Raw genomic sequence first — 59,037 nt, forward strand, 5'->3', positions numbered from 1 at the left:
ACAGAAACTTAGGACAAAGGTATGTGAGCCAAGAGTCTGGTTTTTCTCAAACAAAGCTTCTATTTTCCTGACAATAAGACATATATATTTAGTTGTTTTAATGGCAACTATTTAGATTGATGCTTTGAAAATAGGCTACATAAGTCCTAAAGATGATTAGTATTTCTGACAAATGGCAGCCTTGTAATACCCTAGCTGAGATTTAAGTTGAACACCACTACTCTACAAAAATTCAGTATTGATCAACTACCAGTGGGTGGCAAAGTGCTGCAAGGTAATACAGGTCATTGTCAAGTTGCTTTCCTTTATCACTGAGGGATACTTTCAGAAACTAATAGAAACTATTTCCATTAATTAGGTGCTTTCATTGGAAATTCAAAATTATATAGAAAAGGTACCTAGAGAAACACATGTGAACAGTTAAGATTTTTTACAGGTAATGAATTTCAAAACAGCAGCTATTAATAAGTTTTGATAATTTGAGTCACATATGGATTTAATTTAAAATCTTTTTTTTTTTTTAAATAGGTCTCTGTTGTCCAAATCCTGAGTATAAACCCCAAGATTTTCATTATTATTTTAAAAACTACTGAGCACTATCAGGAGTCAAACTAAGCTTATGTATGTAAAGGTAAAAGTTTTATAAGTCAAGATTTTTACCAAGTAATAATTACAAGGGCCCATTTTTTACATTTGTGTTGAATATTAGTATTTTAAGATTAGTATTTTTGAAATAGAAAAAATGTGGGTTTGTTTTATTTTAAATGTGTCACAGATGGCCAATTTTTATAGAAGAATAAAACTAAAAGGCATTTACCTCTTCAGTAATGAAATTATCTTTAGTTTATAGAAATCATGTTTCTTTAATCTTTCACAATTAGGCTAAAAGATAATCACTTTTTTTTCAAATATGGATTTGGCATGTGCAAAAGGAGAATTTTTGTCTACTTTATAAAATGAAAAATGATTTTTATCAAATTATGGAAAGAAAGCTTCACAAAAATGAAGCTTTAAAATTTGTTTTAAAAGTGCAGTTTGACCTTTTAAACAATATTTATTTTAAGAAATTTATTTTTAAAGAAAAGAAACAAAAGAAAGCATAGAATTTTAATGGATTAGACTTGTACCTTATCACCAAAATTCACTATACTAACGTAGACATAAAGACACGAGATTTTGCTCAAAATTTATTGTTTATTCTGCTTTATAAATGTCATCAACCTTTTGTTATGACATTATTTTTAAATAAAATCTAAGGTTGAAAATGTAAATGTGGTATTTCTCTTAAGAATTGTTTAAATACAAAAAGGACTACAAGGAGTACTAAGGAAGACCCTGTGTTCAAGGTATTTTAAATTTGCATGAAATTTGGTTCACAGACAGGAGGCTTCCAGAGAATTTGGAACTATAATTCTTTCAGAATTCATTTAGTAATGTTAACACTGTGTGCAATTAGCCATCTGGGGTAGTATCCCAAGTGGTTTTAAATATATGAAGAGTTGGGGAACAACAAAATCTCCTAGGTGATCTTATAATAATTTCAAGGAATTTAATAGGCAGAAACCTACCCAACTGTATTATATTTAATCTGGAGAATGACTGTGAATAGAATGAGACTGGTCAACTGAGACATTGTGGACTAAAAAGGGGCCAGCACTATAGAGGGAATCTTGGCTAAGCATGTTGGGGCATCACAGGTACCTTGACAAGTCTATCCCTAAGGGGTGTCAAGACTTTAGTATATATTAGCTACAAAGCACCTAAGATCAAGTAATTTCCCTTGGTCTCATTTCATGCTCACCAAATAACCCTTTCATAATTGAACTTCCCATATAATTTATAGCATAAAAATGTACTCAGTTGACAAGGCTGAGGACCTGACACTCCACAATAGTGAAACTATCATAGGAAATGCCAAGTCTAGGGCTCTGCCTGGAGGCCAGCTTTCCTTTGCATCACCTTGATTAACACACCTTAGTAGTTGAAAATGCCACAAAATCATAAAGCTTCTTTGCAAAATATTTTCTTTAGATATTTTAACAGGTTCTATAAACCACTGTTATATATGGTTAGCTTCTAATTATTCAGGCTGAAGAATGACTGTAAAGTGGCAGGGAAAAATTGTATTTATATGAGTAATTTCCAAAACTTTATTTATAAACCTTTAAGGCCATTTGAGATAGCTATAGAGCTGAGGCACAAGGTAATCCTCGTAATGTCCATCGATGAAACCTTTTCCGCTGTTGTGCACAAACCAGCAGGGAACATCAGTTCCAAATACTGTATCTGTTCTGTAGTCTTTCTGTAGGCCTCTGCAAGGAAAATGGTATGCATGGTCAGGGAAGAGACCAAGGCATCGTTAGCCTGGCGTTCTATCACCATGTGTTCCCCTCCCCATCCATTCCTGTTCCCTATGTCATATGAAACATCAGAGTCTGGAGATGAGTGTTAGAACGGCAGAGAGTAAGCATTTCCTCCTTAGATAATTCAAATAACCCCTATAGAGATAGTAACAATATGGACTTTTCTAGCAAAAAAGAACTGAAGTGCAAAGAAGGCAAGAACAAAACTCCAAAGTGTAGTAGGCCCACCTTAAAATGTGACATGAAGAATGAACCTGAGATGTCGCTTACCTTTACCTCATGGGTGTTTTATTTTAGTGTAATGACAGCTATATGTGAGCAAATTCATGTCCTCCGTTTCAAGGATAAAGAAGCCAATGATTTGAAAAGCTTACGGCATACTGCCATTAAAGAGCCTTAAAAGTATATAATTGTGCATAGCCCACAGGCCAACTCAGTTTCATTTATGTATCATGAAGTGTTCCTAGTAGATGAAATGGCAGCCCAACATTGGCCTTTTGACATTAGTGTGTAATAGATGCCCTTTCACCAACCTCAGGTAACATTATTCTTAATTGATGCACACCATTTCTTCTTTAAAACATGCTCACTAATGCCTTGCCTGCTCTCTAGTATGCTGATACCAACTGAGTGGTATGCTTACCAAGAGTCTTTTTATTTAAGTTAACAAAATGATTTTTGAGGCTGTACTTACTGTAATTGTATGATTTAATCATTGTAAATAATATGGTCTAAGTATATGGAAGTCAATGACATTTATGTCATTAGAGTTATCTCTAATAAGCAAAGTTGGCTGCTTTGTGAAAACTCTAAAAAGGCAAAAAATGCTAAAAAGTATACAAATTAGATGTGAGACAACGGGAAAATTATGAAGATTTATGAGTTTTACACTCAGAATACTTTTCAAGTGTCTATGTTCTCATTTCAAAATGAAGCATTAGGGGTATGGTTTGTGTAAGGAAATGTACTCAAAAATGCATTCAGTAGATACATTCTCAAAGAAGTTTCTAGTCTTACATACAAATTATACTCATTCTCAAGCACAATGATGCATCACAATTTTTATAATTCCCTCCTTGGACCCAATCTTTCCAATTATCCAATTTGTCACCATAGGGCTTCTAATGTATGCAAATGAGAACAATTGATTAATATGCTTCTTAGTCCTGTCATTTTATGACATTTCTGTATCTAGCAATATTTTCATTTAAAGACAAACTGTCTGCAGTGTCCTTATGCAAAAGTATGTATGTGTCTATTTCCAATGAATTGTTTAGTTTGAGGCAGGTAATGCTTAAAACAGCTTTTCTTGCTCTTGTACTTTGCTATGTGGATCCAATCCTAACAGGACTTCTTTTCGTTACTTCTGTATGCGTTGAGACCTACCTGGTGACAGTCAGCTTTTGTCCTTTCACTTCCATGCTTGCCTCTGGCTTCTTTGGGTTCTTTCCCGGTCTCTCATTGAAAATATGTATCTCAGGCTCATGCATGAACTGGCCTAATGAAACAAAGTCAAGACATTTATTACATTTTATCCATGGTTACATAAAAAGACAGGCTCCTCATTTAATACAAGCTACCCTTGGTCGTCCCTCCAGAATTTCTAGGGTAGAAAGCCATGTTGAGACGAAAAGGGAGCAGCCATGTGAGTGATGGATTCCTTCCCCAGAACGATTCCATGCTGTTCCCCTCATGGTCATTTTATATATGAGATTGATCCTCCAAGACTACAAATAAAATGAAAGCCCTGATGGGAAGGGGGTGAAGGTTAGCACCGCCAAAGCATGGCTCATATCATAGAAACGAGGTTTGATTTTGAGGCCATATTCTTAAGTTTGAACCATTCCTAGAAAACTAAGGAAAGTTGATGCCCTACTTGGCATCACAAGATTTCCTAAACCAGTTCACCTCTCTTACGTTAGAAAAAAATTTTAGCTTAAGACTTAAAATTTATCTGTCTCACTTATCTTTCCCTTCTCTTAGCATGGCAGCCTGGGTGATGTTTGGCTACTGACCAAAATGTTGGGAGTTCAGATCCACCTTGAGGTGCCTCAGAAGAAAGCCCTGGTGATCTACTTCCAAAAAACCAGAGCAATTGAAAACCCTATGGAGCACAGTTCTACTCTGAAACACATGTGGCCACCATGGGTCAGAATCGACTGGACAGCAACTGGTTTGGTTTTTAGGTTTCTCTTAACATTCTCATTTGTGATTATGAAATTCTGGTTCTGGGAAAACCTTGTCTGGAATAACAGATGGTCCTGGCTATAGCATTTCTAAGCCACCCCCGCACGATTATGTTAGGTCCTCCCTGAGCTCATACTTATCACTTCCCCAAGTTCTAACTGCTGTCCATCTAAAGCTGCTAAAGCCCAGAGTGTTACCACACTTGCCGGATGGTTGATACTTTACCTATCAGTCCATGTGCATTAGGTGAAAACTTGTTTGTAGGGGGAATGTAGATCCCCAAAAAGTCTACATTGATTGGATGCTTCTTCCAAACACGATGAAGTAAAACAGAAAAGGACATCTCTTTATCCAGGGTAATAGTCACAGTTTTTTCTTTCTTCACTGAGACAAGCACCCTAGTGTGAAAGTCAAAATGGAATTGACTATTCCAGAGCAGAGTCTTAGAAAGTCATTTTACTCATCCCTAATATGAACTCTCCATTCCTCCTAGTACAATTCTACCAGTTTTCTAGAGATTTACAATGTGTCTGCTACAGCATGTTGCTGTTTTAGCTCCTGGATCTAAAATTCTGTCAATTTATATGTTTGTATATGAGCAATCAATTAACAGATTTAATTGGGAAGGTGGAGCCCTAGTGGTGTAGTGGTTAAGAGTTTGACTACTAACCAAAATGTTGGCAGTTCAAACCCACCAGCCACTCCCTGAAAACCCTATGGGGCAGTTCTACTCTGTCCTATGCTGTAGGGTCGCTATAAGTTGGAAATGACTCGACAGCAACAGGTTAATTGGGAAGGCAGGTAGTATGCATAAGACACAATCACAGTGTTTCTGAGCACACTCTCTGACATAGAATCTGCTATGGATTTCAGCTGATGGATTCATTTCCTTATACAACACATAATTATTAAGTACTTACTAGATGCCAGGCACAAGGCTAAGCACCGAGACACAATGGTGAACAAAACACATGGTCCGTGATGCCAGGGAGCAAGGCAGTGGATAAGTAACATTTTTCTGAACCTTGGCTTCCTCATATTTAAAATGGTGATTTTAAGTTCTGTGTTTATGTTGCTGATGCCTGGGTTTATTTATGGAGTCATGTGTCAAGGACAAGTCCTAATTCCAATGTGATAATACTTGCCTCTGATTAATGAAGCGTGCTGTGTCAGCCCAGGACAAGATGGACACATGAGAACCACGAGTCAGGGTAATGGTCTCAGTGCTGATTTCTATTTTCATGTCTTCTCTTTGGAAATAAAATCCCAGCTTTCCAAAATAGGTGCTTAGTTTATTGTTCTTGGGCTTCTTGGCACCAGTGAGCTGACCATTGACCAAAATCCCTACAGAAAAAAAAATTTTTTTCTCTCTTGTGTGCCATTATGTGTATGTGCATGTGTGTGCACCATAATTCAAATTTATAAAACATGACAATATGAGAATATTATTGTTATTATTTTGCTTCAGAATTTAAATAATATTTTTCTCTTGTAACTTTTATACTGATATATGTTATTATAGTTTATATATATATAGCATACACCACAATAAGATCTACTTCTTATTCAAGGAGAATATTTTACCTAAAACAGTTCAAAATACTTAGGAATGTATTTATAATTAATTTCTCACTAATTATTGGAGTTTGAAATATATAGGACTTCAATTAAGGTGAGAAAGACAAAAAAGGACAGTGAAATATGGCAATTGTAAGTTTTTCTAATTCAAGTGTAATTTCTTTTCGTTTTACCTGATTCTGGATCAGAAACCAGGCTGAGGATTTTTCCAGGTTCTGAGTCGATATTAAAACAAATATTCTTTTGGCTTTTTGGAAGGTAAATGATGAAGTGTGGGTCATTTTCAACTGGAAAACATACAAGGAAAATAAAAAGCAATCTTAGAAACAAACAATGCTGGTTTTAAACAGTATTTTATTCCTGAACGTTTTTAACTTACACAAGAACAAATATTTATTGTGCTTCTAATATGTGCTAGGTACTATTCTAGCACTGGGGACCCAGTGGTCCACACTCCATAGTCCTTTCCTCATGGAGTCACCATTAGAGATTTATGTTATTTAATAAATAATGGATATTTATTGTGTAGCTATCACATATGCATTGTGTGAGACACAGAAATAATAATGATAAAAAATGAGTAAGACACAGGAATAAGAAACGTGATAGATATGTATTTTTTTTTAAGTAGCCATACAAAGTGCAGAAAAATAAAGGGGACACAATATTATTTGTTAATGTACAGGTTAAGATTAAATTATTCCAAGAGCAATGAAGAATCAAGCTACTCCCAGGAGAGCCCCCCTTTATTCCCAGGACAAAATTATCCTGGCCGATGGTTCCTGATGTTTATCTATTTCTTTATTTAACCATCCAACAAATATTTGGTGAGAAAAAAAAAAAAGACTATGAGAAAAACACTAAATTAGACAATGTTTGATGCAATTATAAGTAAGTCATATAGTCTGTACCTTCAAGAAAGTAATAATTCAGTGAAAGAGGAAGATATAACCACTAATGAAAGATAAACTAAAGTAAATGGTACAATAATGGCCTAAGAAAAATGCTGTGAAAATGAAGATGAATGAATGGTTAACTCCACCTAGGTAAACTGAGAAGATACTTATGAAGGAGTTGGTTTTTGAGCTAAGTCTTGAAGGTAGGAGAACAAGAGGGGAAGACGCAAGATTAAAAAGGAAAAGATAATCTATGCTGAGTGGACAGAATGAGGAAAGGCAGGGAGGCAGAAAAGTCTGTGACATGTTTAGAAAAGGAGCTCAGTGTGGCTAGGGGGTGGGTTCTTGAAGGATGTAGACAAAGATAAGACTAAAACTAGATCATAGAGATGCTTGAATACCATGATAAAGAATGGACCTTTATTGTGTTGGGTAGCTATTAAAAGTTTTTGGGAATAAATGTGACATGACCTGACTCTCATTTTAGGAAAATTACTGACGGCAGTATAAATAAAATACTGGGAAGTAGACATGGGAAGATCATTTAGTAGCTAAAGTAGTAATGAAGGTAAGAAATATTAAGTTAAAGAACTAGGATAATGAATGAGATTGGTAAGGGAGGAAAAGTTTGAGAGAGAGTTCAATAGAATCCAAAACATCTGGTAACTGAGTGGAGAGAAAGAACTCAATGCTGCCAGGTTTCTAGTCTCAGTAACTGAAGGGATTGAAGTGGAAATTTTCAGTTGGAGAGAAGTGCAGTGGTTGTGTTTTCTCGGGGAAAAAAATTGAAAGAGTAGGCTACTATCCATTGAAAAGTTACTGTTTTCTAGATGTTACTGCAAAGCTCCTTGCAAATGTTAACCCAATTCGTTCTCACCGTATCCTTGCAGAGATGATAAGTGACTTGCCTGAGGTCACAGCAGAGAATTAGTAAGTGGCAGATCTGATTCAAACCTAAGGTAGCTATCTGATTACAAGCCCATGCTCCCGACCACGCTGATGTGTTATTCGACCACCCTGATGTGTTATTATCTTGTACTCATTTATTTTCAAGTGTGGATTTTATAACTCGAAAGAGCATAAACTAATCCAGGGCAGGAACAAAATCTTATACATTTTTCCGTCCCTCACACCACCGTCATACTACGTCAATAAATATTTGGTTAATTGATTTTGTGTTGGAGCTGGGCATTAGAGGGCATCATTAAAATGTAGAACAGAGGTTCTCAACCTTTTTTTTTTTTTAAATAAAAAAAGACCATCTTATTAGGATATACTCTTCTTTCCTTTACACAAACATGGTGTTTTGAAATACTTTGTGTGGGGAAAGTTATTAAAAATAATGATTGGTTTTGCCATTTTAGTTAACCAAAATCCCATCAGACCTTCTGATAAGCAAGAACTAATCGGTGCTACCACACTGAGTTGATACAATTCCAAGCAAAAGAAATGAAACGTCATGTTTAAGTTAGCCAGTGTAGCCTTAAATTCTGATTAGGTTGAAAGTAGCTTGAGGACCCCCATGACTAACTTCATAGATTCTTAAGACCTAAGTTTTATGGTCACAAGACTAGCCAGTGTTTATTGAGTTCCTACTTGGTGCCAGGAACTTACCACATAACCACCCTGTTGTTGTTGTGTGCCACAGAATGGATTTTGACTCGTAGCGACCCTATATGGCAGAGAAGAACTGCCCCATAGGGTTTCCTAGGCTGTAATCTTTATGGGGGCAGATCATCAGGTCTTTCTCCTGTGGAGGGGCTGGTGAGTTTTAACTGCTGACTTTTTGGTTAGCAGCCACCACTACAGGGGAGTTATTATCATCCACATTTAATAAGTGGACTAACTGAGACCCAGAGAGGTTTCAGTGCATCCCCAAGGTAAATGTGGACAGAGTTTGACCCCAGGACTGTCTGATTGTCAAGGCATTGTCCTTTTTACTGCATCATACAGTGGAGACTAGAAACTCTGAGGGGACTCTGCATTCTTATTGGAAGTGGAAGTAGGGAGAGTATAAGAAGAATATTTACAAATAAATAAACTATCTCTGCATTTTTCTACGAAAGCTTTATTTTACAAAGTGACTATTTAAGTGGCTCACTCACATGTCATTGCAGTAGTCTCTTGCTCTTAGCAGCCACTCATTAGGAAAGGCATAATAAAAATAGCTGTCAAGCAAGCACAGAATCTTCCATATAGATTCCCTACTCATAGGTGCAGCTAAAGGTTGCCACTTTTAACTGAAAGTTAAACGCAGAGTCTCTCGTTCACTTCATAGCCAGTAGTGATGAGGTAAGGAAGCTGAGGGGTGATTGTATGAATGATTGTTGTTATGTGCCGTCAAGTCAATTCTGACTCATAGTGACCCTATGTGACAAAGGAGAACTGCCCTATAGGGTTTCCTATGTTGTAATCTTTTCAGGAGCAGATTGCCAGGTCTTTCTCCCGTGGAGGGGCTGGTGGGTTCAAACCGCAGGCCTTTTAGTTAGCAGCTGAGTGCTTAACCATTACACCACCACCAGGGCTCCTTTATGAATTACTACTCATGAAAGAGTGAAGAAGCCGATCAGTTAGGGCCAACAAATAATAATTTTAGGGATAAGTCACAGGGGTGAGATGAAATCACTTTAAATATCTATTAAAAGTCCTTGCTAAGTTTTCTCTGTTATAATATGATGTTTAGTGAGTGGTGGTAAACTGTCTTTCTGAGAAATCAGTTCTGAGGATTTCTTGATAGAAGAGTTTATATTCCAGGCAGTCTAGAAATGCTTCCTATTTCTAGGGACAACACGAGTTACTTCTATGTAAATTTCAAAAACCCAGGTTAAGCTGGTACTTCAGATCTTTCTATAGGGAGAGGGACATGCTCTCTCTTTGAATGTTGAAACTTACTTCTTTCTAATAAAGAAGAAGAAGAAAGAAAAGAAAAAGGAAAGGAAAAGATAGCATGCAGAGGCTTTCCACAGGCTTTCTCATTGCTGACTGGCTGTAATCTCTTTTGGTGAAAGGCTACTAGCAATACTAGGATCTAGGAGTGGGAGAGGAGACACTCTCCCTTTTCCCCCAGGCAGCTCCTCTGTCTGACTAGTTGAGAGGGGAGGAACCTGCAATTGATCAAGGAAGCCACAGCCATAAAAACTCTCAAGGAATACGTTTTCCTGGTGACATAGATTGAATTGTGGCCCCCAAAAATATCTATCAACTTGGCTAGGTCATGATTCCCAGTATTGTATGACTGTACCATTTTATCATCTGATGCAATTTCCCTATGTGTTCTATATTCTATCACTATGATGTAATAAGATTGATTAGTGGCAGTTACATTAATGAGGTCTACAAGATTAGATAGTGTCTTAAGCCAATCTCTTTTGAGATATAAAAGAGAGAAGTGAGCAGAGACACATGGGAACCTCACACCACCAAGAAAGCAGTGCTGGGAGCAGAGTGTGTCCTTTGGACCTGAGGTTCCTGCACGGAGAAGCTCCCACACCAAGGGAAGACTGTTGCATCACAAGGATCTTCCTCCAGAGACAACAGAGGGAGAAAGCCTTCTCCTGGAGCTGATGCCTTGAATTTGGACTTGTGGCCTACTAGACTGTGAGAGAATAAATTTCTCTTTGTTAAAGCCATCCACTTGTGGTATTTCTGTTAGAGCAGCACTAGATGACTAAGACACCTGGCTTTCAGTTTATCACATCTACTGTCCATACCTCCCACTGAAATCATTTGTAGAAAGGCTTACTTAAAACCAAGCAATCCAGGACTTTTTTATACAGTATTAAAAACAAAACAAAAATAACATGTATCTATATAAGCAACATTAAAGTGTTTTTGATCATAAGAACTTTAACTCCTATTCTTTAATAATAACGTCCATCACTTGAGTGACTATTAACATGTTAGCACTTTAAAGAAAGTTTAGCGTTTAATTAACCACCTAGCTCCATAAGTGTCATTATGCCTATTTTCAATATGAAGGAAATGAAGTGCAGAAACATTAAATAACTTGCTCAAGTTCACTCAGGTGGTATAACCCCCAAAGGGAATGCCCTTTCCGCTGATACCCCATTGACCCTCCCTGCATGAGAGAAGCCTGTCTTCCATTCCAGAATGTTCTCCTCATACATTTGGAAATGGAGCTATCTTCTTCAATGGAAGGCAATGATGTCTATAAAAATCACCTAGTTTACTGGGATGGCGTGATTTTATTAATGTATATAAATGTTCAGCAGGATTATGATCATATTGAGATTTGGGATATGAAAGCAGGGGTCAAAGATCTTTTACCTCTCATCACATGGGGAGGAGTTGTCTCAATCACTTGAGCTCCCCTTGCATGCAATGGGATCTCTGGCGCTGGTGAAGGATTGGCCCAAGGTGGGATTGAAATTGGAGCAACTTTGCTGCCATAATACAGAGCACCTGTGTAGAAAAACCTGCATCCATTAGTTTGCATTTCCATGGAAATTGCTTACAATTTCAAGAATCTGTTTTAAGCAGCTCCCAGAGGTTCTCAGCTAAGGTGTTCTTCCTCTATGTTTATTATAGAGTTCTCTCTCTTCTGGCTCCCTCAAGCATCATGCTGAGTGAGTCGGCTACATAGTCCTCACTAGAGTCCAGGACCTGAGGTTGGAGGAACCACTCCACAGAGGTTGGGGAAGGAAGGATCTCTTGCCTTCAGCATAGGCCAGGAGATAATGTCCAGTCCAGCCCAGGAGAAGTCCTAGATTACTGTAGGCATCATCTTAGACCTATCCCTATTTACCTACTGTACAACCATCTGAACAACTTAGTTTCCAATGAGGTTCCTCTACTAGTGGGAGACATTTTACATACAAAAAATTCATTTTGCTTTCAGATGTCTGGTCAGTCTCCCTGTTTTTGAGAAACAAATGCCAGTTCCCCAAGATTTGATTCTCCCTTTGATAAATTTAACTGTTCAAGGACCAGGCTATCGCAACCGGGACATCAGAAGCCAGAGTTCCTTAAACCCTAGACCTAAGCTTGGTCCCTCACTTTAACAAAATAAAAACTACAGAAAATGATCTCTCCAGCATACGCAGGTCATTCTCAAGAATATGTTTCAGTAGGACCAGTCACTAAGAAAAAGAGGGAAAAAAGAGTCTAATAAACTAGAGGGCTTCTTCTAAACTGGGGTATGTGTACCCCTGGGGATTCCTGGAGACTTTGCACAGGACACAGAGAATATGGATAGTTTTAAGGCAGTTTCTTGATTCTCAGCTCTCACATATACTATTTTCTAAGAAAACCATTTCACAGCCACCCTTCTAGTTTACAAGGAAGGCATACCCTTCCCCTACCTTCCTTCACCCAACACCCCTTGCCTCAACTATGCGTCAGTTTGAAATATTGGTGTAGTGCCAAAAAAACTGAATGACTTTAATGACAGGGTAACAAATCATTTTGCAAATCAGATGATTTTCAATTCTTTGTTTTCAACAAATTTGGAGTTGGGCCCAAGTTGTTAGCTGAAAGCTCATTAAAAATAATTTTTGAATTATAAATCTGTATGTGAGTTTTAGCATATAACTTCAAAAGGATTCAAATAAGTAACTGCTGTAACAAAGCTCTTTCCACTCCTATCTATTTATCTGTGTCAACAAGGTTTATCAAAACTTGCACCTATAAAAATGAAAAAAAAAAAGAATCAATGACGAATCCTGTTTCAATCTGTCAATTAAATATCCATGCATATATGACAAAATGCTCAGCCACGTTTATCTCACTAAGAGATGGCTTCCGATAATTTTACTTGTTATGTATATAAAAATTTATAATGTATTTCTATTATTTTGATCAAATATCTACTACTTGTAATTTTAATAAAACTCAATTCCAGAGGGAAATTTTGAACACACAAAATCTTACGGTCACAAGAAATTTAAAAAATTTAAATTTGTAAACATATTTTTTTTGCAGAGGAGCAAGTTGATCACTAAAAGACTTTCAAGCACAAAAATATCTTACATTACTATATGATTCTGTGGGGGGAAGTGGAATGGAAATACAAGTTCAGCTAGAAAAAAAGAACAATGTAAAATTTCCAATAATTAGAATGCCTTCACGTATTTTTTTTAAATGGCTGATGGTGAACATCAAATTAGGTTTGGATTCCATGGGATACATTTAGAACAGTCATGTAACAGTTTTATTTTAAAAGTTCACCATTTACAATATGCCAGAAATTGTATTCTTGGCAACTATTTAAACATGATAAAATTCTTAAATATTGATTTTAAAATGTGTGAGGGTATACATACATTTTCAAAATTCTTTTAGGGAATTTGTGAGCAAGAATGTTCAAAGAACATAGCAATAAACCATTCCCAAAGTCAACTGATAGAGAGAGCTGGACACAAAGTAGCATGGACCTGGGGCCAAGAGGTGGGTTGGGGTTGGAGAGAGGCAGAGGCTATGGGACTCGACACAGGGCAAGGAAGCTGTCCTGTGATATTTAACCACCAGACTGAAACACTAACCTGAACAGCAAGAATGATCTTGTGGGGGAGAGTCTGCCAGCATCCGCTCATCCCCAGCGTCACTCTCAATCACCATTGCGGTGAGTGGGGTCACAATATGATGTTCCAGAGACATCTGCAGGATTGTTTTTGTAATTTTCCTTTTGGCAGCAGCTGTAGGAGCTAGGCTTCTGTATGCAGGAAATAGAGATATTATGGATCATTACTTCATCCAGTGTTCAACTAGGACCCTGGTGGGCTACAAGCTAAGAACTAATTGGCTTCATGAAGCTTAGTACTTTATCTATCAATGAGGTCCCAAGAGATTGTTTAAAAAAAAAAAAATCAGTATTTAACTCTCACAGTGGTTTGCTATATGACTTTAAAAGATATTCAATGTGCTTCTGTAAAAGGTACAGGGAGATTTCTTACTTATTTCAAAGCCTCAGTTTACAATGTTGTGTAAACTTTTCTTAGTGATATCATGGATTTTCTTTGGGAGTTCAGTTATACAACCATATTTCACTTCTCTAACTTAATTTAGATGACTGTATCTATCTTCCTGAGAAGACAGGTGGGGTGGGGCTGAGGGATGGTAATTTTTATCAAATTCCCCATGTAAATCTGATGCTGGTGATCTAAGAACCATACATTACTCTAGCAATATCATTCTTATGCTGGAGAGTTTAAATGCAGCTCAGCTGAGAGGCCAGAGATGAAATAGGGGATCTTTAGAGAGCTTTCCTTTCGTAATCATCATAATCCTAGCTTTCTGTTTTGACAGTAATTGTCTTCAAGGATGAACATACACAAACTACTGATAAACACAGAAACATGGATGAATCTCACAGACATCATACTGAGCAAAAGAAGCCAGAAACAAAAAAGTACAAATTGCATGATTATATGAAGTTCAATAACAGGCAAAACTAACTGATGGTGATCGATGTCAGAATACTGGCTTCCATCCTGGGGAGAGGGGCTGGGTACTGAGTGGAAAGAGGCACAACGGAACTTTCAGAGGTCATGGAAGTGTTCTATATCTGGATCTGAGTGATGATTACATGGGTGATACATAAAAATTCATCAAACCGTACACTTAAGATTAATGCACTTCACATACTTTATGTATGTTATACCTTAATAATAAAAAAAAAAAGAGTGAACCCGGCTTTGCTTCCACTTAAATGGCTTATAAACTAAAATTTAAAAAAACTCATCGCTGTCGAGTCAATTCCATCTCATAGTGACCCTACAGGACAGAGTAGAAATGCCCCATAGGGTTTCCAAGGCTGTAAATCTTTACAGAAGCAGACTGCCGCATCTTTCTCCTGTAGAGTTGCTGGTGGGTTTGAGCCACTGACCTTTTGGTTAGCAGCCGAACGCTTAACCATTGTGCCACCAAGTCTCCTTTAAATTGCTTATAACTAATGGAAAATAACCAGTGGAAAGTACTAATCCAAACCCTATTGCCTTTCTTTCTATTTTTTTTTTTTTTTTTCCGGTGGTAAAATACATATAACAAAATTTTGCCGCTTTAACCATTTTTAAGTGTACAATTTAGTGACATTAATTACAATCACCATGTTGTGTTTCCATCACCCTATCCATTTCCAAAACTTTTTTCAGTACCCCAAAGAGAAGCTCAGTACCTGTTCAACAACACTTCCATTTCCCCCTGTCCCCAGCCTTTGGTAACCACTAATAAACCCTTGTCTCTGTGCATTTGCCTCTTCTCCATATTTCATATAAGTGGGATCATACAATATTTGTCCTTTTGTTTGCTACCTTTCTTGGTTGCAAACACTTACTGTGTATTGCTTCAAATTTTCAAAGTAAAAATTTCACTTTTACAAATCCCTGGGTGTGGACTCCTCTTCTTACCGCTCAGCTAGAAGTTGATTGATTGTTAGATAGGCCCACAATTTCTTGGTGAAATCCGGGTCTGCATGCTTGTCTTTTGATAGGAAGTCCTCCAAGCCATCCATTTGGGCCAGGGTTTCCAAGACTAGGTCTGTGCTGGCCTGTGTTAAAAGTTGAGTTGAAAGACATCAGGGGAGCAGAATTATAGTTAATAGTTAATATATTTTTTAGGCTCTATTGTGAGTGAATCAGTGTACTGTGCACTTTAACGGGAATACAAAATAAACGCAAGACAGAACCTCTATTGAGGAGGTAGGTACATACCTCCAGAGCTTGGGACTGGGTTTAGGATGAAAAAGGTAAAGATTTACAGAATAGTTGGGAAGATGGCATATATATTCTCATGCCTTCTCCTTCACTTACTGCTTTTATTCTACACACGTCATCTTTGGAATGGAGATTATTAGCCTGTTAGTATACAAGATGGATTGTATCCAAGAGACCAGTTAGTATTTTTAGAATAAGCAGATTAGCAAAAATACCGAAGTAGCGGTGATAATGCTCTGTATTTGCTTCAATTTAGTAGGGTCAGCTTTTCCTGCCACCACAATCTCTGAGCCTCCAAAATAGTTATGGAAATTGTTTTGAGTGACATCCGTTACTGCTGTATCTGGATAGTTGAACTGAACATTCCGGAGCAATGGAGTGGAGACCTGGTTGTAGAATTTCTGCAATTCATGAAAATCCAAAAGATCATTATTTTCATATCACTTTATGGGTCTAAAGCACTTTTCTCTGAAATTCTTCAAATACTTAGCAGATATCTCTTAGTCTGTTCCCACAGGATCTCTGTGGAAAGCTGTGGGACTAAGGAAAATCCTCATAATTATCAGATGAAAAAACTGAGACATAAAGAAAATAAAGATTGTCAAGAACATTACCCTTGATTTAAGAGCCCATCATTTTTTTTTCCTCCAGTTATGACCAACATGAAAAACTCATGAACACTCATAATAAGAAAAGTCAGTTGGGTTGATATTCCCTAAATCAAATTTTATCCCTTACCTACCCCCAAGTTTAAACATGGTGCCTGGCATTGACAGAAAACAGGATAAGTTATGATCTTCTACATTTTTTTTTTATCTGTTTAGTCAAATTAAATGAGTAATTCATATCCTTTACATTTAAGGAAACTTACAGACTATAGTTTGATCTGACATTATACAAAAGTGATACCAAAGATACTAATGCACTTTAAAGGGGAAATAGGTGGCCATGATGATCAGGAGGACCAGTTGCTTAGCAGGACTGGAGAGCAACAAGAAGCTTTGATAGTGCCCTGGGAACTTTTGTTCAGGAAGTATAGATGTGAGTAACCACTGCCTTACTATTTCACAGCTCACTGTTAATGCAGAAATATAAGTAGAGAGAGGGTATGTGAGAAAGGAATTGAACACTTGACCTGATTCTTGTGACTAAACATGGCTGAAAATAATGACTATTTTGAGGCAAATTTGCAATTTGGCCATCTTCTCTTAGGCATTAGATATTGCTAGTTGGATGATTTTGAGTGAAGAAAAAAATAAAGAAAAAGAACAGGACAAAAATGTTACCTTGAGCTGGGAAGAAGTGTCCTGGTTTCCATAAATCCTTTGAGCAATTCCACGATTTTCATTGGAGAGTCTCTTCAAAAAATCATAGTCAACATCAAATCCTATCCCCAAACTGAACAAGGAGATATTGTCTTGTATGTTCTGCTTCACATTTTTCTGAATTTTTGACAATTTAAGTTCTCCTAAAGTTTATGGTAACAGAAAGGAAAGGAATGAGGAAGCAATATTATAAAGTTTGTGGAAAATCCACGTAGGGCAGTTTAGCAAAATTTGTTGACATTAAAAATTCATTTACCCTTTAAATTATTAATTCAACTTCTAGATTGATGCACTTATACATATTGAAATGAAATATGGGCAAAAGTATATGGCAACATTGTTGGGGATAGCAACATACTGGAAACAAATGTGCACCAATAAGCCCCCATTACTGGTACGCTCAAACAGTGAAATGCTGTGCAGTCATCAAAAAGGACCAGGCAGCTCTTCTTGTACTTACCTTTACATGAGATAATACATTTTAAAGGTGAAAAAACAAGATTAAAATCAGTGTATGTAGGCTGCATTTATATATATGTATGCATGTATATATATATACACATATATGTGTGTGTTCTATTTTCTTTACTATATATATTTTATTATATATAAATATGCATATATATAATATTTAATATATATGGAACCAGTATGTACAGAATATCTCTGGAAACATGCACAAATAACCGGTAACTAGTGGCTGCCTCCAGGCACAGGAACTGAATGGTTGAGGGACAGAGGTGAGAAACAGATCTAATTTTTCATCTTTATTGTTTTATTTTAAAATTTAATTTTAAAAATGATTCTATTAGAGGAAGAAAAACACAGAACCTACAAAAATATAACCACTGCCACTGCTCATTCTAGTCTCACTATTAACAAACTGCCTTTACTCTTTCTAAAACTCCAGTTACCATTGTCATTATTGCCTCAGCAATCATTTTTTCATTCCATCTAGCAAAGTGTCAGCACCATGTTAGACATAGTCCTTGTCTGCATGACAGATTGCAACAACTCTAATATTCACTGTTACTTACACTGGTCAGTATAAAGAAACAAATGAAACAAAGAGAAATAATAGTACATATCAGAAGTAGGAAGATGTTGAAGCCATTTTGTAGATAAGAAAAATGCTTAACTTAAAGGATACATCAGAGAGAAGTCATTTTCCAGTTGCAATGAAGAGCTGAAGAGAAATGTAGAAAGCAATGGGAGAATATGTCATTGTGATTTCCAGAGTTACTACTAGGAGTAACTGCTGGGAGTAACTAGTAGTTACTCCTAACTGTGAGTATGATAAATACTCATCATACACAACCCACATACACCATCTTCATATATCTTAAGTTGAGGAATAAATGTATTTCACTAGTATGTATCAGCAAGGCTTGTAACATACTGCTAAAATGTCATCATAATGGGAAGGTGAACCTGAGGCATTCAAGAGCACCATGGAAAGATGTCTGAGGGCTGGCTTAAGGGGGGAGGGTGAAGGCAACTGGAGGGATTTGAGAGAATAAGTGCTTCAGAGTCAGAAGAAGCCTTCGCATGGGTTTAAAATGTTTTAGAAACCAGGCAAATGCCATTAGATTTTCCATTTTAAGCAAATCACATTCCTAAGAAACAACAGTAAAAACATTTATTGCTAGGAAATTGAAATGATACTTGCCTACTGTTGGGTCTCCATCAGAAACCAAAATGATCAGAGAGACTGAGTTGGGGTCCAACAATCCCAAGTTATTGGCTTCATTCAAAATAAAGATTGCTCGCAGAAGTGCTTCGTTGATATTTGTGCCTGTTAAAGTAATATAAAGTGCATACTCTTTCTTTCCACAAAAACAATCACATTTTGGGTTCATGTTCATCTGTTAGTTGATTACTCGTTTGTAATTTATTCAGTGTCAAAATTATGTGGTTGCTTTCCAAGTGACACAAAGTTTGCTCATGCTGGTCAAAATCCCATAATTGAGTAAAATGTTCACTTTGTAGTAACCTGTTTCCTTAGAGATGAATTAGTCCTTTCAAAGCACCAGTCTGTCATTTTGTTAAATGGCACATTTAAGCTTCCGAAGTCAGCCTTGCTGATATACTTGGACATTGCTCTGAAGATACTTACATTTTATGCTATGAAAGTAATAAAGAATACTGGTATTGTTTACTGACACCTTCTTCTGAGAAAGGTTGGAATGGTTAGTAAAAACTGTGGACTGGATTATGTGTTTGTACTTGCACCATGAATTTTTTGTTGTTGTTAGGTGCCGTTGACTCGATTTCAACTCTAGCAGCCCCATGCGACAGAGTAGAACTGCCCCATAGGGTTTTCTAGGCTGTAATCTTCACAGAAGTAGATTGCCAGGTCTTTCTCCCTCAGAGTCACTGGGTGGGTTCAAACCATCAACCTTTAGATTAGCAGCCAAGTGCTTAACCGTTGCACCACCAGGGCTCCTTACCATGAATTTAGTATTCATTTAATAATAAATGTGCTATTTAAAGCAGATCATTGCACACTGGGCAAAGACTTTTATGGTAGGATGTGTTGCTTCTTTCTTAAGTGAACTAAGATTGAACCCTATGGTAGATTCATACTGATCTTTAGGTCAAACTCACTCACCTCCATTAGGCTGAATTTTCTCAATATACTTCTTGGCATCTGTAACCTGTGTTTTAGTGGCTGAAACCAAATCATTTCTCCAGGTTCGAATGTTGTGATTGAAATCAACCACAGAGAAGTGGTCTTCAGCTCTTAAGTCATCCAATATGGTCTTCATGGCTTCCACAGTCTATTTCGAAAGAGAATGAACAAAGGTCTCAGTACATAAGCTGTAAGACTAAGAGTAAACTAGAAAGACCAATAATTCATCCTAGTCATTTTTCATGTACTGACTCAAGCTATAATTCTTTCAGAAAATCTCATGAAGCCACTTCAGTCAACACAGACCCATCTCTCACTTTTTCTGAACATGTATTTTCTGCATATTGATACTTAACCTCTTACTCTGCTATATTTTTAGACACAATCACTTTTCCTTCCTGCCTGGTGATATAGAAGAACTAGCAGTGTTTCTACCTAATGCAAATCCACCCACTTGTGAACTAGATTGCATCCCCTCTCATCTACTGAAGGATATACCTCTCTAACAACTCTTTTTTGTCTCTCCTACATCTTAAATTTCCCTCCTCTATTGGGACAATCCAAAACATGTCATTATTTTTTGCCTCTTAAAAAACTTCATTGGAATCCACTTCTCTCATTTTTCACCTTCTCTTTGTAGTAAAATTTCTTGAACAGATTGTCTTCAAATCTTCTCTTTTCTCCCCTCTTGCTGGTTGCTTTTTCTTAGTTTCCAAAATTCTTAATATTGGAATGCCTTAGGGTCCAATCTAGGTTCTCTTCTCTATCTCCACTTATTCCTTGGTGTTCTTATATGATCTCATTGCTTTAAATACCTTCTATATGCTGATACTAGGAAGAAAGGCCTGGCAATCTACTTCTGAAAATCAGCCAGTGAAAACCCTATGAATCACAATGGTCAAATCCACAACTAACCTGGGGGACAGTGTAGGACTGGGCAGCATTTAGTTCCGTTGTGCATGGGATGGCCATGAGTCAGGGGCTGACTTCATGGCTGTTAACGACAACAACATATGCTGGTAATTCCTAACTGTATGTCTCCATCCCACACCTCACTTTTGAACATCCAATTAGTATATCTAAATACCTACTTGACAGGTCCACTTGGAAGTTTAATAGACATCTCAAACCATGTCCAAAACAGAACTCCTGATATTCACCACAAAATCTAATCCCTCGCCTGTCTTTTCAAATCAGTTGATGGCAAACTCCATCCTTCCAATTGCTCAGACTAATAGCCTTGGAGCATCTTTGAGTCCTCTCTTCTTCTCTCACCCCACAGCCAATTCTGTAGAAAATTCTTTTTGCCCTGTCTTCAAAATAGATCCAGAATTCACTCAATTCTTACCACATCCACCACTGCTACCCTGATGCAAACCACCATCATCTTTTGCCTGGATTATTGTAATGGCCTCTTAACCAGGACTTCAAACTGGTTCGATCGGATTCGAACTCTTGCTGAGAATCTGCATTTCTAACAAGTCCCCAGGTGATGCTAATGCTGTTGGTTAGGGAATAGTTCTGAGAACCACTAGCAGAGCAGTGGTTCTCAAAAGTTATTATACATAAGAATCACCTGGGAATCTTGTTAAAATGTAGATCCTGATTCAGTATATCTGGGGTAGAAATGGAAATTCTCCTTTCTTTCACTCTCTCTTCCACTCCAATCTATTTTCAACACATCAGCCAGAGATACTGTCTAAAACATAAGGCAGATCATGTCACTCCTCCATCCAAAACCCCCAACAGCCTTCTGTTACTGTTGTGTGCCATGGAGTCAATTCCAAGTAATAGTGACACTATATGACAGAGTAGAACTGCTCCATAGGGGTTTCTAGGCTGTAGTCTTTATGGGAGTAGATTGCCAGGTGGGTTCGAACCTCCAGCCTTCCGGTTAGCAGCCTAACTCTTAACCATTGCACCGCCAGGGCTCCTTCAATAGCTTTCTACTTCTCTCAAAGTAAAAGCCAAAGTTATGATAATGGCCTGAGAGAATTTACATAATCTTTCCCTTCCCCTTACTTCTCAGAGTTCAACTCTTGCTGCTCTCCTCATCCTCCTGCCCCACTGGGCTTCTCTTCCCTGAACATGCCTGGCACACCTCTGCCTTACAGTCACTGCAGTGGTGTTCCTGCTGCCTACAATCGTCTTCTTCCAGATGTGTGCACAGCTATCCTCTCACCTTCTTAAGGGTTTCTTCAAAGGTCTTCTCAATGAAGCTACCAGTTAAATGACAAACCAATTTAAATTTTCATCCCCTTGCAATTAGCACTCTTGATTCCTATTATATTCCTCTTAAAAACAAACAAAATAGACAAAAAGAAAACCCTGTTTCATAACACCAATGTTCAATACATTTTGAGTTTACTTATCCTTATTTTCATTTTCTATTCTCTCCACCCCCACCACATCCAATACTAGAAAATAAGCTCCATGAGGATAGGGATAGTTTTTTTGTTTTGTTTATTTTGTTCATTGATGAACTAAGTGTCTGACACATACCAAAAAAACAAAAAACAAAAAACAAAAAACCTGAGGCCATCAAGTCGATTCCAACTCATAACAGCCGCTTAATAAGTGTTGGTTAAATGAATGAAGGAAGAAAGGAATAAGTGGATAAAATGTTGCATTAGAGCAGTAGTTCTCAACTGAGGGCAGTTTTGCCCCCTGGAGGACATTTGGCAATGTCTATAACCAGAATGTTCCTTAGAAGCAAGGATGGTGAGACTTCATCTCACTTACTTTGGACATGTTATCAGGAGGGACTAGTCCCTGGAGAAGGACATCATGATTGGTAAAGTAGAGGGTCAATAAAAAAGAGGAAGACCCTCAATGAGATGGATTGACACAGTGGCTGTGGATTGACACAATGGGCTCAGACATAGCAAATGATTGTGAGGATGGTGCAGGACCAGGTAGCATTCTGTTCTGTTGTACATGGGGTCACTATGAGTCTGAACCAACTCGACGGCACCTAATAACAGCAATGTGACTGGGGAGGGTGCTACTGGAATCTAGTGGGTAGAGGCAGGGATACTGATAAACATCCTACAATATGCAGGACAGCCCCCACAACCAAGAATTCTCTAGTCCAAAATATCAAAAGTGTTACTATTGAGAAACCTTGTACTGGAGCATAAACAGAAGTGGGTAGGATCCAGATCTTTTACTTCTTCTGGATTCCTTACAGGTCCTAGAGTAGTAGCAAACACTTGGGTGGTCAAAATGGTTATTGAATGACTGAATAGTTGGTTGTTTTACTGGATGGCTGGATGTATTGATGGATAAATTAAGAAATTTCTTTGTTGTTTAGAATTGCATGTATACCATTTAACACATTCCGAATAAGCCTATATTGAGCTCTGAACTAAACTAAAACTTTGAGGAATATAAAAGAATTGGAAGTCATGAGACAGGAGAGCCACCCTCAAGGAATTACAATATAACTGGAAAAGATATGCATATAACAATTAACAAGTTCCTTGTCAACAGTGGCATGATGTTAAAGTAAAACATTATGCAAAAGAACAGAAAGAATATGAAGCAGAAGAGTGATCAGAGTAAGAAGAAATTACACAGAGAAATCTTTTAAAGAGGTAAGTTTTGAGCTAGTTTTTCAAGGAGATAGTGGATATAGAATGAAAAAAGAGGGAAAAGGAGAGAGAAGCAGAGGAGAAAGAGATGAGAAGGATGGGAATTTTAGAAGGGATGGATGACTAGAAGATTGATGTGTACATCCTGTTAACACACAACAATCTAAAAACTTCACGATCTTAGTAACCAGTCAGAGTTATAGCCCTAAAAGGGGCAGAAGGATTGAATGATTGCATTGTTGGGAGAGAATCAAAAAGGTAGGGAGTCCCTCACATCACTGCAAACAGGGGGTACTTACTTGTTTCATTTTAACTCCCCACATTGAGCCACTGACATCAATGACAAAGAGGATATTTTTAGGAATTGGCTCCAGGTTGTCAGGAGCAAAGAAGTGGACAAAATATCCATTAAATACCTGCAAAGTAGAACAGATTTGTGAGTCAAATCATTACCAATGTTTAGAAGGGAAAGACCAGAGTCTTCTTTAAAAATTACTACATGTCCTTATTTTCTATGGCCAAACGCACATTTTTCCTAAAATGACTGAGAAATAATTCTGAATCCTCATATTAAACTATCTCTTTTAGGATTTAATCTACACAATACTTTTTTGTTGTTGTTATTTTTTCAGACAGCAGGTATTTTTCAGCTTAGAAACTGGTGATGCTTCCAAAGCTTATTTGTTAATTTGTAATTTGTAAGCAATTTTCTATGGAACTGATGTTAATCATGGGTGTCAAGTTCCTTGGCCAGTCGCCCACAAGTGGCACAGAATTCCAAACCTCCCCTCTTGCCCGCTGAATGATGGGAATAAGGGTTTCTGTACTTACAAACACCTGGTAGATGGCTCCCACTGCAGGAGGTAGGATTCTCACCACACAGCGGGTAGAACCATGTGTGGTGGAGGATAGGAGAGGATGGGGACTTCAGAAGTCGTTAATGAAAATCTGAGACCAGGATCTTGGGGTGAGGGGTGGGATGGGTGCTGGGATGGGTAGGTTGGAAATTGGAGCATGGGACTAAGATGGGAGAGGTGAGCCATGGTGAGCAGGAGGCATGACGGTAAAAAAGAAGAGAACCAACGTATACTTCTTTCTCTCCCTTTTCCTTCATGCTTTCCCTGTTTCCTTTCCTGTGAGGGTCCAAGTCTTCTCAGAACTTTAAACCCCCAGGGTATTTCACTTCACTCCATTCTACTCCACCCAGTATGTGTTGAGAGTCTGTGTTCCAGGCATCGTACTAAATAATTGTGAATCAGGCGTCCCTGCTCTTATGAAGTTCACAGACCAGTTGGGGATACAGACAAGTAAACAGGCAATTGTGGCACTGTGTGAAGTGCTATGATCAGAAAGTAAAGGACTCTGAGAGAGTCCAGTGAGGGTGCATCTAACTCAGACAGGGGAGGCTTTCCACGGAAATGGCATCTAAGCTGGGACCTGAGGAAGGGTTTGGAGTTAGCCAGCCAGCATGGGAACTGGAATAGAGGTGGGGGAATAAAGATGGAGACGAGAATTCCAGACAGAGCAGACTCAGCTGTGAGAGAATATGGCACAGTTGAGGCTCTATAAGGGGTTCAGCACAACAGGGCTGTGGAATTCAAGGTGGAGGATGTGCCAAGAAATTAAGGTGGGGAAAATAGCAGGGCAGATCATGAAGGTACTTCATGTGCCCTTCTAGGGAGTTTGCATTTTTCTTGAAGTTGTTGGGAACCAATCCTAGCTAGATTCCCAATCACGTTCTTTGATTTCTATTGCAGAGTTTAACAATCGGCTCACCTAATTCTCTTTCCACTGCCCTTTGGTTGCTTCTATCCAGGCAGGACATCACAATGTCCAGCTCAAGGTGTGAGCAGTGAGCTCCAAGATGCTCCTCTACCTCCCTGTCCCTGGAGGGAATTACAGCCTTTTTGAAACTCTCTAAGGATTCTTACCTTACCACAATGGAAATACAGACACATGTCTAAGACATGAGAAAAGGGGAAATCTCACAGAAAACACTGACCCTGGAATCCACTACTAGCACCAGATCTTTCTCTGGGCTTTGATTGTGCCCTCCTCTTAGCCCATAATGTCTGTTTTCTATGATAGTCTAATTGCAAAGGGCCTTGGGAAGTTATCCGAAATTCCCATTTTAAACTTTCTATTGTTCTTCATATGAGACTAAGAAGTGCCCTTCTGTGACAAGGGCATGTGACCCATTGATCTTTTTTTTTTTTTTTTTCACTTTTCTTGATCTAAAAAGATGCTGCTTAGGGATACTTAGAGAAATATTTTAATCCCTTCTCTGCAACCTCTAACTTGCCTTGGCAGCTAGAACCTACCCAGAGGCTAGGGAATTTGTTCAACAAGAAGTTCTTTGACATCAGCTTGGAAGTTCTAGAATCTGTTTTCACTCACCTCCAGTTCTCCAGCTTTCTCTTCTCTGTTCACATCATACATTACCACCAGCTCTCCTTCCACTGCAGTCTCAGAGCAGTTGGAGCATTTTCTTTGCTGTGCTACTGTGGGCTTGAAGGATACATGCGCCTGGAAAGAGCATTAATGTCAGATCCTTGTCTTTGCTCCAATCCTTCTCCAGGTGAGGGGTTCACAGCTGCACCTTCTGGTGCACACAGGTGAAGAGGTGTTGCCCAATGGACATTCTGCATCTCATCAGTGTCAGTTGGTCCATTAGGAAAAGGCAGTGCCTGGATATTCTAGAAAAGCATCTGCCAACCTGTGGTGCTATTTTGCCAGGTTCTCAGGCCTTTTTTTTTTTTAAGAGTTTCAAAGAATTTCTCCCCTCCCATATGGTAGAAATGGTTACCAGCATGAGAAAAAGTCTGTGAAGGGTTCATAGAAGTACTTGACCTCTTCATAGTTGATTATTCTTGGCCATTAAGGCAGAGAGAATTAAACTGAGTCTTTCTCTTTAAAAGACAATCCACCACATATCCACCATGAAACCTGTCTTGTGGCTACTACTAGTCAAATGGGTGACCTGGAGAAATGAAGCTCCAGAAGGGACAGTCACTGGTCAAAATGAAATGAGACAATTGGGAGTTTTGTATGTCCTGTGGAAGAACCCAAGACTCTGCTCAGGGATCACTATCACTTCACGATAGTGCTCTTACCTCAAGATTTGACCACTTTCCTTCTCCCAGAGCACAGAACAGACCCCATGAACTACTAGCTATTTAGACTACTTAGACATGCAAAGCTCATCGAACCCTCTGGTTTCCTTTAGATAGGACTGGAACACCATCAAAATGGCCTTCGAATGTGTCTGGAACATGAAGAAATCTCAATCCCTGGGGTTCAATAATCCACACATCCACCTAGAGACAGGAAGGAAAATCAAAGCATTAAAAATCTGTATATACTTTTTAAATAGGAAGCACAATTACTAATGGGTCCTCTGGTGCTTTTCTCATTTTCAGGTTTTTCTCAGAGATTACCCAGTATGGTTCCATGATCACTCTTCAGGTTCTTTAAATTCCTTGAGATGTAATTCATCTGTCCATGAAGGCTTAAGCCCTTTCTGGCAACTCAGTACTGCCTTTTTTAATTGCCTCATTCCTCTGGGATTTAATTCCCCCATTCATTATATTCTATTCTTTCTATTTAGAAGGGCATTCGTGTTGTTGGGGTTGGGGAGAGAAAAAGCAAAGGCATTGCTAAATTGTTCTGCATTTACTCTGTAGATATGTTAAATCCTGTGCTTCTTTACTCCCCTCTGCCTAAACCCTTGAAAAACCCTTTTGATGATCTTTGGCAAAACCATAGTAATAGCTGCCATTTTCTGAGTGCTCACTAATATTTGAAGTATTGCACTATATTCTAAGTAAGCACTTCCCAAGTATTAATTCATTTAACCCTCACCTGTATTGTTATTTTTCTTGATTTACAGCTGAAGAAGGAAAGATGTTAAGTGATCTAGCTAGTAAGTAGCAGAACCAGATTTCAAAACCAGGTCTAGCTGACCCCAGTGTAGACAGCTTCTTGATTTTCAACAGCTGCAGCTCAGTCTTTTCAGTTCATGAGTTACCATTTCCACATTGTTCTTTAGGCCCCATGCCACAATGTTCTATCCATGTTTTCATGAGATTCCCTCTATCTTTTGTACATACCCCTTTCACTGTGAACTCATCAGACAGTGGCCAGTGCACACATTGATTTCCTTACATGCTTCTTCCTTACTAGGATCATTTACAACAGAGATGAACAATCTCTCCTTTGTAATCATGCCTACCTTTTCTCTGAAAAAAAAAAATTTTTTAAACTGATTTTGTAAAGCCTTGGCTTGTGTCTGAGGCAAGCCAACATTTTCTTTCTTGGTTATTACAAATTCCAGTATAACATGTGAACTTAATTTGCCTCCGAGATTCTTGTTATCTCTAAAAGATTAAATAATTCTTCATGTTGGCAAGAACTAAGTCTATGTAGAATCAGGTGGATCATCTCTGTAGAGTCTGACCCAGCCACTGTGATAGATAATCGAACAGCTCTTGGAGGAAGGGAAAGCAAAGCTTGTGGAATTGCAGAGAACTGGGGCCTCTGCTTTCATTCTTCTACAAGACCCTACCTATGAGCGAGCACAGGGTATTCAGGAAAAGGTTTGGTCTCTTCACGAGAGGAAGAAAGCGGAAGGAGGACTTTTCTGTCCTGCGCTCAATTTGATGCAGACATTAAAAAAACACTTGCTGTCGAGTTGATTTCAACTCATATGTGTCAGAGTAGAACTGTGCTCCATAGTGTTTTTAATGACTGTATATATTTTTTTTTTTTTGGTGGGGGGAAGTAGATTGCCAGGCCTTTCTTCCAAGGAGCCTCTGGGTGGACTCAAACCTCCAACCTTTCAGTTAACTGTTTGCACCGCCGGGGGACTCCTGATGCGATATCAAATCCATTGCCGTTGAGTCGATTCTAACTCATAGCGACCCTATAGGACAGAATAGAACTGCCCAGAGAGTTTCCAAGAAGCAGCTGGTAGATTCGAACTGCTGACCTTTTGGTTAGCAGCCAAGCTCTTAACCACTGTGCCACCAGGGCTCTGATGCATACATAGTCATTAAAAAATATGATAGGACCTGCTGAGACATTGAACATTTGGGGAGTTGTGCCTGAGGCTCTGGAGCTGGTTCTGCTCTATTCTGAGATGTTGGGACTGGCCCATGTGGGCCAGTCACTTCCTATATTTGTTGGTCTTTCTGTAAGGGACACGGAATTTTGAAATAAAAAAACTTTGCCAAAATATGATACATCAAGGGGATTTTTAAAAAAGATCTTATTCTCCTTGATTCCTTCAAGGGAAATGTATTCCAATTTAGTGGCCCTTCTGATGGGGATTAAAGGGCAGTGGTGGAATTCTCTCCTCCCGTGCAGGAGACCCAGGTCGATTCCCAGCCAATGCACCTCACACACAGCCATCACACGTCTATCAGTGGAGGCTTGCGTGTTGCTGTGATGCTCAGCAGGTTTCAGTATAGCTTCCAGGCTAAGATGGACTAGGAAGCCAGACCTGGTGATGGACTTCCAAAAGTCAGTCAGTGAAAACTCAATGGATCACAACAGTCTGATTTGCAGCTGATCATGAGGATGATGTAGGACCAACCAGCATTTTGTTCCATTGTGCATGGGGTCACTGTGAGTCAGGAGCCAACTTGACAGCAGCTAACAACAACAACAACATCTGATGGGGATTAGAAATCTTTTCTGGAATGAAAGCATGGAGAAGATAGATAATCTTATGCTTCCTCTCCAATTTATCTCTGGGTAAGATTAAACTTCTTTGAAAATGGATAAATTCATAGAATGTGAGAGCTGGAAAGCATTTTAAAGATCATCTAGTCCAACCCTCTTATTTCACAGATGAGAAAGTGAAGGCCAGAAAGAGAAATTATCCAGATCCCATAGCTCTTTCATGCCAGCTCTGCACCAGAGCTCAGGAAATATGCTTCTTTGCCCGTTACTCCTTCTAATATACCGAACTCTTTCTGTCCTATTTTAAAGACAAGGAATTCCTAAGAGCACAGGAGATTTAAGAGTGAATAAAAATGTAAGAACTGTAAGAAACATTTGTTTGCATGCTACCTGATGTATGCGATAAGAATCACTAGCTGCATGAAAATGGTTAAGTGCTTGGCTACTGACCAGGGGTTTGGTGGTTTGAACCCGCCCAGGGGCACCTTGGAGGAAAGGCCTGGAGATCAACTTTTGCAAAATCAGCCACTGAAAATGCTGTGGAGCACGGTTCTACTCTGACACACATGGGGTTGCCACAAGTGGGAAGTGACTTGATAGCAACTGGTTTTGGTTTTTATTTGGCAGGGAGGGTGCTAAGTTATTTACATACCTTCTATGATTTTAACATTAGTCAATCCTTCTCAAGGTACCAACTTATTATTCCATTTTGAAGATAGGGCTTAACGAGTTAACAAATTTGTCACAAATCAAAACAACTGTAAGTGGGAGTAGGATTCAAATCTAGGTTTGGCTGATTGCAAAGCCTTTGCCAGCTCTTTGTATGATGACAAGTTACTTCTTCCATAATAATGAATATATACGAGACACATACATACTCATCTGCCCTGATTTGGAAGTGATGTGACCAATAAAGTTTGTATATATGCAAAGAAAAGAAAAAAAAGAAGAATCACTAGCTGCATGAACCCAAACTTAAATTCTTGGATTTATAGCAGAGAGTATAATTTTAGATGTAGTCAGATCTAAGTTCAAATCTTAATTTTTTTCTCAGCTCTGTGATCTTAGGCAAATTATTTAATGCTGAGCCCCAGTTTCCACATCTGTAAATTAAGAATAATGGTGCCTAACTCATAAACGACACAACCTTCCTTGCTTAAAGTAAGAGGATTTGAAGCACTTACTGATGAAGATCAAAGTTCAGTATGGAATACACCTCAACACGGAGAAAACAATCTTCACAACTGGACCGATAAGCAACATCATGACAAATGAAGAAAAGATTGAAGTTGTCAAGGATTTCATTTTACTTGGATCCACAATCAACACCCATGGAAGCAGCAGTCAAGAAATCAAAAGACACATTGCATTGGGCAAATCTGCTGTAAAAGACCTCTTTAAAGTGTGGAAAATTAAAGATGTCACCTTGAAGACTAAGGCATGCCTGACCCAAGCCATGGTATTTTTGATCACCTCATATGCATCTGAAAGCTGGACAATGAATAAGGAAGATCGAAGAAGGATTGACACCTTTGAATTGTGGTGTTGGCGAACAATACTGAATATACCATGGACTGCCAAAAGAATGGAACAAACCTGTCTTGGAAGAAATACAACCAGAATGCTCCTTAGAAGCAAGGATGGTGAGACTTCATCTCACATAATTTGGACATGTTATCAGGAGGGATCAGTCCCTGGAGAAGGACATCATGCTTGGTAAAGTAGAGGATCAGTGAAAAAGAGCAAAACCCTCAACGAGATGGATTGACACAGTGGCTGCAACAATACGCTCAAGCACAACGACAATTGTGAGGATGGTGCAGGACCGGGCACTGTTTCATTCTGTTGTACATAGGATCACTATGGGTAGGAACTGACTCGACAGCACCTAACAGCAACAGCAACAACAACTCATAAATGGTGGCAAGGACTAAATGACACAACATGTATAAACCAGGCCCTATGATATAGAGTACAAACATTTTCATATCATGAACTCAGTTATTATTAATAGTATTATTATTATCAACAATCTCAACAATTGCATAGGTAGAAGCTAGATGTTAATCTCATCTAGCTGCTGTTTCATACTACTTACTATGGGATTCATAGTATAGAGCAAGAGAATGTGGGTGACTGGCACGCACTGATCAGCATTATGGAAAAATAACATGTCCAAAGTAACATACTTTGGACATGTTATCTCAGTCCTTGGAGAAGGACATCATACTTCGTAAAGGAGAGGGTCAGTGAAAAAGGAGAAGCCCCTTGACGAGATGGATTGACACAGTGGCTGCAACAATGGGCCCAAGCGTAACAACTATTGTGAGGATGGCGCAGGACTGGGCAGTGTTTCGTCCTGTTGAACATAGGGTTGGTATGAGTTGAAACCGACTCGACAGCATCTGACAATAACATGGAAAAATAACCAGGATCACATATTTAGCTGTGCAGGGCATCTGGCCAGGAGGAGAAAGGGAGCTGAAATCCACCCCATAAACCAAATGCTCACGTGCCCTGGCATGGGGCTGCATTTGCCTTGAGGAAAGGCATCTTTTCTTAGTTTGTGCAAAGACACCGTATGTGCTAAGGATGGCCCTAAAGAGATCTCACAGCATATATCCTGATAGTAGACAAATGCTATACAGTAAACATGAAGAAAAAACTATTTTTTATCTATCATATATGCAACTCTTTAAACTGGAATTAAAATTTCCCTATGATTAATCCATCCCCTTTAGTCTTCTATGTCTATGGGTAACTCATAACCTCCTGTTCAACTCTCCCATCTGTCAAGTGGGAGAAGCGTATTGGACTGTGTGCTTTCCTAGGTTTCTTCTGGCTCTGCTCTGCCTCATGTAATTGAACATACAAAGTGTTCATATGATATCATAAAGATTCCAACAAAGAAAAAAGTATTTCAGATTTTAAAGCAAGAGATGAAGATTACAGCGAAGATGAGTTCAAATTCATAGCCAATGCAATGCCCAAAGACATTATTCTCTTGATGTGATTGATGATAGTTGAGTGTGATGTGGGGAATGAATAGGATGGAGGGGGAAGATGACTAACTCAGCATATTCATTGAGCTCCTATTATTTGCCACCTATTTCCTTATGTTTATGCCACATATAACTAAGGTAAGTATGTTATTAAAAAACCCATTGCTGTCGAGTCAACTCCGACTAACAGGAAACCTAGAAGACAGAGTAGAACTGCCCCATAGGGTTTCCAAGGAATGGCTGGTGGATTCAAACTGCCAACGTTTCGGTTAGCAGTCAAGCTCTTAACTACTGCGCCACCAAGGCTCCAAGTATGTTATAGTACCCTTTTTACAAAAGAGGACATGGAGACTTAGGGTAATTTGCCCCATGTCAGAAGACTAGTAAGTATGCATGCTGGCATTTAAATCTCTAAAGAAGTGGCCTGGTTAACTCCAAAGCCATAAACTTTTCAGTATACCAGATTGGCTTGCAGGGTTAAGAGTGGCATCAAACACCATAAATAGTGATGAAACAGAAAGTATAAATTGGGGATAGGGACTATAAGAGGATGATGGCACTGCACATCATACACTGTGCATACACATCCATGCTTACCTCCAAGTGTTTGGCCAGTTGCCCAGGCTGCAGATGAATTCTGTGTTCATAGGATCCCAGCTTCCTCCACTTCACTTCCTGGTAATGAAGTTCAAATTGCACCTTTGATCCAGGGAGGATGTTTACTTCGGTTTTGAAGTTCTCCATGTCGAGAGCCTTGCTCCTAAAGGTGTGAGCCCTCAGCATAAGTCATCATGTGCATGATAGAGCCACAAGACCCAAAATCTAAGCAGAGGGCATCTAGATTTCCTTGGGCAATCAAACCTGTGCAATTTGTTCATGAAAATGAACAGTGTACAAAATAGAGATAACTGCAAGTTCTAGTAAATTTAATTCCATCAAGAGCTTCAGTCTCCTCTCCTATCTGGATCTTTTTCTTTCAGAGCTTCTTACTGATTTGAGTGCCATTTTTAAAAAGTTACCAGTTATTTATCCCTATTGTATGTCAAGCATTTGATATATATTATCTCTAATATGTAGGAGAAAGATGTGGCAGTCTGCTTCCAGAAAGGTCACAGCCTTGAAAACCTTGTGGGACAGTTCTACTCTGGCTTATAGGGTCACTATGAGCCAGAATCGACTCAGCAGCATTGGATTTCGGGTTTTTTTATCTCTAATATGTAGCAGTTCTGCAAGACAGATATCATTACCTGGATTTATCAGAAGATAACAAGTGCAGCCCTTAGAAGATAAGTAACCTTCTCAAGACCACAGAACTAGTCAGTTGTAGAGCCAGGACTCAACACAAAGTTTGGACAACTCCAAAGGCTGCATACTTTTCACTATACCACATTTGAGGCTCGTTCTAGGGTTTCTTTATATTTTTGAAGCTATTCAGAATAAAGAAACCTATTATTTTATCAAACTGAATATATATTTCCAGCATAAGATCTTCTTTAGTCACATACATATCAAGTCTAATGTGATCATTGACCTTGAAGTGTTTATAGTATTAAAGGGAGAACATCAGAGTAATCACATGAGGGTGAGTCAAGCAATAGCATAAACAATAAATGATGTTTTACAATCAAATAACTAAATAAACTAGATGAAATTGTGCTTAATCAGCCTATTTAGGAGTGAGGAAGATCTGTTGGGGAAGTACAATTGGGATACTGGGTAGTTGAAGAAAAAGATGGGCATGGCCCACTGCGAAGCTACAAGCAGATGCGTAGTATAGTGAGTGGCCACATTTCTCTGAGGAATGAACTAGAATGTGAGCTGTATGAGATTTTTATCTGCTTTTTTCTGTGCTGTATCTCCAGAGTCTAGACTAGTTCCTGTTACAAATAAATATTTGTTGAATAAATAAACCGAAGATGTGGTCAAAATGATGGGTAAAGATGACAAAATGATAGGAAAGGGTAAAAAAATTGATTAACCTGGAGCAACACCGAAGGTGTCCCCTCTGCTTAGAATTTCTTTTCTGTTTTTCTCTGCTGGGCTAAATTCTATTAATCTGTTTGGGTTCACCTCAAACATCATCAGTTCTGTGATGATTTCCTCAATCCCTTGACAGACTTACCCACTTTAGTACCCTGAGTCCTGGAATGGTCTGTCTCCTCCACCAACCTAACAGTGTTTGTTTTTGTGTTGCTGCCACCTCTGAGAGAACTGAGTACAGAGTTGACATTCAGCACATTTTTACTGACACGCATGAATGAAATGAAAACTAACTTTGGGAATATGGAGGAGGACATGAAGTAAAAAAGACGGCAGAGTTTGGCATAAGATTAGATACGCAGTGTAAGGAGTGGTGAGTTAAAAATTCCTTTGACGTTTCTTGCCTTTTTGAAGGGTGGTTGGTATTCCCAGTGTTTTAAGATTATACAAGGAAAAAAGAAAAAGACAAAAAGGCATCTAAGTAACTGATGTTTGCTTAAGAAGACCTTACCCCATAAAAATCATTAAATTCCAAACTTTTCTTTCTGTACATGTGGTAAGCTTTGTAACAAGATCACAATATTTCTGCAGTTATTTTGTGCACCGTTTCAGAACACCAATGTTTATTTGTATAACATCCATCTACCTGAAAAGCAGTACAATAAGGACAAGTGTGAGATCAACCAAAACCTATTCATTGAAAAGAGGCCTTTAGGGAAGTAGGAATGGTGATGCCTAATTTTACCATCTGACTACAAGAGTTTGTCACTGTTTCTTACGCTCTGTGCTCCCCTGGAGGTCTGCTGGTTTGCCACTGGGGGATAGGATATGAGATGGAGCAGCAATGGGAATGAGAGGGCAGGCTGTGCTCCCCCAGCCCTTACCTCACCAATCCAGCGGTCTTGCCTTTTGCTCTTGCCTGTGAGTAGAGTGCTCGGCCCACAGTTTTCTCCTTAATGGAAGTGGTAAATGTTGTACCACCTACAGTCCTAGAAAATGACAGAAGGCAGTCAGCTGGTCAGAAGAGCAGACTTAACGAAACAAACAACAAGGAAACAACCCAACAAGATTGATTGAATCACTGTGGGGAGGGGGAAAGGGAGCAATTGGCATTTTGCAACTCTAAGAAACCAGAAGAGATTATTTAACATTATAATATTTCACAGAGAGGGCTCCCTTTATCTTACAGTGTGATTTGAGAGGAATGGTGGCACAGTGATTAAGAGTTTGGCTGCTAACAAAAAGGTTGGCCGTTCAAATCCACCAGTTGCTCCTTGGAAACCCAATGGGGCAGTTCTATTCTGTCCTACAGGGTCGCTATGAGTCGGAATTAACTCAATGGCAGTGGGTTTTATGTAGGATCCAGTCTCTGGCTGGTGCAAATGGTTTGTGCTTGACTACTAAGCCAAATGTTGGCAGTTTGAATCCACTCAGTGGCATGTAGAAGAAAGGCTGACAATCTGCTTCTATACAGATTACAGCCAAGAAAACCCATGGAGCAGTTCTACTCTGTAACACAGGGGGTCACTGTGAGTTGGAATTCACTCTATGTCAACGAGTTTGGTTTGTTTTTAGGTAGGCTCCTAACCTAAAAATTTTCCCTCAAGTACTTGTGTAAATTTTTCCCCTCATTTGCAAATGTTATTCTTCAGGTTAAGAATTATTCTATTTGGGTATCCGCTTTGAATTACAAACATGCCCAGGAGAGGTGACTGATAAATCACTAATTATCTGGGCTGCATTTGCTTTTTCAGATCATTTATGAGTTAATGATTTGGCAGAGCTGGAGTGTATGATGCTCTCCTACAAAGGTGGAAAAGAGTAAAGGAAGATGGAGGAATGTGCTGGTGAATCCCTTTGCAAAGTTTGTATTTATCCATTTAACTTCTGCTTTGGGGATCTCCATGTTTTCTTCACGTCTTTGTCTCTACCTACTTTACTTTACTTTAGCTGGCTATCACCTAATCTTCACCTAGTGATGGTTGGTCAGAACAGTAGAATTATAGAATTTTAGTTGTAAAAGGGATCTTATAGTATCAAATTAGCAATAACTTTCCCCAGGGGGACTTGGAGGTGTGTGGGGAAGTTTTTCGTTGTTCTGATGACTAGAAGATATTACTGGCATTTAAAGGAGGGTGCTAAGAATACTGGACATTCTGCAATGTGAGGGACAGTTCCAGCAAAGAACTTTCCTGCTCCAATGCCAATGGCACCCTTGTTGAGGAACACTTTTAGGGTCACCCCTTCAGATGAGAGAAATGAGATTCAAGGAGTCAAGTGACTTGCTTAAGGTCACATAACCAGCCCCAGACAGAGCTAGAACTGGAAGCCATGTGTCTAGGTCGGGACTCTTTCCATTGAATCATACTAAGGTTCAAAGACTAAAGAGTCTCAGGACAAAATGAAATCATCTCCCATGGTAGAATATTTTAAACTGTGATAAAAAAAAAAAAGGCAGAAGAATCATTCTGGCTGGATATGGAGGTCTGTGCAGTCCATCTTAAATTGTGGTGATATAAGCAGCTGTCTTCTCTCATCTTATAATCTAGTCCTGAATAAGGGAGACAAAATGAATGTCTATTTCACAATAACCTTTAACAACCCATCGCTGTCGGGTCGATTCTAACTCATAGTGACCCTGTAGGACAGAGTAGAACTGTCTTGTAAGATTTCCGAGGAGCAACCAGTGGATTCGAACTGCTAATCTTCTGGTTAGCAACTGAACACTTAACCACTGTGCCACCAGGGACCCAATCACCTTTAGTCACCTCAAATTTTCTGTGGAATGAGATGCAGAAGAAAGGAAAGAATGAAGGAAAAAAGAAAAAGAAAAGGTGAATAAATTCTGATTATGTGGTTTAAAAATAAGAGTTTAATTAAAAGCTTTCCAGCAGTCATTCAGGATACAACAATTGGTCTCTATTTGCCTGGAGCAGAAGAGGAAGTAGGAAACACAGGAACCAGAGAAGGAACTGGACTGCAGATCTAATTGCCTTCATAAATGACAGCCTCCTTTGCCATGAGACCAGAAGAACTGGATGGTGCCCAGCTATCATTACTGAATGTTTTGATCAAGGAGGCAGTAGATGGATCCTGATCAAAAAGGGGAAAAATGTGGAACAGAATTTCAAATTTTTATGGAATCCAGACTTCCTGAACTCATTGAAACTAGAGGAACCCCCCCCCCCACCGAATCTGTTGCCTTGAGATAATCTTTAAACCTGGAACCAAAACCATCCCCTGAAGTCATTATTAAACCAAACAACAGTTTAGCTCAATTAGTAAAGAATGTTTGCCTTGAGCATTGTGCTTTTTTAAAGAATTATCTATTAGGAGATCAAACTGACAACAGTAACTCTAACACATAGGTGAGAAGTTTAGGGGGCAGCTCGAGTCTAAGTTAATGGTGGTGAAATAATTTGGGAAGAGATAGCGAGAATGGTAACACAATGTGAAGAATGTAACCAGTGTTACTGAATTGTACATGTAGAAATTGTTGAGTGAGTGTATGTTTTTGCTGTGTATATTTTCACCAAAGATAAAAAAAACACATACATATAAAATAAGTTTATTAAAATAGTTATAAATATAATTTTTAGACATGTCATATAATACCACTACATATAAACTCTTTCTTCTCCCTTTGCCTTTTAGAAAAGGCTATCTGAAAAACAGTTGCAAATTTTTAAGCCAATATAAAGGATATCAATTCAAAGTCACATAGTGCTTTTTCAGCCTATTTTATTTAGAAAATATGGTTAACATGACTTTGCAGTTTTTGTTTTCTTTTGGCTTTGCAGTTTTTAGAAGCCAAAATACGCAGTAATTGAATCCTTTATTTTATTTATTCACAATTATCATGGGTAACCTTGGTGTATGAAAAACAAAAGCAGATGAGAAGTAACTCAACCTAATGTCTTATAAAAATAGCTAGATTGTATGCAGAGTATTGAGTATTGTGCTCTGTTCTAGGCAACTTAAGAGGAATATTGATAAAGCAAAGAGCATCTAGAGATGGCACCCGGATGGTCAGAGGATAGATAACCATTCCAACCACTTAGAGGAACAGGGTATGTTTAGCCTTGATAAACAAAGCCTCCACGTAGGACAAGAAACCTGGCCTTAACTATGTGAAAGGTAGTGAAGTGTTTTTTACTTATTATTTCAAACATACAAAAAATAGAATAATATAAAAAATCCCCGATGTAACTACCACTCATCTATACCATTATCAATACTTGGCCAATGTTATCTCGTCTATACCCCCACTGAATTATTTTGAAGCCAATCCCAGACAGCATATCCTTCCATCCATGAATACTTCAGTATGTGTTTTGTAAAGAATCTTTAAATTCTATGTGAGTATAACTAGAGTCACTGGGAAGAAAATGAGTAAGATTTAAATTAAGTATAAGAAATAATTCTAACAGAGCCATCAACCATTGAATGGATTGTCTTGAAAAAGTAGTGAGTTTATCGTTAAGGAGATATTCAAGTCAAGCCTAGATAACCCACTTGTCAGCAGTACAATAGAGAAATTCAAGTACTGGATAGGTGATTGAGTTTAATGAGTGGGTCTCAACATTTTTCCCCATAGAGAAGTATATGACAGATGACTCTGATGTACCAAATATGCTCATATATATTTCCCTGTAAACCAGGACAACCCCATATATTTTTCTTCCACTTAAGAAAGCATATTAAACTGTAAGTAAGTGCCAGGTTGCTACCATAAGGCTACAACATAGAAACAAAAAGTGAATCCATTACAAATTCTGACACTTTGAAGAGAAATAAATTATTAGGACCCACCCTACAATGACTCAAGACACACCAGTGGGGTCATATCTCTGCAGGTGGGAACCACTGGGGCCAATGATCATTGAGATCCTTCTAACTATGAGGGTCTTTGATTTTGTGAGTAGAGCGTATCTGATTTTGGTCTGAGGAGTTACTCACATGGAGAAGTTGGAAATGAAGGCTCCTTTGGGAATCTGAACATCAAACACGACATTCTGAGGTAGTGGGGAGTTGTTCACCACTTTGCTCTGGATGATGGTATTGGCCACACGAGACGTAATGGTGGACTGGACTTTATAGCTATAAAGTGTTACTTGATCAGCTTTTTCCTGTAATAGAAAAGAAAGTATAATAATTGTATGCATAGAAAAACTATAGCATTTCACTCATATTTGATGTTAGCAGCAGTGCATTCTATTTATTAAGAGCCACTCTGGGGCATTGTTAAGCATAATTCAGGTGTTACTAAGCACTCCCCCAACTTCTTAGAATACACCACAGACAGAAGTCTGACTTTTTTTTTTTTTTTTGAGATATTTTGGGATACTTTTAGCTCTATGAGTCTATTTGTAATGGTGTTTTTCTTTCTTTTTTTTAAAATTAGAATACAAATATAAAACAGTTACGGGAAGCAAGATTGGATGTGAGAAAGTCCAGGAAATAACTTCAAAGTCAGAGCCATAACTAAGAAAAGGACCAAGACTGCAGGGTTGGAAGGCAAACCTGACTGTATCTTCAGAATGGGACACAGCTGGGGGCTGGAAATAAACACGTTGTCCCCGAAGTCCCATACTGCTGCCTACCTTCTTCAATTTCATCTATTCCAATCTCACTTTTCCCAGTCCTCTTCTTTCCCAAATTAAAACAAAGTATAAGAACATTGATGGATGTAAGCAACAAATAGAATATCATGAAGAGGGCATTTTGATGCAGTTATTAGTCCAGCACTCTGGATCCACCTTTCCCAATCCTTCTCTATTGATTTAAGGTAGCTCTGGTGTAAAAACATTACAGTATGTCAGCATGCTCAAAGGCAAGGTGCTAAAAACACACATCTTTTAGTAGGTACCTGAGAACCACAAGCTGTTTCAGATCTATGGCAATTGTGCAACCCATTAGATTTCTCTTTTTTCTCTGAAAGTATTTGCTTATTTCAATACTAGGTATCATCCTGTAAACCTCGTTTTACAAGACTAAACCTTTCACCCAGATATTATCCAGCTCACCTCAAGCTGAAGTAAAATCCAGGTGAATTTATTTGTCCTTTCTACACCAACAAACTGTGAGCTTCTCATAACTTGAAAACCCTGGTGGTGTAGCGGTTGTAGTGGTTAAGAGCTATGGCTGCTAACCAAAAGGTTAGCAGTTTGAATCCACCAGGTGCTCCTTGGAAACCCTATGAGGCAGTTCTACTCTGTCCTATAGGGTCGGAATCGACTCAAAGGCAACAGGTTTCTCATAGTTTTATCAGTTCAGAGCACGAAGTACAACATATACCACTTCACTTTGAGTTTTCTTGCCACGGGAAGGTGTACTTTGAACTTCGAGGGAATTGAGCTATTTCATGTCTAAGAGTTCCTTTCCCATAGTCACACATTTACTCTTCAAAGCTGTTAGATGTCATATTCTAAATAGAATTTAACAGTTAAATTGAAATAAATACATCTGCTTGGATGAAACCTATGTTGTTGGCAAAAGAGGCAAAAAGAGAAAGAACAATTTTGGCTCTTGGTGGCATCTCGCATGTCTGCAAATACACTGTACCCTTTAATGCTGAATTTTAGAAACACTTCCAAACAGAATTGGGCAAGGGAGTATTTCGAAAGTCTGGTAAATACTCTCAGTGATGAAGACAAAGGAAACAACTGGATTGATTTCCAAATAATAGTTAACAGAAAAATCATTCTGACATCAATTTTTAACAAAATCAAAGTAAACTTACCATCATTTCTCCAGATTCTCCAGAAACACTTCTCTGTAAAAGGAAGTTAGATAATCATTCTTCAATTGTCTGTTACTTACTACCTTGAGGGCAAAAATTGTTTTCTCTCAGCTAAAAAGTATTTCTTGGATCCTGAGCTTGAATTCATTCAATGGAGCGGGGACATAGATATAAAATATTCTTGAACACCATTTTCCCATTGAATGAGTTTCTCTGAACAAATTACTCAGCCACTTTTTGGTGACATGCACAATCGTTTTTTGACACAATGCTAAAACAAATATTTTTAAGTGAAAATACTTAACCAAACTCATGCTGAGTAGCATATATCACCTTTATCCTGTCTGTCTGATTTATGTTTTATTCAGATCAATGGTTAATTTAGATACTCCATTCTGCCGCAAAGTTCTGGACATGCTATTCCCACTATCTGCAATGCTCCTCCTTCTAGGGTCCCTCTACCTACTATCCACACATACCTAACTCTTACTCATCCCTCAGATCTCAGCTCGGGCAGAATTTCCTCCATGAAACTCTCTCTGACCCCCGAGTCTAGGTCAGCTTCCTTTACCAAGTATTTTCATAGGAGCATGTTCCTTCCTTCTGCTTTGTAATTATCCATTCTGTTTGAGTAATTATTTGATTAATGTCAGCCTCCTCTACTAGACTAAACTCCATTAGAGCAGGGACTTTGATTTGGTTTCTCCTTGGTGTAGCCCTAGAGCTAAGTAAGCACAGCAACTGGGCCCTAGACAATTTTGTGCTCTTTATCACTATGCTGGGGGATTATTTAAATGAATGATTGTCCTGTGGGTAGGAACAAAGGCAATCCTATTGCCTTTGAATGTTGAATGACTCAAGAGTGATTGTTAAACTCTTAATGGCTGATGAATTTTAAAACATTAAGTCAGGTGTTGGATATAAATTTAGCTTCGGTAAGCTGAGGTTTTAGTGGTGTACATATCATAGTGAAGCCAAAGGTGGGCTTCTTTTAGACTTTTTGAGTGTGCTTCCCAATGATTAAGTTTTCTCTCTTAAATTGATGAAGACCCTGAAGTGTTGATTTGCTTATTGGCTTTTAATATTATTGGTCTATAAAACACCTGGACTTTCAGAAAGTAAAAACTTCATACCCATACAAAATAGGTCATTGGTCAGCCTAGTTTTGTTTCCATAAATGCCTCCTTTCTCAGCATGTGAGCTTTATGTAGGAGAAGCCAAATCCTTTATGGCATCCCAGAGAACTCATTCCCATTAATTAGGCCTTATGTATGCTAGGGAGCCCTGGTGACGCAGTGGTTAAAGCGTTCAGCTGCTAACCAAAAGGTCAGCGGTTTGAACCCACCAGCCACTCTGTAGGAGAGAGATGTGGCAGTCTGCTTCCATAAAGATCACAGCCTTGGAAACCCTATGGGGCAGTTCTACTCTGTCCTATAGACTTGCTATGAGTTGGAATCGATGGCAATGGGTCTGGTTTGGTTTAGTTTTGGTTTGTCTATGCTGCTGCTGGTAGCCTCCAGGATGCAGTCTCCAACAAGGCCAGTTCTCCTAAGTTCTCCAACCTCCTCAGGTGCTCTTTGAGGTACTCCTGAAGACAGCAGTGACTGGAGGAAGGAGAATACTGTGGTTGCAACAGGAAGCGTCTGTCACTGCTGGGATAAGAAATGCCCTCCTCACAGGAAATTCTTCCTCATAGGGCAATAAAATCTTCCCATAATCTGAAATGTTGAAGAAAATACGTAGGCATGTATCCTTTAAGGGACTAAGGTGGCCTTTATTGTTTGGAGGCTGATGGACATCTGTATATTTATTTCATCTTGACATTACATCCACCTAGCTGTAAAACCATGGGAACTTTCTCTGGTAAAAAATGAGCTCTTGAGAATTTCTAGCAAAAGACATCTTAATACTTCTTTTTCTTTTTCAATCATGATCTCTTTCACTTATTTTCCCTTTTGGATCTAAAGCTTACTATACCTGATACCTCCGGTTCTCTGGTACAAATTGAAATTTGCCTGGGGCCAGTTCCACAAGATCTCCATACTCTGCAAACTTAAAAAGAATTTAGGATGTTTATGTCTATTTTTAAAAAAGATCTAGAGCAAAAGAGGCAAAATGTTCAGATTTGACACAGCTAGTGGCAGGTACAATTATATTATTTTATATTCTTTTCCTATACCTCTGGGCAATTTCATTTGTTTATACAATCATCTCTTTTTTTTAATTAATTTTTTATTGTTCTTTTTAGATGAAGGTTTACAGAACAAAGAGTTTCTCATTAAACAGTTAGTACACATATTGTTTTATGACAATGATTAACAACCCCAGGACATGTCAACGCTGTCCCTTCTCAAACTTGGGTTCCCTATTACCAGCTTTCCTGTCCCCTCCTGTCTTCTAGTCCTTGTTCCTGGACTGTTGTGCCCCATTAGTCTTGTTTTGTTTTATAAGGCTGTTTAATCTTTGGCTGAACTGTGAACCTCAAGAGTGACTTCATTACTGAGCTAAAAGAGTGTCCGGGGGCCATACTCTCAGGGTTTCTCCAGTCTCTGTCAGGCCAGTAAGTGTCTGGTCTTTTTTTGTGAGTTAGAATTTTGTTCTACATTTTTCTCCAGCTCTGTCTGGGACCTTCTGTTGTGATCCCTGTCAGAGCAGTCAGTGGTGGTAGCCGGGCACCATCTAGTTGGAATGGACTCAGTCTGGTGGAGGCCATGGTAGTTGTGGTCCATTAGTCCTCTGGACTAATCTTTTCCTTGTATCTTCTTTTCTTTACTCTACCTTGCTCCCGAAGGGGTGAGACCAGTGGAGTATCTTAGATGGTTGCTCACAGGCTCTTAAGACCCCGGACGCTACTCACCCAAGTAAAATGTAGAACATTTTCTTTATAAACTGTGTTATGCCAATTGAGCTAGATGTTTCCTGAGACCATGGTCCCCACAGCCCTCAGTCCAGCAATTCAGTCCCTCAGGGAGTCTGGGTGTGTCTATTGAGCTTCCATGACCTTTCCTTGTACAAGTTGTGTACTGTCTTACCCTTCACCAAAGTTATCACTTATCTATTGTCTGTTTAGTATTCCCCCCACCCCTCCCATCCCTCGTAACCAACAAAGATTGTTTCTTTTTTATACAATGATTTCTTGAATACATTTATGTTTGCTAGCTATGCCTCAGAGGTGAGTAAATGAAAGTTAACATTTTCAAATTTGTTAGACACAGAAATTCATTTTTGAGTTTGCTAGAAGACAGGTTGGGATCAAAATGACCAAGTGATTAGATATGTGCCTGGGGAAGTACATGGTAGATCTTGGGGACATTAATGATGTTTCACTGAATAGATGTGGACCATAAGTCTCCCCTAGTTAAAAATATGGATATGAAAGGATTACCTGTAAGAAGTGACTAAAAAAAGCACGAGCACATTTGGGTGTCTTGGCTTCAATTCCTGACTCTTTCAATGAGTTTCCCAATGCACTCTGTTGGTTTTTCAGTATTGGAAAATATAACAATTTCTAAGCAGAAAGTGATTTTTTTTCCTGCAAAAATGCCATCTTTTTTAAGATAATCCACTCTGCAAGTATTACAGGCCACTGCATTTGCTTTTCTAACATAAAAGTAGCCCTTGTATGACTTTAAAAATTACTCAGTCCAAGATTTTTCTTACATGAAAATGATATACATTGAGGATGGCCAAAGTGGAGACCTTGTTCCTGCACTCTGCCAGTCTACTTGCTATTTTCCCCTTTAACAGGAGTATTTAAAGTACCATTATTACAGAAATCATTGTTCATTTAGGTACAAAAACAATGGTGCTTTAATAATGACTTCTCTTATAGTTTTAATAAAAGAGTGATAACAACAACAATGTATTTCTTAATAGTAATAATAATAATAGCTAATAATTATTAAGTGCTTCCTAGTGCCAGGCAGTTAGCATATATCATTTAATTCTCACGACAACTGTTTGGGTTAGATCTATTATTATCCCTGTTTTTTTTATATAAGGGATGAGGAACTTGCTGGCCCATTGAACTTGACTAAATTCTCATGCAAAATTTATTAATGCTTTAAAAGGCAAATGCACTTTCCAGTAATTATAACAGTAAACACTTCTCAGAGGAATTTTGTAATAAGTTTTCATTCCACACAGAATACAGTCATTGGATAGAAATAGACTATTTACTGAGCATATATAGTATAGGCCAACAACAAGGAGTCTTCTGGAAATACTTACTTCAGGAAGTCCATTTGTGGGGATCTCCAAGCCTTGTGCCTCAGAAAGAAATAACCAGAAAAGACAACACATGAGTCGTTTCATTTTGTGGGACAGCTTTGCCAGGCTTCCCAGAGCAGATGGTCTGGGGAGAATTCTACTCCTTCCTACTGAACCCAATGCAAAGGAACAGCAGAGGAATATAGTTGTTTTAGAAAAGAAGAAGAAAGTTATCAAACTTTGTTCAAAAAACGAGGCAAATATTTGTTCTGGAGCTCAAAGTTGAGCTGTGGGGGTGGATCAGATACCCAGAGGTTATTCAAACAGCAAAGTCAGAGAGAGCAAGACAGTCACTGGGCTGCCACAGCAAGTCAGACTAGGATGCATGTGTTTTTTTTTATTTTTGCTTTTGCTGATTCCTGTTGATCTAAAAATTAAAGAGTCCTAAAGATTATCGTCTTCCTCTTTAAAGGGCCAAGTGAGGAACTAGAGTCAGAGAGGAAAAGCTTAAGTGAAAAAGTTTCTGGAAACTTACGTGAAAACAGAGGAAATTTAGAAACACTGGGAAAAGAAAGACAATAGTTTTCTGAGCAAATTTATTTATTTCATTTTATTTTTTTGCTTCTCTCTCTTTAATAACTGAGTGAGTACCTATTACCTATAAAGAACTATGGAAGGAGCTGTGTAGAAGGAGCTGTGTAGGATACAAAGGCAGGCTCTTCAGTGAGAATACTTGGTTAATGTCTTTGATTAAAATAACACCGTGTGCCTGCCTGCTCTGGTCAGCCTTGCTCAGGTCAATGGCAAATTAATTCTCTTCAGTTCCCAAGTTAGTGAAAACCCACATTGGAAGCAAAGCATATTATATTATTCCTTCCCATTCACGGTCTAGATGTAATAATAATGTTGATTAAGATTTATTGAGCTCTTTCTTTGTCAGGTACTTTTACCTAGATTATCTATCCTCTTTAATTTTTGTAAGAACGATATGCAGTGTGTACTAGTATTATCTTCTTTTTACAGCTGAGGAAGGAGCCTTAGTGACACAAATGGTTAAGCGCTAGGCTGCTAACCAAAAGTTTGGCTGTTGGAACTCACTCAGTGGCTCCATGTGAGAAAGACCTAGTGATTTACATCCATAAAAACTTCAGCCAGGAAAACCCTATGGGGCAGTTCTACTTTGTCACATGGGGTTGCTATGAGTCAAAATTGACTTACCGCGCCTAACAACAACAACAACAGTTAAAGGAATTAAGATCTATGAAGATTAAATAATTTACCCCACATCTCATAGTAAATGGGGGTGGAATGGAGGCTCAGACCAAGTTCTTTCTGCCTGACCCCAAGCCTTTGCTCTTCGTTATTACACCTAAGAGAAGCAGTCTTTTGTGCCCATCACTGGGATCTGGTATTCTAGGTGTGAATTTAGAGTAGGATTTACCTGTAACCCCTAAGTAGGGTGGTGAATCTACTTGACTATCCTTTTCCTGGAGTCTTGGTTTCCTAGCATCTACTTCGGACATCTGCTTGAGCAAGGGCTATGCCATGAACACCAATCTGGTTAGCTGAGGACCTGAACTCCCAAGTCGTTTCTGCTAGATTCTTTCCCAGAATGGAATTCATGGCTTCCTGTTATCTTGACATTTTGGACCTCTGTTGATGTCTTTGATCTAGGACTTGGCCGTGGACCTAATGCTGGCTGGGAACCACTACTTTCTAAAAGTCTGCTCAGACAGGGAAACTTTGACTAGCATGAAATAGACTAACACCAGCTATGGCCTCTGGAACTTGATGATTTTACATCTGTTTCCACCAGGTCCTATTCTGACTAGACTCAGCAGGCACCCTCTACCTCATAGTGTCACTGTGAGGGTTAAATTAAACACAGGACAAATAAGTCACTTGTCTGAGACTGCCTTCTGGTTTTGTTTACAGAGAAATGGTTTAAAGTTTATTTCAAAAACAATGATAATGAAAAGAAAAAGCAAAGAATAATGTCAAAAAATATAAACTTACAAATTAATATGTAAGACGGTATAAATATAACAACTCCAGTTATATATATATATGACCATATGGGAAGAATAATTTGACGTAGTTCTGATATAATTCAAAATATAAACAGATTAAACTCATCTGTAAGATTATGAAGGGTAACTGATTGATTTTTTGTTTTTTTAGGTTCAGCTATATACTGTCTTTAAGAATTATGCTTTCAATTAAAAAACAGGCAAAGGCTATGAACAGACACTTCACCAAAGAAGACATTCAAATGGCTAACAAATACATGAGGAAATGCTCTCGATCACTAGCTATTAGAGAAATGCAAATCAAAACCACAATGAGATACCTTCTCACCCCGACATTACTGGCATGAATCAAAAAAACAGAAAATAAAGTATGTTAGAGAGGTTGCGGGGAGATTGGAACTCTTCTTTACTGCTGGTGGGAATGCAAAATGGTACAACCATTTTGGAAAATGATATAGCACTTCCTTAAAATGCTAGAAATAGAAATACCATATGATCCAGCAAGCCCACTCCTAGGAATATATTCTAGAGAAATAAGAGCCGTGACACGAATAGACATACACTCACCCATGTTCATTGCAGCATTGTTCACAATAGCAAAAAGATGGAAATAACCTAGGTGCCTGTCATGGATTGAACTGTGTCCCCCAAAAAATGTGTGTAACAATTTGGCTAGGCCATGATTCCCAGAATTGTGTGGTTGGCCTCCATTTTGTGATTGTAATTGTATGTTAAAGAGGATTAGAGTGGAATTGTAACACCACCTTACTCAGGTCACATCCCTGATCCAATGTAAAGAGAGTTTCCCTGGGATGTGGCCTGCACCACCTTTTACCTCGTGTAAGAGATAAAAGGAAAGGGAAGCAAGCAGAGAGTTGGGGACCTCATACCATCAAGAAAGCAGTGCTGGGAGCAGAGCACATCCTTTGGACCGGGGTCCCTGTGCAGAGAAGCTCCTAATCCAGGGGAACACCAAAGAGAAGAAGGCCAACAGAGAGAAAAAGCCTTCCCCTGGAGCTGACGCCCTGAATTTGGAATTTTAGCCTACTTTAACTGTGAGGAAATAAACTTCTCTTCGTTAAAACAGTCCACTTGTGGTATTTCTGTTGTAGCGTCACTAGATAACTAAGACAGTGCCCATCAACAGATGAATGGATAAATAAACTATGGTATATACACACAATGGAATACTACGCAACGATAAAAACAATGATGAATCTGCGAAGCATCTCATAACATGGATGAATCTGGAGGGCATTATGCTGAGCGAAGTTAGTGGATCATAAAACGACAAATATTGTATGAGACCACTACTGTAAAAACTCATGAAAAGGTTTATACACAAAAAGAAACAATCTTTGATGTTTAGGAGGGAGGGGAGGAGTGGGAGGGAAAAACACTAAATAGACAATGATAACTTTGGTGAAGGGTAAGACAGTACACAATACTGGGGAAACCAGCACAGCTTGTACAAGGCAAGGAGATGGAAGCTCCATAGACACATCCAAATTCCTTGAGGGACCAAATTACTGGGCTGAGTTCTCTGGGGACCATGGCCTTGGAAAACATCTAGCTCAACTGGCATAACATAGTTTATAAAGAAAATGTTCTACATTCTACTTTGGTGAGTAGCTTCTGGGGTCTTAAAAGCTTGTGAGCGGCCATCTAAGATATTCAACTGGTCTCACCCTTGGAGCAAGGGAAAATGAGGAAAACCAAAGACACGAGGAAAAGATTAGTCCAAAGGACTAATGGACCACAACTACCACAGCCTCCACCAGACTGAGTCCAGCACAACTAGATGGTACCTGGCTATCACCACCAACTGCCCTGACAGGGATTACAATAGACAGTCCCAGACAGAGCTGGAGAAAAATGTAGAACAAAATTTCATCTCACCAAAAAAAAAAAAAAGAAAAGACCAGACTTACTGGTCTGATAGAGACTGGAGAAACCCCAAGAGTATGGCCCCTGGACACCCTTATAGATCAGTAATGAAGTCACTGCTGAGGTTCACCCTTCGGCCAGTAAAATAAAACAAGACTAAAGGAGCACACCAGCCCAGGGGCAAGGATGCGAAGGCAGGAGGGAACAGGAAAGCTGATAATGGGGAACCCAAAGACAAGAAGGGGAGAGTGCCGGCATGTTGTGGGGTTGGCAACAAACGTCACAAAACAATATGTGTATTAATCGTTTAACAAGAAACTAGTTTGCTCTGTAAACCTTCATCTAAAGTACGATTAAAAAAAAAAAAAAAAGAATTACACTTTATCTCCAAGAGACAAAGACAGACTAAAAGTTGAGGTTGCATTAATACCTATCTGGTTTATTCAAAAGACTTCAAGATAGGGGTTACAAAGATAACATCATAAATGTCATAGCAAATAATAAAAAGAAATTCAGATGAGAGAATTAAATCTAGGATTAGAAATAAATTTTTCGAGAAAGAAGATAGTAAAATATATTTTTAAATTGGAAAAAAAGTGTTAGATCTGTCCAATTATTCAAAAAAGAGAGAATATATAATAATATGTATGAAAGTGAATTATACAGTGATTAACAAAATATATTTTTACAGTAAGTTGAGATATGCTCAACTGTCTACTTTAAAATTTACCAATAAGTAAAATTAATGAAACATCTTATATGAATGTAAAATATTAAAAATGATCCATGATATAGAGGTAAACAGACCAAAACTAGAGAAGGAAATAGAAAAAGTTACATAAAAAGACATTTGAACCTGAGCATTTTTTCTCACATTTTATAGGGTATATAATACCTGTGGGTAGTTCTACTCTGTTCTATAGGGTCACTATGAGTCAGAATTGACTTGATGGCAACAGGTTTTGTTTTGTTTTTAATAATACCTGTAGGGTATAATAACTGTATAACATAGAAAGTGACAATATGTTTCTTAATTCATTTTTTGAGGCAAGATATTGTTTTGATCCTAAATCTGAAAAGTACAACAATACTTTAAAAAAAAGTTTAAGGTCAATTTAACTTATTAATAAAAATGTAAAAATAATAAATATGATCCTGGATAACCAAAAAATAATTCAGTAATCCAGTATAATTGAAAGTTTATAAATTAGGAAAGTGAGGCTGTTATTGCATAAGAATATTTATCAAAATAACACATCAGTGACACTGAGCTTCTGTTAAGGGTGACGGAAAAAGTTAGAAATGGATAATGGTGATGATTGCACAACATTATGAATACAATTAATGTCACTAAATTATGCGCATGAAGAACGTTGAAATGGCAAATGTTTTGTTACATATATATTTACCACAATAAAAAATTAACCATCCCCCCCAAAAAGAACACGTCAACAAGAAAAATACTAAAAATTATTTCATTACATCAATAGATATTAAGAAGCAACTCAACAAATTCCAACATCTATTTTTGATTAAAGTGTTTAAAATATTAGTTTCAGGGCCCAAAATGTTTAACTTAATCAGGAATATATACATGTATGTATATATACATATATAAAACCAAAACCAAACCTATTGCCGTCGAGTCGATTCCGACTCATAGAGACCCTGTAAGATAGAGTAGAACTCCTACGGGTTTCCAACGAGTAGCAGGTGGATTCGAACTGCCAACCTTTTGATTAGCATCCATAGCTCACCATAGCTCTTAACTGTGCCACATACATACATACATATATATATATATATATATGTTGTTGCTTTTGTTAGGTGCCATTGATTTGGTTCTGACTCATAGCGACCCTGCGTACAACAAAATGAAGCACTGGCTGGTCCTGCGCCACCCTCACAATTATTGTTATGCTTGAGTCCATTGTTGCAGCCACTGTGTCAATCCTTCTCGTTGAGGGTCTTCCTCTTTTTCACTGACCTTCTACTTTACCAAGTGTCTTGATCATCTAGTGCTGCTCTAACAGAAATACCACAAGTGGATGGCTTTAACGAAGAGAAATTTATTTTCTCACAGTCTAGTAGGCTACAAGTTCAAATTCAGCACATCAGCTCCAGGAGAAGGCTTTCTCTCTCTGTCAGCTCTGGGGGAACGCCCTTGTGATGCATCAGTCTTCCCTTGGTCTGGGAGCATCTCCGCGTAGGAACCTCAGGTCCAAAGGACGTGCTCTGCTCCCTCACTGCTTTCTTGGTGGTATGAGGTTCTCGTGTCTCTCTGCTCACTTCTCTCTTTTATATCTCAAAAGAGATTGGCTTAAGACACTATCTAATCTTGTAGTCCTCATCAATATATCTGCCACTAATCCATCTTATTACATCATAGTGATAGAATATACAACACATAGGGAAATCACATCAGATTACAAAATGGTAGACAATCATATAATACTGGGAATCATGACCTAGCCAAGTTGACAGATATTTTGGGCGGACACAATTCAATCCATGACACCGAGCATGATGTTCTTCTCCAGGGACTGGTCCCCAGTGATAGTATGTCCGAAGTACGTGAGGCAAAGTCTCACCATCCTTGCTTCTAAGGAGCATTCTGGCTGTACTTCTTCCAAGACAGATTTGTTTGGTCTTCTGACAGTCCATGTTGTATTCAATATTCTTCACCAACACTATAATTCAAAGGCATCAATTCTTCTTCTGTCTTCCTTATTCATTGTCTAGCTTTCACATGCATATGAGGCAATTGAAAACACCATGGCTTGGGTCAGGGGAACCTTAGCTCTTAAAGTGATGTCTTTGCTTTTTAACACTTTAAAGGGATCTTTTGCAGCAGATTTGCCCAATGCAATATGTCATTTGATTTCTTTTTTTTAAATTAAAAAAATTTTTTTATTGTGCTTTAGATAAAAGTTTACAGAGCAAACTAGTTTCTCATTAAACAATTAATACACATATTATTTTGTGACATTGGTTGCCAACCCCACGACATGTCCACACTCTCCCCTTCTTGTCTTTAGGTTCCCCATTACCAGCTTTCCTGTCCCCTCCTGCCTTCTCATCCTTGCCCCTGGGCTGCTGTGCACATTTTGTCTTGTTTTGTTTTATGGGCCTGTCTAATCTTTGACTGAAGGGTGAATCTCAGCAGTGACTTCATTACTGAGCTATAAGGGTGTCCAGGGGACATACTGTCATTTTATTTCTTGACTGCTGCTTCCATGGGCATTGATTGTGGATCTAAATAAAAATGAAATCCTTGACAACTTCAATATTTTCTCCATTTATCATGATGTTGCTTATTGGTGCAGTTGTGAGGATTTTTGTTTTCTTTATATTGAGGTGTAATCCATACTGAAGTCTATGGTCTTTGATTGGCATCAGTAACTACTTCAAGTCCTCTTCACTTTCAGCAAGCAAGGTTGTGTCATCTGCATATCACAGGTAGTTAAACAGTCTTCTTCCAATCCTGATGCCATGTTCTTCTTCACATAGTCCAGTTTCTCGATTATTTGCTCAGCATACCGATTGAGTAAGTATGGTGAAATGATACAACCCTCATGAACACCTTTCCTGACTTTAAACCACACAGTATCCCCTTATTCTGTTTGAAGGACTGCCTCTTGGTCTAAGTACAGGTTTCTCATGAGCACAATTAAGTGTTCTGGAATTTCCATTCTTCACAACGTTATCAATAATTTGTTATGATCCACACAGTCAAATGCCTTTGCATAGTCAATAAAACACAGGTAAACATCTTTCTGGTATTCTCTGCTTTCAGCCAAGATCCATCTGACATCAGCAATGATATCCCTTGTTCCACGTCCTTTTCTGAGTCCGGCTTGAATTTCTGGCAATTCCCTGTCAATATATTGCTGCAGCTGCTTTTGAATGATCTTCAGCAAAATTTTACTTGTGTGCGATAATAATGATATTGTTTGATAATTTCTACATTCTGTTGGATTACCTTTCTTTGGAATGGGCACTAATATGGATCTCTTCTAGTCAGTTGACCAGGTAGCTGTCTTTCAAACTTCTTGGCATAGACGAGCAACCACCTCCAGCACTGCATCCGTTTGTTGAAACATCTCAATTGGTATTCTGTCAGTTCCTGGAGACTTGTTTTTCACCGGTGCCTTCTGTGCAGCTTGGACTTCTTCCTTCAGTACCGTCGGTTACTGATCATATGCTAACCAACTGAAATGGTTGAACATTGACCAATTCTTTTTGGTACAGTGACTCTGTGTATTCCTTCCATCTTATTTTGATACTTCCTGCATCCTTTACTATTTTCCCTGTAGAATTCTTCAGTATTGCAACTTGACGCTTGAATTTTTTCTTTGGTTCTTTCCGCTTGAGAAATACCATGCATGTTCTTCCCTTTTGGTTTTCTAACTCCAGGTCTTTGTGGGTTTCATTATAATAATTTACTTTATCTTCTTGAGCTGACCTTTGAAATCTTCTGTTCAGCTCTTTTACTTCATCATTTCTTCCGTTCACTTTAGCTACCTTCAGTAGCAAGTTTCAGAGTCTCTTCTGACATCCATTTTGGTCCTTTCTTTCTTTCCTGTCTTTTTAATGACCTCTTGCTTTCTTCATGTATGATGTCCTTGATGTCATTCCACAACTCAACTGATCTTCAGTCATTAGTGTTCAATGAGTCAAATCTATTCTTGAGATGGTCTCTAAATTCAGGTGGGATATATTCAAGGTTGTACTTTGGCTCTTGTGGACTTGTAATTTTCTTCATCTTGAACTTGCATATGAGCAATTGATGGCCTATTCCACAGTCGGCCCCTGGCCTTCTTCTGACTGATGACATTGAGCTTTTCCATCGTCTCTTTCCATAGATGTAGTCGATTTGATTCCTGTGTATTCCATCTGGCGAGGTCCACAAGTATAGTTGCAGTTTATGTTGTTGAAAAAAATGTATTTGCAATGAAGAAGTTGTTGGTCTTGCAAAATTCTATCATGCGATCTCCTGCATTGTTTTTACAACCAAGATTGTGTTTTATAACTACCAATCCTTCTTCTTTGTTTCTAACTTTTGCATTCCAATTGCCAGTAATTATCAATGCATCTTGATTGCAAGTTTGATCAATTTCAGACTGCAGAAGCTGGTAAATTCAATTTCTTCATCTTTGCCCTTAGTGGTTGGTGCATAAATTTGAATAATAGTTGTATTAACTGGTCTTCCTTGTAGGTGTATGGATATTATCCTATCACTGACAGCATTGTCTTCAGGATAGATCTTGAAATGCTCTTTGTGACAATGAACTCAATGCCATTCCTCTTCAATTTGTCATTTCCGGCATAGCAGACCATATGATTAAAAGTGGCCAGTACCAGTCCATTTCAGCTCACTAATGCCTAGGATATCGATGTTTGTGTTCCATTTCATTTTTGATGAATTCCAATTTTCCTAGATTCATACTTCGTGCATTCCATGTTCCAATTATTAATGGATGTTTGCCGCTGTTTCTCTCATTTTTGAGTTGTGTCACCTCAGCAAATGAAGGTCCTGAAAGCTTGACTCCATCTGCGTCATTAAGGTTGACTTACTTTGAGGAGGCAGCTCTTCCCCAGTCTTACTCTGAGTGCCTTTCATTCTGAGGGCTCATCTTCCAGCACTATATCAGACAATGTTCCGCTGCTATTTTTAAGGTTTTCACTGGCCAATTTTTTCAAAGTAGACTTCCGAGTCCTTCTTTCTAGTCTGTCTGCATCTGGAAGCTTAGCTGAAACCTGTCCACCAAGGGTGACAGTGCTGGTATTGGAAATACTGGTGGCAAAGTTTACAGTATCACAGCAACAGGCAAGCAAACACAGTACGACAAACTGACAGACGCGTGGGAGATATAGATATATCAACGCCTATATATATATATAATTAAGGAGCTAAACAAAAAATTAGTTCTCTTAAAAAGAGGAACCAAAGACTTTGTGTGTATGTATATGTTATTCCTACTGACAAAATCAAGAGAATCCATTATAAAATTACTGGAGGTAGTAAATTTGTTTAGCCAAATGGCAAGATGTAAGATGAATCCACAACAATCAATTACATCTCTCTTTGCTAGTGATACACAGAAAATAGCAGGAAAGAATCTCTTTATATCACTTGTGTCAAAAACCCATAGAAATTTGAATTAGGACAGAGGTTTATAAGAAGAAATATTTTAAACTCTGGTAATTTAAAGGAAGACATGAAAAGACGGAGAAATCTACCACTAGAGATCCTAATAACACATACTAATAGCTAAATATGCTAATAGCTAATTTGTTGCTTAATATACAAATTTTACAAAATATTGAAGTTAGTGTCCCCATGGTAGTTGATTGAATCTGAAAACTCTAAAGGATGAAAGGCAATAAAAGAAAAAAAAATGATTTTTAAACAGTAAGAATTTTGCCTAGGTTTTCAGATATTACAAAGCAAAAATTAAAAATGAAACCATATAGTTTGGTTTAAAATATAGACATTTGTCAATGGAGTAAAATAATGAGTCCAGCAATACATTTCATGCAGAATATGTTACAAACCCATAGCAACAAAACAATGGGAATTGAATTCAGTCCCAAATAAATGCTACAGGAAAAACTGATAATGGGTAATTCATAGAAGAATTAACTTTAATCTGTACCTTACATCACATGTAATAAAAACTTGAGGTAGTTTGAAGAATTCCATGTTAAAAATGATAATAATGAAAATGAGATAACCTACTACGTGTTAGCTATGCTTTTAGGCCCTTAAGATAAAAAGTAAATAATAGAATGAGGAAAATATATGCAATGAGTATAACTGGTTAAGATTTACTATCCACACTGCGTAAGAGATGGATACTAAACCTAGCAATAATAGGTAACACTTATTGAGCACTTATTAGTGGCCAGGCCCTGAGCTAAGTTACAATCCTATTTTTTCCCTCATTTTATAGATGAAAGAACTGAGGCTCTGAGAGGTCACTGAAGGTCACTGGAGGTAGGATGTACACATAGGTCTGAGATTCCAAAGCCTGCACCATTTGGTATATAGTTTCATGTAAGGCAATTACCTGGCTCCTACTCATTTTGAGGAAAGTAGATGAGCCAACAGTTTCCACATAAGAAAATGCAGATACTATATTATCATAGGTAAAGCTGCTCAAATGTTCATATGAAACAAGTGAAAATGAAAGCAACTTTAATTTACTATCAAACATGTATTACACTAGAAAACTAGAAATTTTTGAAAACTGCACTGGGGTAATGGAGAAATATAATCATAAACTGTGGGTGCCACAGTGAATCGGGAAATGGCTAAGAAAATAGCTGAGTTAATGAATTGGTTCATTAACATAAACATTGATGGAGGGTTTATTATGTGGACTGGGTACTGAATATACAAAAACAAATCACAGAGAGTTCTTACCCTCAAGGAGCTCAGAGCGGAAGTGGGGAAGGACATGTGAAGGTTAAACAATTCACCGCAGCAAGTAATAAACTTAAGAGTCCTATACGGTGCAGAGGTGGTACAAAGGAAGGTGTGATCAACTCACTTATTTTTTAATAATTTATTTTACTTTTTTGTTGTTGCTGCAAATATACACAGCAAAACATATACCAGTTCAACAATTTCTACATGTACAACTCAGTGACATTGATTATATTCTTCATGTTGTACAGCCATTCTCACCCTCCTTTTCAGAATTGTTCCTCCTCTATTAACATAAACTCACTGCCCTCTAAGTTTCTTCTCTAACCTTTCGAGTTGCTATTGTCAGTTTGATCCCATACAGATAGTACTTTTAAAGAACATAATGCTCAAGGCAGGCATTCATTACTGCTTAAGCTAAACTATTGTTTTGTTTAAGGAAGACTTCAGGTGATATTTTTGGTTTAAGTTTCAAATACTGTGACACCAGCAGTTTGTGATTATGTTTCTCCATTATCCCTAACGCAGTTTTCAAAAATTTTTAGTTTTCTAGTGTAATACATATTTGATAGTAAATTAAACTATTTCTCAGGGAAATAGTTTTGAGGGTTCATCCAGCCTCTATGGCTCCAGAAAGCCCAGATTCCACAAGAACTTGAAATTCTGTTCCACATTTCTCCCCCTTTAAACCAAGACTCATCTATAGAATCTTTGGTGGTCAACTCACTTTGAGAAGTAGGAACACATTTCACAGAGAAGATGATGCTTCAGTTAGGTGTAGAAGGATGAATAGCAGTTCTCCAGGCTGACAACAGGACAATCTCACTCAAGGAGTGAGATCAGAGTGAATCAGGGCCAGGGACTCAGGGAAATGGAAGTATTTCTGAATGGCTGGAGATAGAGTGAGGGGTGAAAAGGAGCAGGATGCAAAGGTGTACCACGGAGAACCTGATGCACCAGGTCAAAAGAGACTGAACTTTGCCCTCTTGGCAATAGGGACCTGATAAAGGATTTTTAGGGGGAGAAAAGCAAGATAAAGCTTGTGTTTTATAAAGATCACTTGGAATACAGGAGCCTTGGTGGCACAGTGGCTAAGCACTCAGCAACTAACCCAAATGTCAGCAATTCAAACCCATCAGCCCGCTCGGTGGGAGAAAGATGTGGCAGCCTGCTTCTGTAAAGATTTATAGCCTTGGAAACCCTATGGGGCAGTTCTACTCTCTGTCCTATGTGATCATTATGTGTGAAAATCGACTTAACGGTAATGGGTTCTGGTTTTTTTTTTAGATGCAGCAAGAGTGACAGAAAGGGCAAGGCAAGAAACTAGTCAACTATTTCAGAGAGTCTGGTGGTACTCTTGTAGGATATCATGAGGTCCTAAAACAAGGTGATGGCAGTGGGGATGGCCTTGGGCAATGAATTCATGAGATGTTAACATAAAACACTATATATTCATGTAAAATTGCAAGCATGTACTTTTGATATACAGAGATGTATGGGTGAATATTGTTAAGCAATGATAGCAGAATGCAATTTAGTGTGGGCATAAATTTATAGCTATAAAAACATGTAGATTGGCAAGCAGCCAAGAAAATTTAATGACTAAAATGTTAATGGTTGTTATCTCTAGTTGGTGAGTTTATGGGCAATTTATGCCTTCTTCTTTAGGGTAGTGGTTAAGAGCATTGGGCTTTGGAGTCTGTCTTCCTAGGTTCAAAATCTTCATTCCTCCAGTCACTGTGAGACCTTAAGCAGTCTACTTAACCTTTTGAACTTTATTTATGAAATGATAATGATCTCTCATCTCCTCTTGTAGGGTTCTTGTGAGCACTAAATACAACAATGCATATAGAATAGTTGGCACAGTAAATGTTAGCTATGGTTATAAATTACTTTTATCATCAAAGAAAACAAAGATTTCCAGAAGAAGAACACATAGAAATGCAGTTTAATATTTATTGTGCAATTTTTTATCCATAAAGTTACTTATGTTCATAGTAAAAAAAGTTCTATTTTTCAGGTTCTTGACAATAAATCTGAATTCAGTGCCTACTGGCTGGCATACTTTCTTGCACATTGTAGAGCATAAATAAATGTATACTAAATGATTTATTAGATTTTCCTCATAAACTATTTTGTACTGTTGCTATCTTGTTTGTTGTTTCTTCTAAACAGTTCAATTCTTTTAACAGATTTAATATACCTTAGATTTTATACATCGCTTATCATCAAATTATCCCTGTAGGATTAACATGTAAAACTGTTACTACTTTTTAGAATAAAAGAAAATTTTATATATTAAACAGTCCTGGTAATTTTCCTAGTAACGAACAGGAAGTGTCTCTTTGTCATACCACTGAAACAAGCAGCTCCAGCTGTGGGCAGAATTGTGATTCAGAGGAAGAATGTCTCATCCTGGGCCTGAGTACCTGGGACAACTTCTGGTATCCTGGCACTCCCTGCAACATTTTATGCCGTTCTCACCCTAGTAAGATAGCAGATTGGAAGCGGAAACTCAACTGGGCCCCTTCCATTTCTGGGCCTCTATGTTTCTCGCCTATTTATTGGATATTTTGATGGCAGGAATTTTGAGGAAAACAAGCAAATCAATATTCATTTAAGCAAGTACTTTGTTTCAAGCAGCTTCAAGAGAAAGTAAAAAGCACTGTGTCCAGCATGACGGTGGATGACTACAGGCTCCCTATGTTATCTTCCCTCAGAACTCCATGGCCGCCGTTCTCTGGGCCTGCATGGACACAGGGTCCGAGGAAATTCACAGTGGGGAATCCATGGTGTTAAAAGTGGGGCATCTAAATTTTCTGGCTTGAAA

The 59,037-nt window shown here is 38.3% G+C and overlaps 1 protein-coding gene across 1 annotated transcript; it reads right to left on the minus strand.

Moving 5' to 3' along the window:
* Window positions 1-1,488: 1,488 nt before the first annotated feature.
* ITIH2 (inter-alpha-trypsin inhibitor heavy chain 2) lies at window positions 1,489-45,102 on the minus strand. The gene is made up of 21 exons (XM_004379705.2): window positions 44,880-45,102; window positions 42,627-42,701; window positions 40,650-40,682; window positions 38,867-39,036; window positions 34,792-34,896; window positions 32,525-32,687; window positions 26,453-26,560; window positions 25,641-25,769; window positions 23,543-23,659; window positions 19,630-19,798; window positions 18,688-18,813; window positions 16,980-17,161; window positions 15,909-16,094; window positions 15,388-15,527; window positions 13,525-13,694; window positions 11,312-11,446; window positions 6,302-6,415; window positions 5,696-5,894; window positions 4,776-4,948; window positions 3,750-3,861; window positions 1,489-2,312 (listed from the first exon to the last, which is right to left on the minus strand). Exons 1-21 carry the CDS (start codon window positions 44,961-44,963, stop codon window positions 2,165-2,167), a joined length of 2,838 nt encoding a protein of 945 aa, XP_004379762.1. The 5' UTR covers window positions 44,964-45,102; the 3' UTR covers window positions 1,489-2,164.
* Window positions 45,103-59,037: the final 13,935 nt, after the last annotated feature.

The sequence above is a fragment of the Trichechus manatus genome, unplaced genomic scaffold (genome assembly GCF_000243295.1).
Source record: "Trichechus manatus latirostris isolate Lorelei unplaced genomic scaffold, TriManLat1.0 scaffold00067, whole genome shotgun sequence".
In the NCBI taxonomy this organism is placed as follows: Eukaryota; Metazoa; Chordata; class Mammalia; order Sirenia; family Trichechidae; genus Trichechus; species Trichechus manatus.

Coding starts and splice junctions, on each gene's coding strand:
- ITIH2 (XM_004379705.2), bottom strand. CDS start 44,963: ATGAAACGACTCATGTGTTGTCTTTTCTGGTTATTTCTTTCTGAGGCA. Junction 32,688..34,791: donor AAGACCGCTGGATTGGTGAG/GTAAGGGCTGGG, acceptor TCACACCTTTAG/GAGCAAGGCTCTCGACATGG. Junction 2,313..3,749: donor CAAAAGCTGACTGTCACCAG/GTAGGTCTCAAC, acceptor TTTTCCTTGCAG/AGGCCTACAGAAAGACTACA.